Source organism: Mytilus edulis, chromosome 6, assembly GCF_963676685.1.
Source record: "Mytilus edulis chromosome 6, xbMytEdul2.2, whole genome shotgun sequence".
NCBI lineage: Eukaryota > Metazoa > Mollusca > Bivalvia > Mytilida > Mytilidae > Mytilus > Mytilus edulis.
Genome location: NC_092349.1, coordinates 6329948 through 6381890, shown reverse-complemented (window position 1 = coordinate 6381890; position 51943 = coordinate 6329948). Strand labels below are relative to the sequence as shown.

Genomic DNA, 51943 nt, shown 5'->3' with positions numbered 1-51943 from the left:
CAAAAATACTGAACTTAAGAGGAAAATCCAAACGGAAAGTCCATAATCACATGGCATAATCAAATAACAAAACACATCAAAAACGAATGGACAAGAACTGTCATATTCCTGACTTGGTACAGGCATTTTTAAATATCGAAAATGGTGGATTAAATCTGGTTTAATAGCGCAAACCCACTCACTTTGTAAAGTACGCCTTCACTTGCATGCCAGTCATTTCGTTTATAATAAAATCTTTATCCAGGACATGAAAAATAAAGTCTGGGACAATTTGGTTTATCAGTTTGATTTTCTGCTGAACAAAATATTTAAGGTTATACAGCTTCTACCATGTAACATTGTTAAAACTAATAAAACAAGTTCAAAGATTCCCCATCATTTGGCATACATTGAGATCTCATTTTAGTTCAATGGTTTAAATACAAATATTCTTGAGAGGACAAATAAACATGTAAAAGTACTGCCTTACGATTCATAGTAGGATATCATACTGAAACCAACTTTAAAATTCTATTTTAGTAACTGACCTTGATCGTTATGTTCTACAACTTATAATGTTCTTCCTCTTTCCTATATTTCCCAACTGTAAATTAAATTTCATCCCGCTCTAGTAGGGAAAACTTAAGTTACCATCCAGTAACCATTTTTCTAATTGTAGTAACAGTGGCATTGACCTATATGCCTTTTCTGCAAAATGAACACTTTTTGCTTTTTTCGTAGCCTCTTTATGTCTTTCATCTCCGGGTCTTAATAAGCTCAGTATTTTTGTGAAGGGACGTTTGGGTTACCATCTTAGGGCATACCTTCTTGGGACATTTGAGTTACCAGCATGTGACAAAGTTACCATCTTGGGACATTTGAGTTACAATTTTAGGACGTCAGAGATATCATCTTTGGAAATTAGTTACCAACTAGGGACATTTGAGTGACCATCTTATGACATTAGGGTTACAGCCAAGTTTCAATCGAGTTACATAGTGGGACATTTGGGATTTCATTAAGGGACATTAGAATTACCATCATGGGAAATGAGGGTTTCCATCTTGTGACATACTTTCTTGGGACATTACAGTAACCATATTTGGACATTCAAGTTACCATCTTAGAACATTTGAGTTACCATCTTCGGACATTAGAGTAACCGTCAAGGGACATTAGAGTAACGATCAGGGGGCATTAGAGTTACCATCTTAGAACAATTGAGTTACCATCTTGGGACATTATAGTAACCGTCAAGGGACATTAGAGTAACCATCATTGGACATTAGAGTTACCATCAAGACATTCGAGTTACCATCAAGACATTCGAGTTACCATCTTAGAACATTAGTTACAATCTTGGGACATTAGTTACGAACTAGGGACATTTGAGTGACCATCTAAGACATCTTAGGATATCAGAGTTATCATCAAGGGACATTTGAGTATACCATTTTGGGATATTTGAATAACCAGCTTAGAACATTAGAGTTACCATCAAGACATTCCAGTTACCATTAAGGGACATTAGAATAACCTTGGGGCATTTGAGTTTCAATCTAGGGACATTCTCGTTACAATCAAGGAACATTAGAGTTACCATCTAGGGACATTCGAGTTACCAGCTTCAGTGATTCCTTATATATAACCAACATACATTTTAGTTGCCAGCTTTGGACATTTGAGTTAACATCTTTGGTCATTTCAGTTACCATATAGATCAAATATGACTGTACAAGACAATTATAATTATTAATCTACATGTATACCATGGAAATTGGCAAAATATAGCAAGAAATAAAGCTAGAAAAACAATTTATTTTTATAAAACACTAAAAATATTCTTAATAACAAATAATAAAAATACACTAACCATTGCATACTAAAAAAGTCAACAATCCAGTAAAATTTCTTCTTAGGCAAACATGGTTTATAATACTGTTTCAAATTCATGGAAAACACACAAATTACATTCATAATACAGTGTAAAATCAATATAGGGTTGTTAACATGAAAAAATGTCCCAATATATGTATGAAGCTATTTCTTTCTGTTTTATGCCCTTAAATGACATCCATCATATCTATTTTAGTCACCAGCAGGGAAATTAAAAATTTTCCCCAAAAATGTTTTATTGAATAAATGCACTCATAAATCTGTCATTAAGGTTCTGCCTCTATTTTTATTTTGTTTTATTTATTATTTCCCCCCTAAAATGTGGAAAAATGCTTCCAAAAATATGTGAAAGTTATGTTTTTTTTTCTTATTTAAAAAAAAATGTTTGGTTTTGAGGTTAGGGCAAAAATGTTTATTACTGATCCTGTTTCTCTACCCATAATTTCATTACATCAGACAAATAATTAAAAACAGTACTTCCTGTTTGTCCTTATAACCTTTGTCTTAACATATATATAATGGATAACCAGATGATCCGCAGGGCGCAGCTTTATACGACCCCAGAGGTTGAACCCTGAACGGTTGGGGCAAGTATGGACACAACATTCAAGCTGGATTCAGCTCTAAATTTGGATTGTTATTAAATAGTTGACACAGCATAGGTTTTTGACACAGAATGAATTTTTTATTTATGAAATCTACAATGAGAAAAATGCCCCCCCCTCCATTTTTTTTCACATCCCCCTTTCCCTTATTCCAAAACTGATCTCAACTTAAATTTCTATTGGAGTTTGCAACAATAACTACTCATTTAAATACATCATAAAATATCAAAATGTAAAAAAAGTGCTTGTAATCACTGAATGGTAAAGATTGTTTTGATTTATTAGTTGGTAGTAAAAGTTAATATACATTGTATATTGTATAAAACAATGATTTAAGTTGATTCAACTACTATTTTGGACAAAGAAAGATAACTCCAATTTTCAAAGAATATTTCATAAACACTGTGCAATTGAAAATTTCTTGCTATTGCGCAATACTGTGCAATTGAAGATTTCTTGCTATTGCACAATACTGTGCAATTGAATATTTCTTGCTATTGCACAATACTGTGCAATTGAAGATTTCTTGTCTGTGGAATACTGTGCAATTGAAAATTTCTTGCTATTGCACAATACTTAATATAATAATTTTGGACCCTGATTTTGACCGACTTGAAAACTGGGCCAAAAATCAAAAATCTAAGTACATGTTTAGATTCAGCATGTCAAGGAACCTCAAGAATTCAATTTTTGTTAAAATCAAGCTAAGTTTAATTTTGGACCCTTTGGACCTTAATGTAGACCAATTTGAAAACAGGACCAAAAATTAAGAATCTGAATACACGTTCAGATTTGGCATATCAAAGAAGCCCAATAATTCATTTTTTGATGAAATCAAACAAAGTTTAATTTTGGACCCTTTTGGCCCCTAATTCATTGGGACCAAAACTCCCAAAATCAATCCAAACCTTCCTTTTGTGGTCATAAACCTTGTGTTAAAATTTCATAGATTTCTATTAACTTCCCATACAGAAAAAATGATCACTAGGCCAACTGCATTGCTCAACTGGCAGCCAGTTGAGCTATCAGTTGAGGGCCAGTTGAGGGCTAGCTGGCCATCAGTTGAGCAAATAGTTGAGGGCCAGTTGAGGGCTAGCTGGATTTTTGCCATGCAAATTAGGTAGCCCTCAACCATCAATGCTCAACTTTTACAAATTAGTTGAGCAACGTTGAGAAAATATCATAGTTGAGGGCTAGGTGTCCAACAGTTGAGCAATTAGAGTTGAGGGCTACCTGGCCAACAGTTGAGGACCAGGTCATTTAAAGTTGAGGGCTAGGTGGCCAATAGATGAGGGCCAGGTCATTAAAAGTTGAGGGCTAGGTCTTTAAAAGTTGAGCATTGTGTGGTAATTGCACACTGATGACTACACATTGTAGAAAAAATAAATTTAAATTGTGTATTTTTATAGCCAAAATACTGCTGAAAAACCTCAACTCACAACAGACTACATGAATGCTTTATCCTTGCTTTTTAGAAGTTATCTAGCAAATAAGAATAGATCTCTAGTTTTATACCAAATTCATTATATTAGAATATTCTTATTTTATTAGTAATACTTTCTTAAACAAATTGTCTTAATAATAATAAGATAAACATGTCTCCTGTCTTACACATTTTGACAATACATAAATTGATGCATAAATACATTGTCTCATTTTTTTCTTCACTCTTTAAAGTTTATAAAGAAAACACTTCACATAGCACTATTTTGAACTAAAAGAGCATAATTATACACTTATTCAAAATGGTGGAAATCAAATCTAATCCAACATTTTGTCCAATGTACTTACCAAAAGATGTTTCCAGAAATATGTGTTAAAACATCAATCTTCCTAAATCCAAGAGTCATGTCATCAGAAGAATTCACTGCACTTATCAATGTCAATACAGTTATTTGTAACTTTTTTATCTACATTCATTGTAAAATTCATATTTTATTCATGATAGCTAAAATTCATCTTTGCTTGCCATGTGCATGCTCAAACCCAGTTCAAATTTTAAATGTTTGAGGTTCTTTTGGGTATTGTGACAGTGTGAATACTTTGAGATTTGCCCCTAATAATAACTGTTAATTACCTCAATCTTGAATATTTGATATATCTTATAATAAAAGAAATACTGTTTGTTTTTTATCTTAAGTTAAAATACAGAAAAATGTATAAAAACATGTTCTTCCCTTAATTTTGCCTCAAACTTTGTGTACATTTATAATAATACTTCCTGTCCATTTGCCCTTAAGACAGATAAAACAGATGGCACATGACATTTATATCACCAGGTCATATTTCTAATTGCTCAACTTTTGTTCAACTATAAAAAAAAAAAATCAAAGTCTGAACTCTCAACTTTTGCTCAACTACAAAAATTTCAAAGTCTGAATGCTCAACTTTTGCTCAACTACAAAAATTTCAAAGTCTGAATGCTCAACTTTTGCTCAACTATATGAAAACCAAAGATAAATTGCTCAACTTTTCCTCAACTTAATGGCCAGCTTAAGTTGAGGGCCAGTTGAGAGACATCTATCCAACATACACTGCTTGGCCAGGTTTGAGTTGAGCTAAGATGCTCAACACCTAGCCCTCAACTATTTGGCTTAAAACAGCTAGCCCTCAACTGTCCGCCACATGGCCATCAACTGGCCCTCAACTTTTTTTTCTGATGGGGTTATACTAAAGTTATTGTGCAAAAACCAAGAAAAATGCTTATTTGGGACCTGTTTTTGGCCCCTTATTCCTAAACTGTTGGGACTAAAATTCCCGAAATCAGTCCCAACCTTCCTTTTATGGTCATAAACCTTGTGTTTAAATTTCATAGATTTCTATTTACTTTTACTAAAGTTAGAGTGCGAAAACCAAAGGTCTTCGGACGACGACGAACAACGACGCCAACATAATACCAATATACGACCAAAAAATTTTCAATTTTTGCGGTTGTATAAAATTTGAGTATTAATAACTTAAATGCATAGATAATCAAATTGTGGACACAGAGATATGTCTCGCCTGTTGACAGAAAAAAAAGGACAATTTCATGGACTCCAATATTGCTAATTGATTCAAAGAATATGGACCATGAGATATGAGACAGGGCCTCGAAATGGTCCACAAACTGATATGTACTGATAGTAATACAACTTTATACAAAATATCATTCATCTATCACAAGTAGTTCATATCAAACTGACTTGAGCAAAACACTTAACAATTGTTGACCCATTCTTAGCTGCCGGAAAAATAACACTTATGTCTCACTTTTTGTTACTTTCATCATTCATTGGAATTGAACATCAAATACTGTAGATGCATTTATTTTTGTTGGTACCAAATTTCGTGGATTAAGAAAAACTTACATGTTTGCTGATATTTAATTTCATGGTTTTGCCAAAATCTTCATACAGGCCTATAACAAAATTTGGTACTTGTTGAACATTTAATTTTGTGGTTCACCTGTTCCCACGAAAATTGGTATCTAATGATTAATAAAGAATCCACAGTATACAATCTAACAGATTATCAGTCGTTCCGTTCATGATGGACCAACTCTTTTAAAACAGGTCCAACCTGGAACCATTTCCTGAAAGAATTTTCCATTAAATAGTCAACAGACCTATCAATTGGTTTAATTATGAAAGGTATACATGCTAATCCAATAAAAGTTGTGGTCCAATGTCTCATTGGAGCAGGCCATGAGGTTGATTTTTTCAGAAGGAGACCACTAAATGTACAAACTCTGTTTATAGTAAAGCCTGGTATTGCCACGGAGGCTAGTCCCTGCCAAATAAGAGTATCTAATACAGCTGTTCTAACTCGGCTTTGTTTCTTCTTCTCATCCTGATAGGTTTTCTAAAAAGTAAAGAAACTCATCATAGATATGTGTTTAATCTTCAAATATGAATTCAAAAAGGGGTAAAAAAGGCCAATAAAGCTTTAAGTATGAAGTTGAAAAGCATCTAGGACTGAAAATCTGAAATTATTTGCAAAACACATACATGTACAACTGAGGCAAATTATTCCTGAAGTACAAAATACTTGATATTTCGTAGAAAAAAAATCACAAATCCCGGGATTGGGATCAGGACCCCTCCTATACCCCCTCTGTCATGTCCGGGTTTTTTAAAACTGTATTGGTTTGCTCATTGTTAAAGGTGATGTGGTGAGTGGTGGCCTAGTTGCTTACATGACAAATCCAAGTCTGAATGTCTCATTGACCACCTCTGCGTTTCTGTTTTGTTTTTTCGTTGTTTTTTTGTTGTTGCTACGTTAAAAATGCTTCTAAAAATTATAATCCTGTATACACAATAAACAAAGATTAGTTAATTTGACAATTGATACGAACAAGTATGTCATATATATAGACAAAAACATTTACAATCTGACAATATGATCTGTTATCAAGTTTTAGCAGTAATTATTGAAGAAAAGACCTGGAGTAATGAGAGATAACTCTGTGAATCAGTTATGTGTTTGTAATAGTCAGTTTTATCAATGATTTTTTAAGCTTCATGTGATACAGAATCAAAAGTGTCAGTGTTACAAGACCATTTGAATGTATTTATAAAAAAAGGTTGATATTTTTGTATTTTTCTTCAGATGATTTTTTGGTAGTTTGAAGTGATATAGAGAGAACCACTGGTATACATGTAGAGAGCACTCTTATCAAGCAAAACCCCATGAGTCCTGGACTCATCATTTTCAAACAATTCTTCAAAATGGTAATATGCTGTATCAACTGAGCACATATTTCATCCTTTTTATCAAAAGTTTATTAAACATTATCTATCATTTTCTTGCTCCATTTTGCCATAGAGACTGAAATTATAACAAATATCAATAAAATTTCATCTTCTCACTGCTGGGCTCGCCATGGCCAAAAATGTTGAGTCCCTGGTTTCGCCCTTCAAAAATCCTTAGTGAGAACCCTGGACTGTCATAAGGCCATTAAATTTAGGTCCCCACTTTATTGTTCTCCCTTATAATAAATGTATAATTAACTGGTCTCTTAAAACAGGTTTCATTGTATATATCTATATAAATATCTTTACCTGTGATGCCTCTTGACCCTTGTGAACTGCGTCTGCTACCACGTAACCACTAGCAACCACATATGTAAACCGTACCAGATTAACATGCACCATTGATCTAAAAGCTTCTCCAACCTCATTAGCATAACCTAAATATACAAATATATTATTATTAATATAAAGATTTGGTTTTGAAGTTTGGTTGTACCTGAAGAAAACTTATATCAAAAGAGATAGCACATCCTCATTTTTAAGGATGTTGTTTACCGTGCCCGGAAATTTAGAAAGGATCCTGGTAAACTTATCGATCCTTGAAATAAACTTATTTTAGAAAAGGTTACCAATTCTTAGATCTTTGAATATTGTTTTTATTGATATTAATATTGATTAATTTGTTATCAGTAAATTAAAAGCAAACTAAATAATCTATTATTGTTATATACATATGCACTTTCATGAATCTTCAATCTGTTGATTCCAGTATCTTGGTATTGCACAAGGTCACATTTTTCTCTGACTTTTTATGACGTCTTTAAATTTACACTTAATCCATTGCATGTTGGATGTGTTCTGATTGATAATTCAGTCTTAAGATGCCTGATTTTTTTTATTAGTTGTTATTGGCTTTGAACTAGCTGTCAGTACCTCCGAGTACTCTCAGATCTGTACTTAGTGTCTTTTGTTGTTGGGATGTACAATTACCCAGCCACGTACACTGTTTTTGTTAGATGTACTTCAATTTGTATCCATCTGATGAGTTATGCCTTTTTCAACTGATTTTCATCGTGAGACTCTGAAATGTCTGAGTATACTCTACATTCTCTAGTAAAATAGAGGAACTCAAGGAACACAATACCAATATATTTCATTTTTAATAATTCTTTGTTTTTGATATGAATTAACATAACCTGATGCATTGCATTTCTTTGATTACATTGAACATGACGTCACAAGTAAAATTCTTAACAACAGAACCAAAATCGGAAACGTTATTGTAATATTCTAATGTTTTGTAAATATTGACCTCTAGTTAGTTTGGCTTTATAACTGTTTATTTGTTTACAGAGAAAACTAATGACGCAAGGCTAATTTGACAAGTTGCTAGTTTATTATCTGCAGTTAAAGTTGAACTGTCAGATGTGATTAAGACCAGAAACGATGTACTGGTGTGTAGGGTAATAAAATTAGCTATGCCTATTTGTTTGTCTAGAGATGAAGTAATTAAACTCTATGATAAGGTCAGTTGGTCAAGAGACTGGCAGATGGTGTATCAGCTGTGATACTGTAAGGATGTGTATTCCTTGAAGTCTTGAATCAGTTAGATTCTGGAGGACTTGTATTTAAAGTTTATATATGTTTAAACTTTGTAGCTGACTTTGTCAATGTGCCTGAAGTAATGTACATTTGTTAATAAACTTGTAAATATCCACCGTATTATTTAGTTACTGGGAATTTACCACAAGATATTTTGTCGTGCCATAGGTGGCTATGTCCGTCCGTCTGTGTCAATGTTGACCTCCCCTCGATCACGTTACATTATCATGGTTATGGTATTTCCGTTTCTTTATATAGTCATATTGAGTCATATTAGCTGTCACAAGGATTTGTATAGTACTATACACCTTATCGCTAATCCCGGCTGACCCGGCCGCTTGAACTTTTGACGTCAACAACAATCACGTTTCCATTGTAGCGTCAGATATTTTGTTTTATTTTGTTTTATGACGTCAAAATTTTACGGGAACCTGTGTGATTTCCAGCAATGGTGGACAAATAGCGATAAGGTGTATACAAATCCTTGACTGTCATAGCTGACTTACTATGCGGTATGGGCTTTGCTCATTGTAAAAGCTGTACCGTGACCTCTAGCTGTTAGTTTCTGCGTAATTTGGTCTTTTGTGGAGAGTTGTCTCATTGGCAATCATACCACATCTTTTTTATATGAGTAATAATTAGTAAGACCTGAGAGTGGAGTCATTTTTGATTTGGACTATCCTGCCTGAAAGTTGTAACAACTTGTATTTTAAGACATTTGGTTTAACATCATTCACAAGTACAATTTTTAAACTGTTCAGACCTAAATATCTTATAGGGGTTTCTCGGAACAGGTCAATATTCTTTTCTTCATCTTCATTTTGCTTCATGCTGTTGTGTCTTGGTGTAGCAGACAGCGTCTAAAGTGGAAAACATCTGAGTGGTTCCGAAGGGTTTGCAGAATAAGTGGACGATTTTAATTTCATCACATAAATGAAAGACTTAAAGGAGCAAATAATAATGATATTTGTGTAATATTTTATGGCTATCAATATTGATATTATCGATTATTTATGCAAATAATTATATTTCGAATAACTATTTTTTTTTAAATAAGTAGCTGTAAAGGGATTATATAACGCAGTAAAATCTATCTTTTTAGTGGGTTGCACTAATGACAGGACGATTGCCCGGATAGTGACAGGACGGTTGACCGGACGACATATAAATAGTCATAACTTTTTTGTTATCCAATAGATTTGTTTAATATTTGTAAACCTGAAAGATATTAAACTATATTTTATGAATATAAAAAAAAAAAGGAAAAATAATTATTTTTGAGCAAAAAAAGTTGACCGGACGGTATTCACACTCGCCAATATACGCTAAATATATATTCAACTGGTTGACGACAAGTGTTAATATCTCTTTTGTTTTACAATATTTGTCCATGAAACTCAGGAATCTGTGAGATTTATAAATATATTATACGAAAATATAAACTTGATTGCAAAAAAACGTGTTTTTCTCAAAAAAAAGTTGACCGGACGGTATTCACACTCGCCAATATACGCTAAATATATATTGAAATGGTCGACGACAAATGTTAATATCTCTTTTCGTTTTACAATATTTGTCCATGAAACTCAGGAACCTGTGAGATTGAATAGTATATTACACGAAAATATAAACTTTAAAGTAAAAAAGAAAAAAAATCTGCAAAAAAAAGTTGACCGGACGGTATTCACCCTCGCCGATGTACGCGTTGATTATATTGAACTGAGCGACAAAAAATGTAAATATTTTTTTTTGTAAACAATATTTTTTCATAAAACTGAGATATGTGCGAGATAAATAAATATATGATATGAAAATATAAACTCTATGATAAAAAAAATATTTTTCTTAAAAAAAAAGTTGACCGGACAGCTAACATTATTTTTGAGAAAAACACGTTTTTTTGCAATCAATATATGCCTTAATAATAATAAATTGATTGACATAAGTGTTAATATTATTTTTTTTACCATATCTGTCCCTGAAATTTATGAACATTGGAGATGAATAAATATATTATACGAAAAATTAAACTATATATTTAAATAATAAAAAAAAAAATAAAAAAAATTGACCGGACGGATTTTACATTCAATCGATATATGCCTTAAATATATTGAACTGATCGACACAAGACTAAAATATCTCTTCTTTGGTTCTAATATTGTTAATAGCAATATTTTATGAAAAAATAACCTTTATAGCAAGGATTTGTATAGTTAGAAATCCTTGTTTATAGTTAATAGTTTATTTAACTATCGAATAAATGAAATTATTATACCTTACATATATTTTAAACAATTCTATTGGGTTATTGTTTCAATCTGTTCAAATGGTAAAAATTGGCGGCAACAAATTGTTAACCGACCCCTTCCGTCTGCCAGAATAATTCTGCCCCCTGCTCACCAACGGAGAGGTGGAAGTGGGAATTTCGAGCAGGATATACCTTTTATTTCAAAATTACATCGTTATTACAAAAAAACAAATGTGGTTCATTCACAAAGCAAATACCGTTTGTTTTGTCTGTTGTTCCTGGTAATCGGATTTTGTAAAAATGTTTTTTTAAGAACATCATTACCAATGGTGACTGATTTTGTACCATTATTTATCCACAGATATTGGTCACATTTCCAATCATCTGCACCAGTTTGAAACAAGTAAACTTCGTTTGCCTTTGGCTTATAAGGGGGAACATTCGATGTACAAGATGTTTTGAACAGGTTTAGTTTAAATATCTACAATTTCTGTTTGATGTAATACATCTATATGCATATAGACAATAGACCCACTGTCCATTTTGATATTTTGTCTACTGGTAAGTTGTACTAATATGATGGCTATACAACTGTCTTTAAAAAGACATGCCTTTAAATAAAGCAATATATAGTACTTAGCACTAATATCAATCTGTTTACTTTTGTATTTATAAATATATGTTTGACAACTGTCTTTAAAAAGACATGCTTTTGAATAAAGCAATATATATAGTAACACAATTATCAATCTATCTATATCAATAGTTCAATAATGAATATATATTGAAAATTGTCTTTAAAAAGACATGCTAAAAGCAAAATATAGTAGAAATATAATTTGTGTGATCTGAACTGGTTGAAAGTCAGAGCATAAATGACTGAACAATTGAATAGTTATTATTAGGTGAGTTAAATGTTAATACGGTTACGGTTATATGTTTTTGGTGGACGGCTTACCAACTGGTAATTGCGCCCTGGTAACTAAATCTGGAATTAGTCCATAATAGTAATATTTTACTTTAGAAAAAATTCCATTAAAATAAAAATTTAAGAAAATAAATATAAATTAAAGGCGACTTTTTTGTTTATAGGTGGTGCGCCTTATTAACCTATACTTGTTTAAGCTTATTTTATTAAATTTAAATAAAAATAAAACCAATAAAATAAATTAATGTTTTTTAACTTCTATAAGGGATTGAGACTTTTGTTTTTTTGAGACTTCGGTTTTTGACCTATACTTTTACATCTAATTTTAACTAAAAGAAAAATACTATATGTTTGTTATGCTTTCCTTTTTTGTTTTTGTTTTTTTCTTCATATGTGGTTGTAAGTGTTATGTGTTAAAAATAACATATTGTGTCACTTGTTTATGTTTGTTTTAATTATGATAGTCAGTTGCTCTGTCGTATTTCTTGAATACTATTTGTAGACTATGTTAGATCAGATGCCCCAGCCAGTGGTCCCGTGAGAATCGTGTATACGCACTATCCCAATTAAATGTTAATCTGAAATCCTGAACTTTATAAAATTTCTTCTTGGATACTAATTACCAACTGATTATAAGGTAATTCAATTAAATGTATTTGATGTCTCAGGTGTGAAAACTTTAATGACATGTTATTTGGCTTGATTGGTGATTACAACAAGTGTCAAAATTAGATTAATTTGATTAAATATCATTACTTCTAATATGCATTGGTGAACTCGCTCACATAAACATTTTGGGCTCATTGTTTTTACTTTAAAGTTTATTTTTCTTGTAAAATATTTATTTAATCTCACAAATTATTTCATTTCATGGACAGATATATTATAAAAATGAAGAGATATTAAAACTTGTGTTGATCAGTTCAATATATTTAAATAATAATATCGGCGAATGTTAATTCCCTCAGATCAACTTTTTTTTTAAGAACAACATTTAACATATTTGATATAAAGTTTATATTTTCATATCAAGTACTTATTGATCTCTCAGATTTCATAAATTTGATAAAATAAAAGAGATATAAACACTTGGGTCTACCAACTTATATTAAGGCATATAACGGCGAATGTTTGTTCCGTCCGGTCATCTTTTTTTGAAGAAAAACATTTTTATTTACTATAAAGTTTATATTTTCATATCAAGTATTTATTGATCTCGTAGATTTCTTAGTTTCGTGTAAAAATATTGTAAAACAAATAAGATATTGACACTTATTTGTATCAGTTCAATATAATTAACGCGTACATCGGCGAATGTGAACACCGTCCGGTCAACTTTTTTTGGAGACAAACTTTTTTTTCTCACTATAAAGTTTACATTGTCGTATCCAATATTTATTATTCTCACAGATTCCTGAATTTCATGATAAAATATTGTAAAACAAAAGAGATATCAACACTTGTCGTCGACCAGTTGAATATATATATAGCGTATATCGGCGAGGGTGAATACCGTCCGGTCAACTTTTTTTGCAGATTTGTTTTCTTTTTTACTTTAAAGTTTATATTTTCGTGTAATATATTATTCAATCTCACAGGTTCCTGAGTTTCATGGACAAATATTGTAAAACAAAAGAGATATTAACACTTGTCGTCGACCATTTCAATATATATTTAGCGTATATTGGCGAGTGTGAATACCGTCCGGTCAACTTTTTTTTGAGAAAAACACGTTTTTTTGCAATCAAGTTTATATTTTCGTATAATATATTTATAAATCTCACAGATTCCTGAGTTTCATGGACAAATATTGTAAAACAAAAGAGATATTAACACTTGTCGTCAACCAGTTGAATATATATTTAGCGTATATTGGCGAGTGTGAATACCGTCCGGTCAACTTTTTTTGCTCAAAAATAATTATTTTTCCTCTTTTTTTTTATATTCATAAAATATAGTTTAATATCTTTCAGGTTTACAAATATTAAACAAATCTATCGGATAACAAAAAAGTTATGGATATTTATATGTCGTCCGGTCAACCGTCCTGTCACTATCCGGGCAATACACCTTATCGCTATTTGTCCGCCATTGCTGGAAATCACACAGGTTCCCGTAAAATTTTGACGTCATAAAACAAAATGTCTGACGTCACAATGGAAAAGTGATTGTTGTTGACGTCAAAAGTTCAAGCGGACGGGTCAGCCGGGAATAGCGATAAGGTGTATCGTCCTGTCATTAGTGGTTCCCCTTTTTAGTTTAGACATTCGGAACTGTCGTTAATGTAAACAACCTGAACCGAACATTTCTTCCTAATAAACCTGTCCTAGGCTAATACCAATACACCTTATCGCTATTTGTCCGCCATTGCTGGAAATCACACAGGTTCCCGTAAAATTTTGACGTCATAAAACAAAATGTCTGACGCCACAATGGAAAAGTGATTGTTGTTGACGTCAAAAGTTCAAGCGGACGGGTCAGCCGGGAATAGCGATAAGGTGTATTCACAACAATTTCACAGATCTGACTGACTTGAAAAAATCCAGGAAATACAGTCAGTTTGCATCCAATCTTTGGACAATATTTGCAATCGTATGAAAAGGTATGTGGAAAAAGATTAAACTGTTAAACAAATTACCTATTAAGGGCATATCCAACAGTTTCAGGGGAGGTAATAACAGACGTAAACGTCGTCTATTGTTTCCCGTAATTTAACGTTGTTTCAACGACGTCATAACGGAATCACCATCGGAATTTCTATGGCCGTCTGGAAAGGGCGGGTTCTTTCATCGAAAGAAAGGGCACGGCGGGAATCGGCAAAAAACTCATACAGAATATTAACAGAAATAGAACTCAAATCTTTAAAGATATCTTTGTCGTCTTAGTCTATTATAAAAGAACCGCAATTATCTTTATAATCATTATAGACCATATTCACTTAAGTTTCCGTTTTATTGAAATTATCTTCAATACAGTAGAGAACAACGAGAACAAATGCGTAATGATTTATTATTGCATTAGAATGCAAATTGTAATTAATTCTTTACCAAACTTTTCCAAAATTTTGTCATTCAGGATAGAAAACTCAAAGTTTGGTTTAACTTAAGAAAGATGAAAAAAAACTGGTTTCTTGAGAAAAATAAGATACAGCGTAAACTAACATTTATCATGCATCTAGCTTTGCGTTGAAGTCCTAATGTACAGTACATACATATAGTAGATCTTTAAATGAATACAACCTTTAACTGGTAAACAATGTAAAACAAAAGATGACACTGTAATAAAAACAAAATTGAAATAGGAAAACATTGTAGTATATAAATATACACTGACATACACGTAGAAAAATCTGACGATTTTGATGTTTACTTATGTATAAGAAAACAAATATAATTTAGCAAAAAAAAAAACACAAAACGGTGTAGGTCTTGATGTAGGTCTTGACTAATAAGACACGCTCTCATAAAATCAGCGGGTCCATAATAGGATAGGGAAAAAAACAGCCATCCGCCATCGAAATACCATAATTTAAAATTGAGGAAAAAAGCGGGGGGGGGGGGGGGGGGGGGGGGGGGTTAGGGGGAGGGGGGCTAATAGCTTTACTCACGATTTTGATTTTATTCAACTTTATTCTAGTACGGCATACGTTTTACCGCTAGCAAACTCTTTATCTTAATAATGTATTAATGATTTACTTCAGATCCACTTTCGCCTCGTCCTAATTATGTGTGATATATTTGCCACGGGAGAACGGGAGCAATCAATTTATCAGTTTCATATAGTGATGCATAATCATCAATTTTCAACGGATAGTTGTCTGAAACAGGGTTCCAGTTTTGGTATTTTATTTTTATTTACATTTTGTTTTTAAACGAAAATTTTAGAATTTCTTTCCGCATCTTTCTCTTTGAATTCATTTGTTTGCATAATCAAAAATAATATAGTAGTCTACATCAGTGGTTACATTGTATGCAGTCAAACTAGGTGTAGGGCAGTAGAACAGAAAACAATTTCCTTTGTGTATATGCAGTAACTCATATATTGAAGAGTAAAACAACGGCAGTCACGGTCGTTTTTCGGCCCTTTCGTTTATTCTCAAGCTTTTGTCTTACTGATCTGTTTTTTTTTTTTAAATAAAGCTGGTTTTTTTACCTTCAACTGCTATAGGCACAACAGATGTGTTAAAATCAGCAATGTGACTTATTTGAAGATTCATGTGATCTTTGTTGTTGTTTAGAGATTTTATTCGAAGTTCGTATATCCCTTCAACCATTTATTTAGATGTTTTTTTAACGTATAGATAGCGCGAAACTCACTGCACTATGCATCAGATATACATTTTTATTTCGACTAAACGAGGCTGCAAATTTATACATCTAAGCAGCTAAACGGCAGCACCAAATTTTAGCAAAGATATACTGTCGGATGGGAGAAGTCCAGAGATGTGAATATTTCTATACCCAATCAATCCTTTTGTTTTGAAAAAGATTTTAAAGGTATACATTAATACGACAGCAACCCAACGACCCATATAATTCAAAACACTAAGAGTCAACACACAGATTTTTGTTATAGCTAGAAGCCTATAAAGAATAAAAAGCCCGAAACTGCAAAATGAATTAATACGGAGGCATTGAGTTTTTCACTATCAGGTTTCCCAATTTTGACAAACACAATAGTAAAACTATCTGAATTGTTATCTCGTCCAGATACTGGTTCATTATAAATAAGAAAATGCGATACGATTGCTATCGAGACAACTATCCAACAAAGTCAAATTGTATAAATACATTTGTCTGCCACACCGTCGCACTGCCTTTGAAAAATTAGCGGGGAAATATAACGTTATTTTCCGAAACGTCTTAATTTTTGGCGCAATTTGTGAGGCTTACGGGAGGGATTGAGTAAACAGTATTATATTACTCAATTTTTCTCAAAAACGAGCATGGTGACAAATATTTTTCAAAACGTTATGAAGTTCCATTTTTTAAAAAGAATAACATATCTCACTTTGGCCAAATCGACACCGTTAGAAATATTTCAAAAAATCGAAAATGTGCATTTCAAATGTTCATTTCTTGCCGTTGTTTGGGTCCACCATAACGTTTTTGGCTTTTATTTGAGTAAGAATTAATGCTTTAAATGGTAAAGTTAGATTTTTCTAACCATCTTGAATTATTTTGCTTCAATTTGAGCCCAATTATATAAGTATATGTTGATTAAAATATCATATTTATTTTTTTCAATAAAAAACGTTTTTTACTCAAAAATTGTAAAAAATGTTCAATTTTCAGCAGTAATTTTTGCAAAAACGAAATCGACAACATATATTTTTTTTTGCCAAATTCGATTCTCTGTCAACTGAAGAATGAAATATCTTCAGGGGAAAAATTTCTCACCGTCAGAAATAAACTGTTGGATATGCCCTTAAATTATTTAAACAGGTTGGGACCAGTCCCCAAAAAATGTTATAATTAACAGTATGGAATATAATATCCAAAAAAATGAACTAATATTTGATTTAATAGAAGGTTATTGTTATATTGATAATACGAGACAGGCATAATGTAAATGGGGACGAAGTCTGTATGAATTATTTTTTTGTAACTTTAATATTTGTAATGAAAAAGAAATGGAAATACCGTAACGTTTCCCGGATTTTGGTTCTGTTGTTAGGGATTTTCGTTGTGACGTTATGAAAGTTATGACGTCATATACAATGTAAAAAAAGAAACGCTATCATCAGGTAACGTTTTTTCATATCGAGGAATTATTAAAAATGAAATTGGTATTGCGTTCCTTCCTATTTTATACATGACTGGAAAATATATATTTTACTCAAAGTTTCATACAAACGAGACCGGAAAAGGAAGTACATTGTAGATTTCTGCGCAGATCCGGAAATTCAAAAACGCGACAAAAAAAATTGAATGATTTTGAGTTCATTGGTACAATGAAAATATCGGGAAAATTTTCCCAATTTTTTTTTTTTATTGAATTTTCTACTGTTATTGGGGACTTCGTCCCCATATTATAACAAATGTACGTATTTCACAATTTACTAACATCATTTACCTGTTTACCCTTTACAAATGCTTTAGTTTTGCAAAATCTATTAAATTTTATTCAAAGTTGAAGTTGTACTAAAGTCAATATGCTCTTTTTCTTATGGTAGTTGATATTTTTCCGGTCTTAATTAAGATTAAAATAGAAGTATAGAAATTAAGATTTTAAAGAATAGAATAAATATAGAAACAAACACTTCAATTAAAAAAATCTCTATACAACTATGTCTTTATCAAACATTTATTCAAAACGTGCATATTAAAATTGATATTCCTTACTTTAAAAAAAAGTCTTTAGAATTGATACTAGTACTTTTTTTCTTTAATCTTTAAAGTCTAAAAAATATATAATACACATAAGCAATTTAGCATACAAACACATATAAAATATCATTCTGATTTAAAAATTTTAATAAAAATATCCTATTATTTTTGAAAGAAAAAGATACACCCACAACCTCCAACATTGTCCAACTGCTTGTCCAACGTGTTGAAGGCGGTCACTAAAAAGTAGAAGTAGAAGCTTTACGAGCGTTACAATTTTTAACCAGTGCCTTGCTTTTTGGTGAACATATTTTTTTAAGTCTGGCACCAAATACATTGTAGGTGCTGCCCTTGCAGACTTGAACTGAACATAATAACACTTGTTTCTTTTGCCATTGCATCACTTTTGCAAAATTTGTAGATATATATACATTTTAGTAATAAGTATTCAACATTCATAGAATAAATGCTGTCAATAAGCTAGATTTCTAAAGACTGTATCGTGTGTACATTATCTTTTTATTAATCTCATGATATTTTATTGCACTAAAGACTATATCTGCATGTCAGTTAACTGCTAGTAGTCTGTTGTTATTTATGTATTATTGTCATTTTATTTATTTTCTTTTGTTACATCTTTTGACATCAGACTCGGACTTCTCTTGAACTGAATTTTAATGTGCGTATTGTTATTCTTTTACTTTTCTACATTGGCTAGAGGTATAGGGGGAGGGTTGAGATCTCATAAACATGTTTAACCCCGCCGCAATTTTGCGCCTGTCCCAAGTCAGGAGCCTCTGGCCTTTGTTAGTCTTGTATGATTTTAAATTTTAGTTTCTTGTGTATAATTCGGAGTTTAGTATGACGTCCATTATCACTGTACTATTATGCATATTTTAGGGGCCAGCTGAAGGACACCTACGGGTGCGGGAATTCTCGCTACATTGAAGACCCATTGGTTGCCTTCGGCTGTTGTTTGCTCTATGGTCGGGTGGTTGTCGCTTTGACATATTCACCATTTCCTTTCTCAATTTTATAGATTATTATTATAGTTTTGTCTGGTTTTCATGAATTTTAGTTTCATGTTTCAAAGTACTCTGAACCCTGCTGTTACTCAACATATCCATGATATCAGTCGAAAATCAAATTTGTTGTTTTCCATTTTCATTCAATGATATCTAGCCACATACATGCATATCATTTGTGCATAGATTGTTTCCTTTAAAATTAATTTCATATACATGTAGTCTTGATTAAAAATCTTAAATAAGACCAGCAAAAAAGCAAAACTCTTTATAAATCACTATTAAGGCGGAGCCGGTAAAATAACCACTGCTTTTCTTATTGTACAATTTTGGTAAGAGTACTGTGCTCTTGGTAAATTCAGATATATAAATTTTCACAGAATTTCAAGTTCCATGTAGCAAAGGTATTAGTTCTGTGTACTAGCATGCCTAGTATTAGTTTTGTGTACTTGTTTTAGAGCTGATATTACTGACTTACATGTACATGTATGCAGACCCAAATAAATTCTTCAACCAGATTTTGATTCATTCAGAGGCATATCAATTCATAGTGCAAAATCATTTCTTTTTTGTTTTAAAAGAATAATATCAATATTACAAATGATTCTAACTCATTCACTGTATTTTAATCTGAATAATAATGCATATAGATACATGTATAGGAAGATGTGTTTTGATGGCCAATCAGACAATGCAACTGCACTCTCCGATCCAAGTCCCAATTTATAAAACCATAATAGGTCAAGGTAAGGACTTCAACACGGAACCTTTGCTCACACACCGAACAGCAAGCTATAAAGGGCCCCAAAAAATAACTACATTTGTAGTGTAACACCATTTTTATGGAAAAACCAACAGACAGTCTAATCTATATAAAAAACGAGAAACACTTTAATATGAACCACATAAACAAACAACAACTACTGAACATCAGATTCCTGACAAATACGACAGGTGCAAACAGTTGCAGCAGGTTTAAACATTTCAATGGTACCAAACCTTCACTGTTACAATCTTGCATCTAAATCAATAGTGTAACATCACAACATAGAAAGATGTATAAGTATATATAGCCATAAAACTTTTTCAAAGCAAAAATGTTAACCTGTATTTTCATAAAATCCCTGTGTTCTCCCCAGATATTTCATTAAGCATCCTGGTAAACAGGGGAAATTGAAATACCATCTTGATTCTAAAAAGTACATGTATAGCATCACATCCACAACACTATCTATAAGAAAATCAATTCAGATAGCATCACATTTAAGATTATAGCAGCATGTTACCATGATGCTAAAAGGCCCTGGGGAGAACACTGAATCCTCTTTAAAAAAATATAATTTTATTTTTCCCTTTTTCAAGTTTGTATATATATATATATATATATAAGAACTGTACTTTTTTTTTATGAAAATAAATGACTTATATTTTAACATTGTAATATGGTAATTGTTAAAGCTCACTACATGATTTATAAAAAAATCTGCTGCACAAAAAAAGGAAATACATGAAAAATAAGGTACATGTATACCCCCAAAATTCATACATTTGTATACATATATTGATATACTATCTGACTATATATACAGAATGTTGTTTCAGGAAAACTCTACAATACTTTATGAAATATTTGTTTGTATTCCAGCAACCAAATTTTTACAAGGAGAGTAGGAACTACAAAGACAATGGATGCTTCAGAAAATGTGAATAAAGATGGACAAAATTGCATTGTGTTTGATATTAAATTTGAGGATATTCAACCAAAATCAGGAAAACCACCAGCACGTTTCTTAGAATACCAACAAAGATCACAAGTAAATAAAATAAAATCATCAGAAGAGATTTCCCAGAAACAAAAACAAGCAGAGGAGAGGAAAAAGGTTTGTTACAAGTTCAGTTTAGTTTATGAATTCATTGCTGATGGAGTTTTTTTATGTTTTTTTTTTATGTTAAATTATAATCATGTTTCAATATTTGTTCTAAATCAGATTTAATTATTAACGATCCGTATGTATGCTAGATTGCATGTGTTGTGTGTGTGGATATTATATGAATATTGTGTTTTGTGTTGATTTATATATGCTCTTTATGGGCCCTTTGATTAGGAATAAAGATATTGTGAATTTGAATTTCCTATCCAACAGCTAGTAACTCAGCAATTCTGCATTCACATGAAATAATATTGAGATAGTCGTAATAATATTAAACTAATGTTTTACAAAAATGTATTTGTTGACATTTGTTTTAACTTATAATTGAATATTATAATTGTTGTACACAGTAATATAACAGATAAATTCACTGACCAATCCAACGACCAATCAGACTTTTTAGGATAGAATTTTTGACATTGACATACATGTACATGTATGTAGACCCAAAACTTTTGTGAATTTATCTTTTGAGTTAACAAATGAAAATATGACTTACTTAAAATGCCACAATCATGACAAGTATTGCATGTTTCATAAAAATAAAAAAAAAAAACCCAGCAAATTATCTCCCTTAGTGTTGAAATATTATAGAAACAAATGTATTCTGAGCATGATCAGTACTACATTATGTACATTTATGCATATTTTTATACATGTATATATATTTCAATCAAGAATATAATATTGAGGAAATTGTTTCTTATTCATTGATCAAATGTATTTTCTTTAAACTATATTATGTCTACGGCCAGGAATTTTATATCAAACCACATTTATTCTTACATTTGCACACCTGGAGGCAAATTTTTTTTTCAGTCAAACCAGAGCATTTTTCTTTCTTTCAGATTCATACAAGATGTATATGTAATACTTTCTGAATATGAAGCAAGCTGAATATTTTTTCGGACATCTTATGATCTAAATAGGCCAGATTTGTTTTTTAAATCCAGCTAGAAAATCATACAGACTCTGTGTCTAAAACTTGTAAAAGTTATTTAAATGATAATTCTTTTTTAAAATCTTTTTTATTCTTTAGACAAAGATTCTTTAAATGGATCAGACATTTTCTTGGTAAGGAATGTTTTGGTGACATGCAGTCAAAATGAAGTTCAAGGGACATAATCCAGGTTCTTGCCAAGTGAATTGTGCATAGCAAATATCTATCATATTTTTTTCTAATTTTGAATTTAAATATAGATATTTAAAAATGTTTGCATTTACAAATTTCTTTCTCATATTACAGGCTTATGAAAAAGCAAAGATTGAAAGAATAAAGGAAACAACAGAAGAATGTAGGAAAATTGATGAAAAAGTGAATAGACTTGGAGTAAACACAAATTATTTTGGTGTAGGGAAATCTGACAATAGTAAACCGCTTTCTACAAAAGAGGCCATCATGTCTGTTAAATCTCTATCTAAAGACTTTTCAAAAATTTCAACAGGTATCAAAACAGATTCATTATTTGCTAAAAACTTAAACAATTCTTGACACTATTTACATTTATATTTTAAACAATATTTGATAGAATAATAATATTAATGCTGCACTGAAATATTTATTTGTGACAAAAAGGTTCTACTCATACATGTCATAATCAGACTAAAAGTTTGAGTTAAAATTTTGAATTTAGGAATTTTGTTCGTAATTAATCATGTCTTGAATAAAGTTTGATTTTGCAAGTCTTGTTACCTAAAGAGGAGTTTAAAAAATAAGTATGAAAGTTACAATATTCCTTAAAATAAGTCAGTCTGTTGTCTTCCGTGTAGTTTAGTGGTCATTTTTTGTCTTCCTGTTACATTTGTGTATCATTAATAATTAGGCCTGAGTAACTTATAGTCTTGGTGAGGGACATTTTTGTCTTCCAGTTACATTTGTGTTTGATTTTCAGTAATGTTTGTATTTTAAGCCAATAATTGTCTCCCCTGTTTATAACCTGTTGTTTTCCAAGACTTTAATTTATAGATTTTTTTTTTAAAATTTGTATATTGAGACTTTAAAAATCCTTATCTTATGTTATGAATTTTTCAAATACAGGGAAGTGATAATGTAGGTGTTCTCAGTTTCTTGTTGCTTGTTGTCTGGGGGACTCTCACAGGTCTCAATTATTGTTGAAAACTTGTCTCATTGAAAACTATATTACTGATGATGTAATTGTACTGATGGCTACATACAGTCTAAAGATTCTATTTTACTTACAGTAAATGTACTGACTATATATAGACTAGACCGTTGGTTATCCCATTTGAATGGTTTTACACTAGTAATTTTGGGGCTCTTTATAGCTTGTTGTTCCAAAGCTCTGTGTTGAATGCCGTACATTGACCTATAATGGTTTACTTTTATAAATTGTTATTTGGATGGAGAGTTGTCTCATTGGCACTCACACCACATCTTCCTATATCTATGAAGAATATGAATTAAATGTGAACTTTCCAAAAGTTTTTTTTATTTTTGAAAACTTGTTAACTTAAAATTAAATATAATTAAATCCCATAAAATATAAATCAAAAATTTAAGATTATTCCATCAAAACAGAGACTTGGTGCTGCCAGAGACAGTTAATATGTCTGTGTTTCAGTTAAACACTGGAAACAATGAAAGAGAAAAACCTAATTTTTTTTATTTAACATGAAAAACAAGTTATATGTTATTTCTTTGATTTATACATACTACATAGATATATATGTACATGATGTATGTATATAGATATAATGTGTATATTTTGGTATGTAGTTATGATATTTTATGTACTTTTTTAATTTGTATATGTGTGCATGTAGCTATAGTTAAGATATTTTATGTACTTGGTTAATTTGTATTTATTGCTTGAGTAAGATTAGTTGTAACTATTGAGTTAACCCTCTTTAGAGGAAGAATATTTATTTACACCATTATGTGATATTTAAAGAGTCGCAAGAATAAAATTTTACAGATATGAAATGATTATAAATTATAATTTGTCAGTAAATGAGACTACTTAATTAAATTTGATCTCAAGCCAATGAAGCTAAGCTTGTTTACTAACATTACATACATTCTTTTATTTTTATGCCATCATGTAGTTTGCAGCTACACAACCTTGAACCAATGTCAAATATATTTTCTTAAGTATGGTCGCTCCTTTTGTTTTTAAATTTTTGCAAGATATTCAGACAAATATATTTTCTTTGCTTGATGTTAATAAGATTAAAACAAAAAATAACTGATGGGTCCAAGGTGTAACAACTACAATTTTAAGGTCCTTTAATTTATAGGGTTGTGTAAAAATCTTTCTGATAATCAACTATAGTCCAACACATCTTGCCTATATATTACAATATGTATTGTGTTTGACTTGCTGTTATTCCATTAGACTTGGTTTTGTTAGTATTAAAAAATAAACTTGAAATTGGAATCTGGCTAAAATGCATGTAGCGACATGGGTCCTTAGGTTTTATTTAGTGAAACTATACAAACTTATTTAACTATTTGCATTTGAGCACCAATTGAGGTCTTATGTTACAAGGAAACAATTGTCTGGTGAACCAAATAATAAAACCTTTTGTTGTTTCAGTGTCAATAAACTGTACCCATTGTTTTTCAAATTTAAAACATCTGTAAGGCTACCTGAAATGTACTAATATATGTTTTTATATATGATTAATGCATGACTTTTATTGTTTGAAAACATAAATAGAAATTAATATTAATCCAGACTTCCCAATTTTGTAAAAGGTAATAAAAAACACCAAAAAAGTCATGTTCACATCATTAGACATAGTATATCATTCAAGGATCATATTGCAAAGATTGATTGTTAATGAAATTTAAAAGGTTCTTGCATGAAACCCTTGATGTTTAAATTGGACAGGCTACTGTTCGCAGAGAATGTGTTCAGGACAGTAAGTGCAATCATAAAAATAAAGTGAAATAACTTTATACAGCAATGTGTTTTTTTTCATGTTTTTCCTCACTTCATCAGAGCATTTAGATTCTTGACATTTTAACATTATTTATTTTTCTGTAAATTCATCTCAGCATTAGGGTATATTAGGCTTCGGGAAGTCACTGATACTGCCAAATACACATTGTTATGCATTGTTTATCATGTTAAAGTAGATTGTTTTTGTTGTTAATATACATTAATAGAAAAAAAGTAGTTATACACAAGTATTATACATAATACAAAGGAACATAACTGCAAATGGATATTTATGATCATTTATGCATATTATAATTTAAGAAGGCAACTTAACACACTAAATAAGACAGATAAATTGTTAAATTTAACCTAAGTTGATAAAAATCTGACATTTCTTTGAATGTGATTAACAACTTCACTACTAACATGAGTCATGTCAATTGGTAATGATGAACTGTACATGCACCTGAACATTGATGGGGCTGCCACTTTGGATGTATTACCTGTTTTATAAGTCATTATGTTAGATTTCATAATACTAAAACTAAAATAAATTGGGGATCATGAATGTTAAATCATTTTTTTTATTAGAAAAAAGACAAACATACTGAACTTCAAAGAAAAATTCAAATCAGAAAGTCCCTTAACAAATGGCCAAAATTGGCAAATCAAAAGCTCAAACACACGAAACGAATGGAAACAACTGTCATTTTCCCTGACTAGAATTGCACTAGCTTATAACATTGATATAACTCTAATACATATACAAATGTACAAGGAATGTAAAAAAAAAAATTTGACTTTTTTAGGAATGAAAGAATCTGTGATATTTTAGGGGAGATTTAAAAAAAAAAATGACTTGAATTTAGGGGGAAATTTTTAACTGGATACTGCTGCAATTTAAACAAAAGAGTATGTTTAGTAGGTGCTCCATTTGACCCTGAATATGAAGTTTACATTTACAAGATAAAAATTGTTTCAAGTTTGTGCATAGATATGTTAGAAAGTTAAATAGAGCTATTTTCTTATAAATTCAAATAGTTACCACCCAAATTCGCCAACAAAGATTTTTTTAGTGAAATTTGAAAAAAACCTTGCTTGATTTTAACCAAATTTAGGCCTAGGAAACAAAGAGCACATGCTTCACACAAATAAAAATGAAAGTAAGATATTTAGAATAATAAAACTAACATGTTAACACAACTTTTTTGTTATACGACAGCAAAAATTTTAATTTTTTGGTCGTATATTGCTATCACGTTGGATTCGTCGTCGTCGTCGGCGGCGTCGTTGTCCGAATACTTTTAGTTTTCGCACTCTAACTTTAGTAAAAGTGAATAGAAATCAATGAAATTTTAACGCAAGGTTTATGACCACAAAAGGAAGGTTGGGATTGATTTTGGGAATTTTGGTCCTAACATTTTAGGAATAAGGGGCCAAAAAGGGCCCAAATAAGCATTTTCTTGGTTTTCGCACTATAACTTTAGTTTAAGTCAATAGAAATCTATGAAATTTTGACACAAGGTTTATGACCACAAAAGGAAGGTTGGGATTGATTTTGGGAGTTTTGGTTCTAACAGTTTAGGAATTAAGGGCCAAAAAAGGGCCCAAATAAGCATTATTCTTGGTTTTCGCACAATAACTTTAGTATAAGTAAATAGAAATCAATGAAATTTTAACACAAGGTTTATGACCACAAAAGAAAGGTTGGGATTGATTTTTGGAGTTGAGGTCACAACAGTTTATGAATTAAGGGCCAAAAAGGGGCCCAAATAAGCATTATTTTTGGTTTTTGCACCATAACTTTAGTATAAGTAAATAGAAATCTATGAAATTTAAACACAAGGTTTATGACCATAAAAGGAAGGTTGGGTTTGATTTTGGGAGTTTTGGTCCTAACAGTTTAGGAATAAGGGGCCCAAAGGGTCCAAAATTGAACTTTGTGTGATTTCATTAAAAATTGAATAATTGGGGTTCTTTGATATGCCGAATCTAACTATGTATGTAGATTCTTAATTTTTGGTCCCGTTTTCAAATTGGTCTACATTAAGGTCCGAAGGGTCCAAAATTAAACTTAGTTTGATTTTAACAAAAATTGAATCTTTGGGGTTCTATAACCAGTATATTTTGGATGCAAGAATGTTAAAATGTGGAATTTGAATAATGGTTATAATTTAGTATTAGTTAAGATATTTAGCACTAGCTTAAGAAATAATTTACTTGATAAATAGTTAATATAAATCTTCACAATTTTAGATAAGTGTAAAGCAAATTATTATGTAATCCCCTGAGGCCTAAATGACAATAGAGAATTAAGGATTAAAGAAGTGTTATATATATACAAAAAGGATTTCTTACTTTTTAAGATGATTTAAGTTATGTCACAAAGACTTGATATTTGGGAATATAGATAAATAAGCATTATTATGTAAATTAGCTATTTGAGTATTAATGTTATGTAAATTGAATAATGAAACAATATATATTAGTTGACCATGTAGTTAGGGACACTTGTTTGACAGTCACATATTGGACACTTGTGTTTTATACTTGGATTTAGACAGTTGTATTGAATTGATATTAGACATGCTGTTTTAATATGTCTCATGAACTTATGATGTGATTTAATTGTGATTGATAACTTAACTGAATGCTGATTAATAAACATTATATATTGAACTTTGAATCTGTGTTACGTTGACATGTATTCATATCAAAGCTACCAGCTAGTTCCCCCAACCTAGCAAGATGAATAACCAGGTCAGGAACGTGCAATGTACTGGCCTTGGTTATAGTTCTTTGATATGCTGAATTTAAAAATGTACTTAGATTTTTAATTATTGGCCTAGTTTTCAAGTTGGTCCAAATGGGGGTCCAAAATTAAACTTTGTTTGATTTCATCAAAAATTGAATAAATGGGTTCTTTGATATGCCAAATCTAACTGTGTATGTAGATTCTTAATTTTTGGTCCAGTTTTCAAATTGGTCTACATTAAGGTCCAAAGGGTCCAAAATTAAACTAAGTTTGATTTTAACAAAAATTAAATTCTTTGGCTTATTTGATATGCTTTATCTAAATATGTACTTTGATTTTTGATTATGGGCCCAGTTTTCAAGTTGGTCCAAATCAGGATTCCATATCAAGTATTGTGCAATAGCAAGAAATTTTCAATTGCACAGTATTGCACAATAGCAAGAAATATCTAATTGCACAATATTGTGCAATAGCAATTAATTTTCAATTGGAGTTATCTTTCTTTGTATAGAATAGTAGTTGATAATATATGTTGGAAATTTGCCAGACATGACTATGATGTCATTTTCTATTTTTATTTGCCAATAACTTTATCTAAATAACTTCATTGGAAATTTGCCAATATAAAATGTTGCTGATGAAGCTTTTTATGCCCCACCTACGATAGTAGAGGGGCATTATGTTTTCTGGTCTGTGCGTCCGTTCGTTCGTTCGTCCGTCCGTCCGTCTGTTCGTTCGTTCGTTCGTCCGTTCGTTCGTCCGTCTGTCCCGCTTCAGGTTAAAGTTTTTGGTCAAGGTAGTTTTTGATGAAGTTGAAGTCCAATCAACTTGAAACTTAGTACACATGTTCCTAATGATATGATCTTTCTAATTTTTAAGCCAAATTAAACTTTTGACCCCAATTTCACGGTCCACTGAACATAGAAAATGAAAGTGCATGTTTCAGGTTAAAGTTTTTGGTCAAGGTAGTTTTTGATGAAGTTGAAGTCCAATCAACTTGAAACTTAGTACAAATGTTCCCTATGATATTATCTTTCTAATTTTAATGCCTAATTATATTTTTTATCCAATTTCACGGTCCATTGAACATGGAAAATGATAGTGGGAGTGGGGCATCCGTGTACTTTGGACACATTCTTGTTTTCCTTATCTTATCTAAAATGTTTTTAGATAATGTATGTTGGACATTTGCCAGACATGACTATGATGTCATTTTCTATTTTTATTTGCCAATAACTTTATGTAAATAACTTCATTGGAAATTTGCAAATATAAAATGTTGCTGATGAAGTTTGTTTTATTGTTTTATACAATAAACAATGTATATTCACTTTTACTACCAACCAATCTTTACCATTCAGTGATAACAAGCACTTTATTTTACATTTTAATATGTTATGATGTATTTAAAAGAGTAGTTAGTGTTGCAAACTCCATTAGAAATTTGAATTGATATCAGTTTTAGAAAAAGGAAAACGGGGATGTGAAAAAAAGGGGGGGGGGGTTTAAATTTTTCTCATTTCAAATTTCATAAATAAAAAGAAAATTTCTTCAAACATTTTTTTGAGAGGATTAATATTCAACAGCATAGTGAATTGCTCAAAGGCAAAAAAAACCTTTTAAGTTCATTAGACCACATTCATTCTGTGTCAGAAACCTATGCTGTGTCAACTATTTAATTTTAGATTTAAAAAGTTTAAAGAAGAAATCTTTAATTGATTTGTAAAATCTTGACATTTGTTTTGTGTAAAAAAAAACCCCATGTAATGTCAAAAATTTGATCACAATCCAAATTCAGAGCTGTATCACGCTTGAATGTTTTGTCCATACTTGCCCCAACTGTTCAGGGTTCAACCTCTGCGGTCGTATAAAGCTGCGCCCTGCGGAGCACCTGGTTGACACATGACATCTATATTATAGTCCAAAAATTCAATGATCAATCAAAATGTCTACTACTTGTGACATCATGAAAAGAACGCTAATATGCAAGTTTTCAACAAAAAGACCTATTTCCAATCTATTCATTTGTTTTAGCTATGATTCATTGCCATATTTAATTTAGTCGATCCTATTTTGAAGTTCTACATGGAAATGAGTCCATATTAAGGCCTTATCGAAACCTTCTCCTTTTATATTTATAATTTTAGAACACCTTCCCCCTTAAAAAAGATAAGAAGTTTTAGATAATAAGCATGATAATTAATGTTTGTTCTATTTGTCTTGAAATTATTTTAATCAATATTATCTATATGAAATTGTAAATCTTGATCCCCTTTCTTTCTTTAAAACCACATTACTTCTTTATTGCATATAGCACATATAATTTTAGTTGAATTGGTATCTATGAATTTAACTGTATTTGAAGGCAAATAAAAAAATCTATATGATATTGATTTCAGCAGAGACATATAATACTATATTATATGTCTCTGATTTCAGTGAGTATTATTGTCGAGGTCAGATCTTTAGCATACATTTTTTATTTAAATTTTAGTTAATTTACAATTTTAGGGCATTACAAAAAAATAGATAATTATATGATACCGAAATTAGTGTCGTGTTGAATAACTCAGAATGTCTAGTATATTTTATGCTGTAATTCATGTCACCTTTTACATAAACAAACATTCCATAAGCTGGTAAGGCTTTAGAATTCTTCAATATAATTTGGCTGTACATATTTTAGTTCTTTTATTTCTTTTTATATCGGTTGTATTTCATTTTCTGTGATAACATTTTTTACAGGATATTTTATATTTGTGAAAACTATTTATATGTTATTTATATTTCTGTTGCTGCTTGTAAAATTGTTTGAAGTCAATAAATAATCGTGGTACATTTCATCTTTTGAAAATCAACACTTTTTGAATATTGCTTTGCAAATATATTGTTTACAAAATATATATATACATTGTAGTTAATTTGGTTTCACAGTCACTACGTACAGCATTTCAAATATAATTTTCTGATCCCACCAATAGAAATCAGTCATTACATTTAGATCAATGTACTATCTAAATTTGATAAATGGTTTTTTTTCCAACATGGTATACATGCTGTATAAAATTTAAAGAAAGCAAGGCTATGGGATGGGTGTTAGCAAGGTTTACTCAAGAAATTATCAGAATTGGTTCTGCTATGTTTCATAAAAAAGAATGGGCACCATAGATACAAATATCTTGTTTTAGAGAGGGGAAAATCGTTATTGATAAACAACCATAATGATTTTGATTGAAAAAATAATTTTCTGAAACTGACATTGTCATGATGCTTGATTTCTCGAGGACTTGTTTTTTCAACAAGTAATTGACATTCCCGACTTGTTCTTTTATTCATATGAGACAGACTTCATACAAGAGCTTCGAAAGAAGAATGAAAAGAAGCTAGCATATTTTTTTAACTTTACATTACATGATATAGATGATGTCCTATCACTGAATAATTCGAAGTTTGGTGACTTATGAATGCTACGCCTCAGGGTGTATGAATTTTCAACAACGGTGTAAAATTCTGTACACCCCTGATTACACAAATATAACTAATAATATCTATGTCGTTTTCTGAAAATGAAGTCAGTTGGAATGTTGGTGAATTCGTGATTTCCTTTTGCAGAACCTCTATATAAAATTTTTGTCAAACAATAAAGAAATTGTGTTGCAATCCTCTAAAATTTTATTTCAATTATTTATAGGTAAAGAACAAAGCTTGGTTAACATATAATGTCTGCCGTTGTTTTTTGAAATAGAAATTAGGTCCGAAACATGTGTATGGTTGGTCCGAAATTTTCTTTGATTGCGATTTTTTATGCGTCCATGAGAACGATTTTTACGAACAGATTTAGAAACTATATCCAAAATGTTAACAGAATCGGTTCTTGATATATTGCCAATTCCCATGATATTATCATTAAGACCGAGAGGGTAGACTGTTTGTAATTTTTTAATTCAATTTAATTCAATTATTTTCCGTGATCGTACAAACTTTGAATGAGATTCACCAGGCTGCTTATTTACTACTTCTAAAGGTTGAACTGTTAAATATTTAATAGGATGATTGTGCTTCTTAAGATGTTGATAAATGATACTTTTGAATTTATTGGGTCTTTTAAAACGATACAGGTGTTCTTTCGTGCGTTTAAATAAATATCGCCCAGTTTCACCTACGTACTGAATACCGCATCATGTGAGTAAATAAATAATGCTGTTTGTTTTTCAAGTAATATATATCCAGTTTCAAAATTTAAAGAAAATGTGCGACCATTAAACGAGGAGCTTACCGTATTGTTGGTGGAATGACGAGGACATGTAAGTCATTTTTTGGCATGACACTTATCGATAGAAGGGTAAACACGATTTTTATTGTTAAAAATGTTAGCAATGGTAGTATTTTTGATAAGCGATTTTGAAGATTGAGACGTGTAGATACCCTTTATACGAGTTTAGTATTTAATATTTGTCCATTTCTAAGCTTCATATTTGTTTTTGGTATGCAGACTTTATTACAAAGGAGCAAAGACTGGCGTCCAGAATATGAACCAGCACACAGTAAATTGAATTGTGTAAAAATGAAAAAACTGTTCGGCTAAAGACGTCAAACGCTTTTTGTCATAGATTACCCGACAAATTTAACAAAAGAAAGGGTATATCAAGGTAGCGACTAACGTCTGATTAAATAGATGAATGGGGCTAAATATTAAAATACTACTTTTTGATAAATAATCCTAAAGTAATGAACGTAGAGAAGTTCTCGCTCGGACACACACTCCATAATCTAGTATAATATAAGTCATAGAGCATAAAGCTTAAGCACGGGGAGGCACTCTATTGTCTCCACACGGCACTAAAGACAAACTCTGTAAAAAATAAAATTGAGAAAGGAAATGGGGAATGTGTTAAAGCGACAACAACCCGACCATAGAGCAGACAACAGCCGAAGGCCACCAATGGGTCTTCAATGTAGCGAGAATTCCCGCACCCGTAGGTGTCCTTCAGCTGGCTTCTAAAAATATGTATACTAGTACAGTGATAATGGACGTCATACTATCATACACAAGAAACTAAAATTAAAAATCATACAAGACTAACAAAGGCCAGAGGCTCCTGACTTGGACAGGCGCAAAATTGCGGCGGGGTTTAACATGTTTATGAGATCTCAACCCTCCCCCAATACCTGTATTTATTTTCCCGCTAAAATACATTACACTAACGTAATCACAGTTATTTTATATGGGTTTTATAGAGGAAAGTTATTTTTTTCCTTATTGAAACATAAAGCGATAGAATTTGCTAAAATTCATTGAGAGAATTGCAAAACTAGATCGCCCTCTGGAAATTTTGATGACTTTAAATTGTTTCACATCTTCATCATCTGCTAGGGTTACAATACATTATAACTATTCTTTTTTACACTGCCTGTTAATTTTCTCAAATGTTGGAGAGATTATTCACTTGACAAGGGATGCATAGAATGCAGGTGTGAACGGGGAATGGAAACGATGTTTTTTGTGTTGATTTCTTTGTCGTTTTCGACTTGTAAGCTTCACAAAATTCCGCACAAACAACGGTACATTGCCGGCGCTTCTGCATGTTCTACAAAGGAACTGTCCATTAGATTGACAAACATTCTGGTCACAGAGAAAGAAGGTCTTCAGAAATACTGTGAAACTGTTCACTCGCGTAGTGGTATTAACCATATGTGGATTCTTAAAACACTCTAAAGAACTTCCTGATAATTTCTAATCTCGATCTCTCTCTGAAATTAATTATATCAAAACTTTTGATTTTTCCACCATTCCCAATGTGAAATTGAAAAATCGTCTAAAAGAAATAACCCACAAAGCTTTTCAATATAAAAATGGCAGTATGCGCTATAAATTTATTGTTTTGGGATACCATACGGCATATTTTGTTAATAGTTAACAATAAGGTAAAACATGCTTCACAGAGGAACAAGCGATCAGTATATATATGCTGGAGTTTCTCATTGACAACATATATGTTGAGTTTAGAGGTAGACTTTTTCAGCAAGTTATCGGTATTCTTATGGGAACAAACTGTGTGCCTCTCCTTGCTGACCTCTTCTTATTTTAATATGAGTCGGAGTTCCTGCAGACATGCACTTGTCAAAAACAGGAAAATCAAGGAAGCCCGATGATTTAATTTCACATTCAGATATATTCATGATGTTCTTTCCATTTATTAACAATCCAAACTTTTCTGATCGGATTCTACCAATATATCACCAAGATCCAGAAATTAAAGAAACAACAGAACGGCTTCCTTCGCCTTATTTTTGTCGAGCCTTCGACTTTAGTCGAAAAAACGAGACTAAGCGATCCTACATTCCGTCGTCGTCGGCGTCGTCGGCGGAGGCGTCCACAAATATTCACTCTGTGGTTAAAATTTTTGAAAATTTAATAACTTTCTTAAACTATACTTGATTTCTACCAAACTTGGACAGAATCTTGTTTATGATCATAAGATAGTATCCAGAAGTAAATTTTGTAAAAATAAAATTCGATTTTTTTCTGTATTTTATTTATAAATGGACTTAGTTTTTCTGTGGGGAAACATTACATTCACTCTGTGGTTAAAGTTTTTAAAATTTGAATATCTTTCTTAAACTATACTGGATTTCTTCCAAACTTGGACAGAAGCTTGTTTATGATCATAAGATAGTATCCAGAAGTAAAGTTCGCAAAAATAAAATTCAATTTTTTTCTGTTTTATACTTATAAATGGACTTAGTTTTTCTGCGGGGAAACATTACATTCACTCTGTGGTTTAAGTTTTTTAAATTTTAATAACTTTCTTTAACTATCCTGGGTTTGTACCAAACTTGGACAGAAGCTTGTTTATGATCATAAGATAGTATCCAGAAGTAAATTTTGTAAAAAAAATAAATCCATTTTTTCAGTATTATACTTTTAAATGGACTTAGGTTTTCTGCCAGGAAACAACACATTTACTCTGTAGTATTTTTTTTTTTAAATTAATAACTTTCTTATACTATTTTAAATTTGTACCGAACTTGGACAGAAGCTTGTTTATGATCAAAAACTAGTATCTAGAAAGGACATTTTGTTAATATTTGGTACCTGTGTATCTGTATTTTACTTATAAATGGACTTTAGTTTTTCTTCCAGTTAACATTATATACAGTCTGCAGTTAAAGTTTTTAAAACATTTATTAGATTCATAAACTATCCTGAAATTTTTACCAAACTTGGACAGAAGCTTCTCACAGTCAAAAGACAGTATCAAGAGGAATATTTTTATTGATTGTTTTCCTCATTTTTGTTGAGCCTGGAAGTAACAGCAAAAGTAGGCGAGACACTGGGTTCCGCGGAACCCTTACGAATTTTTAGATTTACACCTCGAATTTGACATAAGTGGTCATCTCAATACCAGAATCTATGACAAGCAAGGCGATTTTAATTTTAAAATTATAAATTTTCCCCATCTTTAGCAGCAATATACCAACATCACCTGCAAATGGGATATACATTGATGAGCCATGGTTATGTCAAAAGACGTCCGTCCTGTTTCTAAAAAAGTTCATTGGAAAATACCAAGACCTTGTAGATAATTATTCCGTATCAACTTCATGCACAAATAGATGAAAAGGAATAAGATCGGAACCTTTGCATGATGAAAAGAGGGAATTTCTTCCTATTCAGTTCACTGATAAAGGAATTGATGCTATCAACATCAGCAACGTTCTTCACCACTAAGTTGTTACATCTAAAATTCCAATTCATTTTCAAAATCAATTTTCAAACAAAAAAAATCAAAATCAGTCTGTTCCTATTGTATCCTATACATGCTACAGTTACACCAAAACCATTGCACCTTAAATTATTTATCTATGGAAGAAAAATAATAATAATAATAATAACTAGAATTGCCATTGCAAGCAATAGCGGATGTCACCCTTCCATGAAACAAGCATTGCAGGACCTTGAAAAGTACCTAAAAACTCCGACATGTGACTGTTCTCACTTGCCTTAAATTTACAGCCCTTTTGGTCATGTTATTACTGGGGATCTATACATAGTTCAACATGAACATCTCCGAACGAGGATATCTCATGGTTTTTAAGTTTAAAAAACCTCAACACATCAATTGGAACCATAGCTTCAAAATAATTATGGATTCCACCGAGGACTACGCCAAATATGGGCTAAACGAGAAAAAGTTGGAACTGGACACACTGCCAGAATGGGTCAAACAATCCGGTCTCTGATAAAACGTCGAATTCATAGTTGAAAAGTGTCTATCATCTCGTCGCGATAAATATGGTGTTGTTCCTGCAGACAAAGCTTCAAATAATATTGTTTTTGTATGTAAATCGTACTACTATGAATGTCTTGTAAATAAATTAGATATAAAAATCAGCAATCAGGTAATCCCACATACAAAAACATATCATTTGACACGATGATATTTTGGCGAATAATAAGTCCTACGTGGCATCAATGAACAACGAAGCTTCACAAAATTCCACACAAACAACGGTACATTACCGGCTCATCTGCATGTTCTACAAAGGAATTGTCCATATGATTGACAGACATTCTGGCCACAGTGAAAGAGGGTCTTCAGAAATACTGTGAACCTGTTTACTCGCATAGTGGTATGAACCATATATGTGGATTCTAACAAACTCTAAAGAACTTCCTGGTAATTCTTAATCTCGATATCTCTCTGAAATTAAATATATCAAAACTTTTGATTTTTCAACCCTGTATACCACCATTCCCAATGCGAAATTGAAAAATCACGGTCTAAAAGAAATAATCCACAATGCTTTTCAATATCGAAATGTGTAAGTGTTCCGCGGAACCCAGTGTATCGCCTACTTTTGCTGTTAGTCGCAGGCTCAACAAAATGGGGAAAAAATATTGAAAATTTTCCTCTAGATACTATCTTTTGATTGTAAGAAGCCTCTGTCCAAGTTTGGTTAAAATCCAGGATTGTTTATGAATCTAATATTTTTTTTAAACTTTAACTGCAGACTGTATGTAATGTTAACTGGAAGTCCATTTATAAGTAATATACGGATCAACAGGAAATAATTGTTTACAAAATTTCATTCCAGATACTAACTTTTGATCATAAACAGGCATCTGTCCAAGTTTGGTATAAATCCAGAATAGTTTACGAAAGTTATTAGATTTTTTGAAACTTTAACCACAGAGTGAATGTAATGTTAACTTGCAGAAAAACTAAGTCCATTTATAAGTAAAATACGGATAAACAGGATTTTTTTTAACAAAATTTACTTCTGGGTGCTATCTTATGATCATAAACAAGCTTCAGTCGAAGTTTGGTAGCAATCCAGGATATTTTAAGAAAGTTATTAAAAATTTAAAAACTTTAAGCACAGAGTGAATGTAGTGTTAACTGGCATAAAAACTAAGTCCATTTATAAGTAAAATACGGAAAAACCAAAATAAATATTTTACAAATTTTTCTTCTGGATACTATGTTTTGATCATAAGCAAGCGTCTCTCCAAGTTTGGTAAAATTCCAGGATATATATATATATATAGTTTAAGAAAGTTCTTAAAATTTCAAAAACTTTAACCACAGAGTAAATATTTGTGGACGCCGACGACGGAATGCAGGATCGCTATCACGGTCTCGCTTTTTGCGACAAAAGTCGCAGGCTCGACAAAAATGGCAGCATGCGCTTTTTTTTTTTGGCTTTGGGATACCATACAGCATATTTTGTTAATAGTACCTGCTACACATCGAAACATTGTCAAGTGATCAGTATATATATGTGCTGGAGTTTCTCATTGACAACTTAATTGTTGAATTTGGAACTAGACTTTTTCAACAGGTTATCGGCATTCTTATGGGAACGAACTGTGCGCCTCTCCTTGTCGACCTCTTCTTATTTTCACATGAGTCGGGCCTCCGGAGTTCCTGCACACACTTTTCAAATACAAGAAATTCAAAGAAGCCCGATCAGTTAATTTCACATTCAGATATTTTAATGATGTGATTTCCATTAACAATCCAAACTTTTCTGATCGGGTTCCATTAATATATCCTCCAGACTGGAGGACAAGAAATTAAAGAAACAACAGACACGGCTTCCTTCGCCTCATTGTTAGATGTATACCTCGAATTTGACAAAAGTGGTCATCTCAATACCAGACTCTTATGACAAGCGAGACGATTTTAATTTTAAAATTATAAATTTTCCGCAGAAATAAACCAACTTCACCTGCAAATTGGACATACATTTCTCAACTAATTCGGTATTCAAGAGCTTGCAGTTGCTATTCAGACTTTATAAAACGTCACCAGTGTCTGAGCAGAAAGTTGATGAGCCAAGGTTATGTCAAAGAACGTCTCGTCCTGTTTCTAAAAAAGTTCATTGGAAGATACCAAGACCTATATGAAAAATATTCCGTATCAACTTCACAATTCTAACATGACGTCCTTCAAACGCTTTGAGTACACACCCGTGGTAAAATATGAATATATTGGTTGGGCTGTTCTGATTGTACTCCCACGTCATATGATTGTTTATGGATGGAGTACACGACGTCATAGAATGATAACGTAATAGTTTAAGCATTTTTCGGGAAAATACACGCTTCTGATACCGAAAATCATCACCAGAATGAAACGTAAACAAACAATACTAAAATGTGGTATAAGCCCTTTTTTATATACATAGAAGATATATAAGTAAATTATCATTAAAATTCATCCAATTCTATCTAAATATATTATTGTAAATAGTTTGAGCATGTCACTAAATCTGTTTGCTCACGGTTCTTTACCGCCAATCTTAAAGTGGGTTAATTTATGGGAACGGCAAATATTTGCCTCCATCTAGTGCGCTTTGAACCAAAACAATTGCTATATTTGTCTTATCAGAATCGAAATAATTCATGGGGGCTTGAATATATCTAAATTTTACCACGGGTTGTCCCTTTTATATTTTGAACCTTTACTGTTTATCTATATTTGATTATAATGACGTGGATCGGTACTTATACATCCCACCATTCTGTTATTGTGCTATGGTCAATTTTCTTGTCTGTCATTTTTGCCTATATACTTTCTCTATGAGGCATTTTATGTTTCTTTGTTGAAACAGTTATGTGATATAGATACAATATATAAGCGTAGATTCTTGAAAAAGAAACCATGAGCCCGGAATCAACGCTTATCCATTGTATCTATAACTTAAACTATTGTGTTAATGTCTTGTCAAAATTAACGCCTATTCTTAATTAGAAGGTATTGTAAGTGAGTTTCAAATAACCATGTTATCGTGTCAAACGATCCATTACAATTAAATATCACAAATAAATGTTTAAAAATACAAATACATTATTACACAACACGTCTGCCCTTTAAGATCTTCATATTATCAGGCATCTGAATATTATCTGTTTATACAAAATAAGTTCTATTCGGACTCATTTCTATTAAAATTGAAAATGGAAAAAGATACATATAGTGCATATAATAAGTGTGTTTCCGAAATGTTTTAACACGAAGCCTAATTCTAGGCACATAACGATTTTCTAGCATAGGAATTTGCGAATTAACATTTGTAAAATTATGTAGTAAAACAGATGAAATCATATTATATTAATTTATAAAACAATAATGGACAAAAATAATGTATTCATATTCATTTTCAAATCAAACATGTGGAATATAAAAAAAGAAGATGTGGTATGATTGTCAATGAGACAACTCTTATTATGAGACCAAAATAACACAGAAATTAACAACTATAGGTCACCGTACGGCCTTTAACAATGAACAAAGCCCATACCGCATAGTCAGCTATAAAAGGCCCCGAAATGACAATGTAAAACAATTCAAACGAGAAAACTAATGGCTTATTTATGTAAAAGTTGAACAAAAAACCCACTGAATTACAGCTATGCTCCTGACTTGGGACAGGCACATACATACAGAATGTGGCGGGGTTAAAAATGTTAGCGGGATCACAACCCCCCTAACCTGTGACAGTGGTATAACAGTTCAACAAAAGAACGGACTATAAAAATCAGTTGAAACAGGCTTAACTCATCAGATGGACAGAAAAACAAGTGGACGTGGAATAGCCAACATTTATTACACAAAATATCCACAATAACATACAAAACAAGAACAAAAACTGGAAAACCAGAGATCATTGACAACAAAGAGAATTCAGGGATTCGAACCTAAACAGACAAGACCTACATTTTACCTCATTAATCTTAACCATGAAACCTCGTGGCTACCAACTTTATATATTGTACGTGTGCCTATTATTAATATATAAAGGTACAAGCCCTGTGTGTATGTTGAACCGATGTATATCATTTATTCATTTATATATATAAAATAAACAAATAAACCGTAACCAATTGCTAGCCCAGAGGTTTCATCGATATGTTGAAGTCAGTAACATTTAACAGAATTCATGGACGGGTTCGATTCCCAGTGAAACCATACAGAAATTACAAAAATTAAAGGTAAGTTTTTAAAATAATTCCATTTGTGAACAGAAATCAGTAAATTAGTCAATTCAACCTTAATGAAATTAGACACACAAAGGAAACCATAGAATATATTCTGGTGAGTCCATTTCAGCGACGGATTTAGGAAGCGTAGATTCTAGAAAAAGAATCCACGGTAAATGAATAGGCTGACGTCACTACAATGGTTTAATTGTTTTTATATTGATTAAGATTATAACAATGTACGTTGACTGTTGGACCCCAATTTTTTACGTTTTTACCTAATATATTATGTCTGTTAGTTTTGCTCAAACAATGATGTCAGCATAATGGAATTATATGCGACTGTCATATACGTGGAGGTTTAGCTAGCTATATAAAACCAGGTTTAATCCACCATTTCATATTCTACATAAGAAAATACCTGTACCAAGTCAGGAATATGACAGTTGTTTTCCATTCGTTATAGATGTCAGTGGCGTAGCCAGGGTTGAAATGATGTGGATGCCTTCGCCGAGCAGGGCGAGGCGAAATTTTTTTTGGACTATTTTATGCAGACATTTTTTCAAACATTGTTCCTGTAAGCACATGAACTCCCCTAGAATCAGACACTGGTTAGATTTTTGTTATTTCAAAATACCCATCAATTCATATAATTATATTTCAAACAAAATTTTAATGTTTTCTCAAAATTATCGAAATTGAATGTAATTCATAATTTAGTTATTTGATGTAAAAGTTTCCCATCAATCTTATATTTGACATCTCATAAACGGTTCCATCACAGCGGCACTTCTGTATAAAGGAACTGACGTGATCCCCTTTCCTAGCATTTCTAAAAAAAAACGACCCCATCACAGCGGCACTTCGGAATATAGGAACTTAAGTGAACCCATTAACGCGTCGCAGGGGACATCATCGAAATTCCTGGTGTTCGTCCATCCGGTCTTGTTTGCAATCTCATGTGCACAATTCTTGCCAGATTTTTATATCATCAGCAATGACAATTTCGAAAATAAGTCCTAAGCTTTGACCTTTTGAAATATAAATTATAACGGAAACCCCATTGCATTTTCTCTGAAGCTTTTATTTCTCCATTAAAAATAAAAGGAAAAGGAAAAACATTATTTTTTATTAGTTATAGCCCTTGTTCCTTGGTTACATAAATTATGTGCAATGCAGGGGACATATGAACTTTGTTCTTTTATTGAAAAAAAATTATAATGTGGACCTAGATAGAAACTGGAATTTACTGATAAGCCTAGGAATGATCACACTCTATTATAGATTAGTTTTTTTTCACGTCGTCTTTCGTGTCACCGGAAACGATATCAGGATATGGTGGTTTAGTTGTCAGTTGTGTTGTTAGTCAGTTGTAGAAGCCATCGCTCCGCTAGGCTCAATTTCAGATGAAACATGTCCGAGGATCTGTGCATTGTCCTCTGCACTTGCCGTAGCCGACGACGTAATCTTTTTACGAAAACAAATCGAGAACACTTTCCTGCGATTTATCCATCTTGTTTTATTACATGAACTAAATTATCCTTAAATAAAAGACCACGCATACTTCATCGGAAATAATTGGATGTTATCCTCATATCCTAATCCTTGTTACATACGGATACCTCCGAGTTTAACTGCTCCGAACATATCTTTATTTATAATTTTTTTCCTGTCAAAATGATGTGGATGCTTGAGCATCTGAGCATACATGCAAGCTACGCCACTGGATGTGTTTGAGCTTTTGATTTTGCCTTTTCATAAAGGACTTTCCGTTTGAAATTTCCCTTGGAGTTCGGTATTTTTGTCCCATCAAATTTAGTATAATTACAGCCCTTGATCATGTAGATTTTAAAAGGATTTTTTTTTCTACAAATCTTTAAATTTTTCCCAGTCTAAAATTCCCATTGTAAACCTCATGATTTTAAGAAAATTACATTGGTCGTTAATATTTAGCAATTAACAAACGAACTATTATATGATTTATAATTATTAATCAATTAAATGGTCATGATTCATCTGGTAGCTATATAATTCTATCTATGTTTTGCCACGTGAAAAAAAAGCATCGACTGGTTTTACCTATTTTTGAACATTTAAGGTACTTAATTTAACATGTTTAAGTAGCTCAATTATAACTAAGCTAATACAAAATAAGTGTAATCTTAGGGCCGTTTTCTAAGTATCAGGGGTTTTATGCATACCACTTGAGTTTTGCGGGCGTGACTTTAAACAACTAAGTTTTACTATTAGAGGAAATATCATATTAATAATTAGTTTAAGATTTTTTATGCGTCACTCAGTTAGAAAAAAGGGCGGAGTTTCCTTAACTTTAGTGTTTACTAAGGAAATCGTAACTTAAGTAGCTTTATAATGCGTACGGACCCAGACTCGTGACTTAGGACTTACACATAAACAATGCGGCGGGGTTAAATGTGATAATTGTGACCACGCAACCCTCCCTTAACTTGGGACAGTGGTGTACCTTGTTTATTATATTTTTCCTTTCTCTCCGCCACGTTGGTACCCAATTTCCGGTGGCGATAATATACAGTTATATTCAATATATTATATCATACAAGTGTTACAACAAAGCTCAAAGAAGGAGGTTATTGTTTATGATCTTGAGGGGTGCTCTGAATAACGGAGGATTCCACATACACACATGTAAAATCCTTGTGTTGGTTCCCTGCGTAAAATATCAGTGAGAATGGCTACGTGTCAATAACGACCGGGTACCAGTAAAAGAAGTAGAACGCTAGAGTAGAGGACGCAAAATTATCCATTTGTTTGTTGTGTGAGGGAGATTTTTAACAGTGTGTACAGTCAAAGTAAAGATTTACAGCAGCAGCTGCTAAAATAAATTTAATTTAACAAGACTGAAACAGATGATAAGGTATACATAAAACACAAAACACAGTAAAAAATTAAGTCTACTTTCGATTTCACATGTCTTCGTCCTCGGAATGATGTCAACTCGTACCTTCGCCAACTCGTCCTTCTATCATATAGTACAACATTTTTATACGACCGCAAGTACAGCTATAGTAGATTTCTTTGGGTTTAATTTGTAGTTTTGTGGAAACATGACACCAGCATGAGCTTTTTGTGGACAAGTAAGTGGTTAAGGGATCTCTACTTATTCAATGAGCCCCCATATTTTGCAGAAATAGAGTTAGCATTAGGGGTTCCTTAACATAGATGTCATAGATAATTTTTTGAGACAAAGAATGTCATTACCATTGTACAATGTTGTATGTCAGATTGATTATAGATAGTTTATTTATTTCCGAAGCAAAGGTCATGAATTGTTTTAATTTCTGACCCCGAAAAAGCACAAAAAGGTAATTAAATTGATTATGTAAGGGGACATAATTTAACTTAATTCATACACGAGAAACAGCTAACTTACTTAACCATTTTGTTAACTTAATATAGATATATATATATTCATGATATTCTAGTCCATGTATTGTCAAAATATTTAAAAATAATTTTACTCTCTTTTTCGTGATTTGGTACTTATATCATCATGATCATCATGATCATGTTTCTTACAGTCAGAATAACTAGAAATAAGAGTTGACAATCCAATTTTCTTCCTGAATCAACATGTTTGACTTCCGTGCTGATTTGAAACAATATATATTTGGTTTTTGTTCACTCCTTTAGCATGTTAAGTAAAAGTGGTGAGATGAAAAAAAGTGTAATCTGCTTGTTTAAGGGCAATGTGGGGTAGTAGATTGTTCTTTGGTTTGAATTGTTTTGTCACGTTTGGGGCTATTTTATCTCTTAACTGACAACACTGTTTTGATTTTGTTCATACAGTATCAATTGATCTATAGTAAGAAAATCCAGTTGTCAGTTGTCTTTAAATCCAAACAAGACTGTAAAATGTTAAATGTATGATACTAGAACACACCGGGGATATGACTGAATTAAAAGTTCATACCGTAACCCCTATAGCTGATGTTTAGTCTGGAGTTTTAGTATTTGTATTGTCATCTGAAAAAGTCATGCTGATTATCATTTATTATAAGCTAAACAGTTTTAAAATAAAATTGAGAATGGAAATGGGGAATGTGCACGTGTCATAGAGACAACATCCCAAAAAAGAGCATTTTTCTCTTTTTTCAAGATCTATTTGTTTGGGCTCATCCTAAATTTCTTACTACAACTGGGAAGGCAAATGCTCACATTAAATCTGTACCGTACAGTGTGTTTAATGTCAGTCAGTCTTTACATCATAACCCTTGGTAGTGCTCCCAATCAAGGAGGAATATACAGAACATACATACAACTGGAAACTACATGTGACACATGCTATTGGTATCGGTATTGGATTCGACCCATAACTTGTTAACTATCGGTAATACTAATTATTTGGAAAACAAAAGGGCCTGGAATGATGTAATTTTAAATCAACAGTATTGTCCTATATCATGTATATATATATATTAGTTATACATAGTTGAATTCTTTGATTCTTCATTTTTGCGTCATGCCGGCTAACGAATTGGACCTCGTTATTTAAGTATTATAGATGCACACATATACATTACCATATTCTACTTCATACATTAACACAGCAGGAGCAAAAACCCTCTTATCAATATTCTAAAAAGGAAATGTAACTTATTGCTCTGTTGATGATTAAGATTTTGCTATTTTGAAATATCATATGTAAAATTTATTTTTTATTTTTCAGGACCACATGGACCACAAATTAAGAATGGTGTAGGTTTCAATTGTAAATAGAAAGATAATTTGAATGATGGCACCCCTCTCTGAAGAAGAAGAGAATTATGTACGCTTAGCTTTGTTATTGAAAGGAGTGTCACCAAGAGCAGTCCGTACTTATTTTGATAGAGAATTTCCACCTACTCATCTACCTTCAACACTGAATACAAACTACAACACTCTTCAGGATTTAAAATTAAAGAGAGTTTTGAACCAGGCTCAATGGAATCTGTTGTTTCCAAGAAATGGTATGTTTATACATGTTATATGGCTAAGAAAACCCCAAAGCAATGAATTTAAGTTTAACATGGTTAATATAGAGAGTATATGTGTGATTGAATTCACCTCAAAATTGATGTTGCTTCTTTCTTCTGCATCTTTTTTGGTTGTACAATAAACCATCGACATCCTATGGTAACATACTGTTGCATATATCATGTATATGGTATATTTAACTAGAGGCTCTTAAGAGCCTGTGTCGCTCACCTTGGTCTATGTGCATATTAAACAAAGGAAACAGATGGATTCATGACAAAATTGTGTTTTAGTGATGGTGATGTGTTTGTAGATCATACTTTACTGATCATTCTTGCTACTTACAATTTTCTCTATCTGTAATGAACTTGGCCCTTTAAAGGAAAATATTTTGTAAAAACTTAACAAAATTTACCAAATTAATGAAAATTGTTAAAAATTGACTATAAAGGGAAATAACTCATTAAGGGGTCAACTGACCATTTTGGTCATGTTGACTTATTTGTAGATCTTACTTTGCTGAACATTACTGCTTTTTACAGTTTATCTCTATCTATAATAGTAATCAAGATAATAACCAAAAACAGCAAAATTTCTTTAAAAATTATCAATTGGGGGGCGGGAACCCAACAAACAGTTGTCCAATTCATCTGAAAATTTCAGGGCAGATAGATAATTACTAGATAGACAAGTTAACCCCCATGTAAGATTTGCTTTAAATGCTTTGGTTTCAGAGTTATAAGCCAAAATCTACATTTTACCCCTATGTTCTATTTTTAGCCATGGTGGCCATCTTGGTTGGTTGGCCAGGTCACCGCACACATTTTTTAAACTAGATATCCTAATAATGATTGTGGCTAAGTTTGGTTAAATTTGGTCCAGTAGTTTCAGAAGAGAAGATTTTTGTAAAAGATTACAAAAATTTACGAAAAATTGGTAAAAAATGATCTTACTTTGCTGAACATTATTGCTGTTTACAGTTTATCTCTATCTATAATAATTTTCAAGATAATAATGGAAAACGGACAAAATTTCCTTAAAATTACCAATTCAGGGGCAGCAACCCTACAACCCATTGTCCAATTCATTAGAAAATTTCAGGGCAGATAGATCTTGACTTAATAAACAATTTTACTCGAGTAGATTTGCTCTAAATGCTTTGGTTTCAGAGTTAAAAGCCAAAATATACATTTTACCCCTATGTTCTATTTTTAGCCATGGCGGCCATCTTGGTTGTATTGGCGGGTCACCAGACACAATTTTTAAACTACAGATACCCCGATGATGATTGTGGCCAAGTTTGGTTAAATTTGGCCCAGTAGTTTCAGAGGAGAACATTTTTGTAAAAGTTAACAACGACGACGGACCACGACAGACAATGACGGACGACGATGGACGACGAACGCCAAGTGATGAGAAAAGCTAACTTGGCCCTTTGGGCCAGGTGAGCTAAAAATGTTATCTCAGTTTAAACAAAATAATTATCTAGTGCAACGAAAATAATCCACCATTTTCTACATTTGAAAATGCCTGTACCAAGTCAGGAATACAACAGTTGTTGTCCATTCGTTTTTGATGTGTTTTGTCATTTGATTTTGCCATGTGATTAGGGATTTTCCGATATGAGTTCAGTATTTTTGTGATTTTACTTTTTAATTTCAATATTTTTGATGTTATATGTGTACCTGATTCTATTACTTCTGATGTTACAGGTGACCTTAATTCAAATATTTTTGATGTTATCAGTGTACCCGATTTTATTACTTTTGATGTTATAGATGTTATTAATTATAATTATTTCGATGTTATAGGTGTAACCGTTTCCACAACATTTGATGTAACATTGATGATTTGCTTGATCAGAAACTTGACATCTGTCACTCAGCCAATCAATGGATTTGACAGACTACCACCATCAGTGGAAACAACTCCAGGACCAGATCTAGCAAGGATTAAATGGTACAGGAATATATTAGCCCATCATGATAGTAACAAAATGGCCACTGGTGATTTCAATATAGCATGGAGTAATATATCTGATGTAAGTGTTACATAACTTAAGTATCAGTGATTTTATAACTTAAGTATCAGTGATTTGATATATATCACTGACAGGTTATGAAGGACCCAGGGGATCTACCGCAAGTGAAAATGTGGTGGGTGCCTTCTTTCAAAATCATTGATCCAACATGTATTTGTTTTTCCTCACAATTTTCAATGAACAAGATATAGGGATGCAGTGTATGAGCTTTCCCTATCTCATGCCTCAGTGACTTCAAATGTAAATTTTTCTAATAAGATAGGTGTGAAATTCATTAATGAAAAAGTCTGTTAACATTAATATATGGAGTTTTGATTGAATACTATTCTTTTTCAAAATATTTTTCTAGGCAGTAAGTAGACTGGGTGGTCAGCCAATGAATCAAGAGTGCCAAGAGTTAAAGGTCAAAATCTTAGATCAGTCAAATCAGGAAATTATGTTGGAAATAAAACAATCACAGGAAAAGATAAAAGAATTAAATCAAACAGTGGATATTTTGGGGGCGGAGCACTCAAAAGTGACGGAAAATCTGAGGAAGTTACAAGTTTCCCACATTACTTTACAGACTGAGCATTCGGAAGTCACAGAACTTTTGAAAGACCCAATACCGTGGAACATCAGAGGTATGTTATAATCATTTAGACAAAGGTTGTAGAGTTATATAGCTAAGGATGTAAAACAAGAGAATTTACCTTCAATATTTACTATATTTCTTGTATTTTGGGTTTTTATCTCACCTGACCTAAAGCATCAAAGGAGCTATTGTTGTCACTTGGTGTCAGTTGTTGTTGTCTGTTGTCAGGTAAAGTGTAAAACTTTCTACTCTAAAATTAACAACTGGGCCAGTTGTCATAGATGTGTCTGATGATCCTCTCTTCAAACCAACATGGCTGACATTAGTAAAAATAGAACATAGACTCTGTAAAATGTAAGTTTTGTTTTATCTTGAAGTCTGTCGTCTAAACTTTTTTTGAAAAATCTTCTTCTGTCAAACTGTTCAGTTGATTGAAACCAAAGTTTAAAATTGAGAAAGGAAATGGGGAATGTGTCAAAGCGACAACAACCCGACCATAGAGCAGACAACAACCGAAGGCCACCAATGGGTCTTCAATGTAGCGAGAAACTCCCGCACCCGTAGGTGTCCTTCAACTGGCCCATTAAAAATATGTATATTAGTACAGTGATAATGGACCTCATACTAAACTCTGAATTATACACAAGAAACTAAAATTAAAAATTGTCTGTTCATGTATCATGTGTAAAGGATGTCAGCTTTATAGTTTAAAATTTTCCTAAGCAATCAACATGGCCACTATGGCTAAAAATATAACATAGGGGGAACGCTACAGTTTTGATTAGTATCTGGAAAACTAGAGCCAGTTGAGAAAAACTGAAAGGGGAAATATGGTTAGCATAACAAACTTTGTCTACCCTGAATATTTTAGAAAAATCTATCCCATTTATAATTTACTTCCCCAGTCCTGCACTGTCGCAAAAAGCTGGACATAGATATAGGGATCCAGTGGCAGCGGTGGCGTTAGCTAACTTCTTGAAAGCTTCATATTTCAGAAGGTAGAAGACCTGGACCCTTCCTTAACTTTGTATATAGATGCCTTATGTTACGAAGTTTCCATCTGTCATATGTCCATTGTCCTTGACCTCATTTTCATGCATATGGTTCAGTGACTACTTGTAAAAAAAAATTAGGATTTTTAGTATTCTTAATTTCTCTCCTAATATAAGTAATAGGATAACTATATTTGGTATGTTCGTTATACCTTGCAAGGTCCTCATGCCTGTCAGACAGTTTTCACTTGACCTCGACCTCATTTCATGGATCAGTACACAAGGTTAAGTTTTCGTGGTCAAGCCCATTTCTCAGATACTATAAGCAATAGGTCTACTAAATATGGTGTAGGGAATGATTGTCAGGTGTACATATCCAACTAGCAGGTGTCATCTGACCTTGACCTCATTTTCATGGTTCAGTGGTTATAGTTAAGTTTTTGTGTTTTGTACTGTTTTTCTAATACTGTATGCAATAGGTCTACTATATTTAGTGTATGGAATGATTGTCAGGTGTACATGTCCAACTGGCAGGTGTCATCTGACCTTGACCTCATTTTCATGGTTCAGTGGTTAAAGTTAAGTTTTTGTGTTTTGGTCTGTCTTTCGAACACTATATGCAATAGGTCAACTATACTTGGTGTATGGAAATATTTTATGATGTGCATGTCAGTCTACCGGGTTTAATTTGACCTTGACCTCATTTTCACGGTTCATTGCTCAGTGTTAAGTTTTTATATGACTGCAAGAAAAATTTGTGGTCGTATATTGGTATGATGTCGTCGTTGTCCCAAGACACATTGGTTTTCGCACTATAACTTTAGTTTAAGTGAAGGGATCTCTATAAATACCACAAAAGGAAGGTTAGGATTGATTTTGGGAGTTTTGGTCCCAACAGCTTAGAGATTAGGGGCCAAAAAAGGGCCCAAATAAGCATTTTTCTTGGTTTTCGCACAATAACTTTAGTATAAGTAAATAGAAATATATGAAATTTTAACACAAGGTTAATGACCAAAAAAGGAATGTTGGGATTGATTTTGGGAGTTTTGGTCCCAACAGTTTAGGAATAAGGGTCCAAAAGGGTCCAAAATTAAACTTTGTTTGATTTCATCAAAAATTTAATTATAAGGGTTCTTTGATATGCCGAATCTATCTGTGTATTTAGATTCTTAATTTTTGGTTCCGTTTTCAAATTGGTCTACATTAAGCATGTTAAGGTTCAAAGGGTCCAAAATTAAACTTAGTTTGATTTTAACAAAAAATGAATTCTTGGGGTTCTTTGATATGCTGAATCTAAACATGTACTTAGATTTTTGATTATGGGCTCAGTTTTCAAGTTGGTACAATTCAGGGTCCAAAATAAAACTTCATTTGAATTCAACAAAAATTGTATATTTGGAGTTCTTCGAGAGGCTGAATCTAACCATGAATTTAGATTTTTGTCGAGCCTGCGACTTGTTGCAGAAAGCTGGACATAGGGATAGTGATCCGGTGACGACTACACAGGTGTGTTAGCTAACTTCTTAAAAGCTTTATATTTTAGAAGGTGTAAGACCTAGATGCTTCATACTTTGTGTATGGATGCCCCATGTTATGAAGTTTCAGTCAGTCACATGTCCAATGTCCTTGACCCCATTTTCATGGTTCAGTGGCAACTTGAAAAAAAAAGTTAAGATTTTATGTAATGTTAAATTCTCTCTTATCAGTCAGGGGACTTACTTAAATGAGTGATTTTCTAAATCACTGATTCAAGTAACATTATTTCCATAAAGGTTGGAAGTTAGAGTTGTCTTTCTTTAATAATCACCTATTTAAGTAGTACAAATTAATCACTAGAAGAAGGGATTTAATTTTATTTTAGCTTTAAATATAGAATACTAATGACCCAGGGATTAATTATGTTTCTAAACTTATCAGAACCAACATCTGTGTTGTTTAGGATGACCAGGTCATTTCAGGTGATGACCTTGTACTGAATCTAGGATAATCACATAAAAATCACTTGTTTTAGTATCAGACCTCAATTTCCTTCCCAAAAATCACTTCTTTAAGTATCATTCTTTTAATAACCCCCACTAATTTCAACACCCCCGAACAGTGAAATTTTTATCGCGAACAGTAGAATTTTATTACATAATCTGAAAGATGAAACCTTGAACTTCACAGGAAAAATACCCCCACTGCTGGGAAAAATCTTTAAAAAAAGTATCAGTTCATTATGTAAAGCCATTATAGCATTTTTTCAACTAAAATAGAATTTATAGCTAATTGTTCACTTTGAGCCAAGGCTCCATGTTGAAGGCCATACCTTGACCTATAATGGTTTACTTTTATAAATTGTTATTTAGATGGAAAGTGGTCTCATTGGCATTTATACCACATCTTCCTAAATCTATTAGAAGGGTATAAACAATTCATAGGAATAAAAAAGAGAAAACATTTTAAGCTTATGACAAAGTTCAACCTTACAATGACAGCAAACATCCTTGTTTAAAGCTTCAATTTAAATGCACATATACCATGACTATGTCTTGTAACGGAAGTTTTCATATACTAAAATCTATATAATTGAATATGAATGAATAAGTTTATTTGCAAAAATAAATTTACATGCCATTGCAATCAAAACATATATTACTTATATGACACAATAATAAATAGCAGAAAACAACATAATGATACAATGTTAAGTAATAATTTGACATCTTGTTTTCCATGCTGAATTAAGATAATTACACAATTTCATAGTCAAGTGTTTTAACAATCATATTTTCAATTATAATATAATGAAAACATAAGTCATATATGTTATCTATTATTGAGTTCCAAAAAAGTTTTTTTGTGATAAATTAGAGCATCATTTTTAGCTATTAAGGATTAATATTTTAATTTTATAGCCAAGAGTTTTAACAATT

At 32.0% G+C, this 51943-nt stretch overlaps 4 protein-coding genes across 4 annotated transcripts in view; 2 read left to right on the top strand and 2 right to left on the bottom strand.

Moving 5' to 3' along the window:
* Positions 1-1777: 1777 nt before the first annotated feature.
* On the bottom strand, positions 1778-9705 carry LOC139527031 (mitochondrial fission process protein 1-like). Its single transcript, XM_071322278.1, has 3 exons — positions 9579-9705; positions 7523-7650; positions 1778-6323 (listed from the first exon to the last, which is right to left on the bottom strand). The coding sequence occupies exons 1-3, from the start codon at positions 9643-9645 to the stop codon at positions 5994-5996; spliced, it is 525 nt and encodes a 174-aa protein (XP_071178379.1). The 5' UTR covers positions 9646-9705; the 3' UTR covers positions 1778-5993.
* A 4791-nt stretch (positions 9706-14496) lies between these two features.
* Positions 14497-25393, top strand: LOC139527022 (uncharacterized). The gene is made up of 3 exons (XM_071322264.1): positions 14497-14596; positions 20994-21228; positions 22526-25393. Exons 1-3 carry the CDS (start codon positions 14589-14591, stop codon positions 22769-22771), a joined length of 489 nt encoding a protein of 162 aa, XP_071178365.1. The 5' UTR covers positions 14497-14588; the 3' UTR covers positions 22772-25393.
* A 19741-nt stretch (positions 25394-45134) lies between these two features.
* Positions 45135-51943, top strand: part of LOC139529033 (uncharacterized) — a 26442-nt gene continuing 19633 nt past the window's right edge. Inside the window, exons 1-3 of the mRNA XM_071325267.1 lie at positions 45135-45414; positions 47233-47462; positions 47812-48085. Of these exons, the coding sequence (XP_071181368.1) occupies positions 45198-45414; positions 47233-47462; positions 47812-48085 (721 nt within the window). The 5' untranslated portion in view covers positions 45135-45197. The remainder of the gene's footprint in view (positions 45415-47232; positions 47463-47811; positions 48086-51943) is intronic.
* LOC139528932 (uncharacterized) overlaps positions 51597-51943 on the bottom strand; it is a 12998-nt gene continuing 12651 nt past the window's right edge. The window contains exon 5 of the mRNA XM_071325180.1: positions 51597-51943. This exon is cut by the window's right edge and continues 1259 nt beyond it. The gene's annotated coding sequence lies outside the window, so the exon portion shown is untranslated.

Excerpts from the sequence above, each read along its gene's own strand:
- LOC139527031 (XM_071322278.1), bottom strand. The coding sequence starts at position 9,645 with ATGAAGCAAAATGAAGATGAAGAAAAGAATATTGACCTGTTCCGAGAA. Across the intron at positions 7,651-9,578 it reads AACCCCTATAAGATATTTAG|GTTATGCTAATGAGGTTGGA; the intron begins GTCTGAACAGTT and ends TTGTATATTTAG. Across the intron at positions 6,324-7,522 it reads AGGGTCAAGAGGCATCACAG|AAAACCTATCAGGATGAGAA; the intron begins GTAAAGATATTT and ends TTTACTTTTTAG.
- LOC139527022 (XM_071322264.1), top strand. Across the intron at positions 21,229-22,525 it reads AAGCAGAGGAGAGGAAAAAG|GCTTATGAAAAAGCAAAGAT; the intron begins GTTTGTTACAAG and ends CTCATATTACAG.